Source organism: Rhipicephalus sanguineus, chromosome 10 (assembly GCF_013339695.2).
Source record: "Rhipicephalus sanguineus isolate Rsan-2018 chromosome 10, BIME_Rsan_1.4, whole genome shotgun sequence".
In the NCBI taxonomy this organism is placed as follows: Eukaryota; Metazoa; Arthropoda; class Arachnida; order Ixodida; family Ixodidae; genus Rhipicephalus; species Rhipicephalus sanguineus.
The window spans coordinates 149,730,352-149,802,440 of record NC_051185.1 but is presented as its reverse complement, the minus strand read 5'-3'; the positions used below and the strand labels follow the sequence as shown (position 1 = coordinate 149,802,440).

The following is a 72,089-nucleotide window of genomic DNA, read 5'->3' as shown; positions in this document are numbered from 1 at the left end:
CACGGACACGAGTGAATCGTACTGCTCCATGGATGCCAAAGACAAGGAACCTGCAAAGCCAGAGGGAGGCAATACAGACTGTGTGTCACACACCACATAAAACTGGATCTGAGCACTAGGCAAACAATAAGAGTTGCCATGGTTGTAAGTAAAGTATGTGAAAACATTTCCCTGCTCAAAAACATGTTACTGATGTGGTAAAAGTTCATTTACCAACAGAAGTCCCCACTTCTCTGTACATAGATACTATCGCTAAATACAAGCAAACACCTGCCGCCGCACATACAGGGCTGATTTGAATGCAACTCTGACACTATGCTTACGCTACACCACCAGGTTTGTAAAAGAAAAAAAAAAAGGTTTAGACTTTTAGTCCTAAAGCTGAAGCACTACTTTTGAATTGTAAATGTGAGTTATGTGAGTTATGGAAGACGAATAAAATTATTCAAGCTATGAAAATCTTTTATATTAATAAGTTTGCCAAAATGTGAGTATAATGCATTCAGTCCTAAGAAACTGACTTGCACATGTCATAAGTGACTGGAGTACATAGTTATCACAATAAACTGTCTGCTGAAAGATCATAGCTCTAATATCTGTAAGCTAAATTAAGCTATCGTAAAGATAATGAAAAATATTATAGCAGCACAATGGGTTTTCAGTAGAATTTTTTCAATGTGATGAATGTAAATAAGCGTTGCAATGAAATCCACTTTTTTCATTGGAATTTCAATAGGATAAAATTGCAAAGCAAGAAAAACGTCACAGTTTTGCCGCAACGGCGAAGCAATGAATGCGATAGCAACAAATTCTAATACAGGGCGAAGAACGGAAAGCAGCTCGAAATTGCCAGCGCGTCGCTCGAGCCCAAAGGATGCACGAAAAGAAAGCACACAGGATGAGTGCGAACTATCATGCGTCACAGCTCGATACTTGAAGCGCACTGCTAAAACATAAAGCAGGACGCACGAAACGAACGAACAGGTACACACAGCAATTCCACTCGTTTCAATATGAGCAATCAGAGACAGGCACCACTATGACATTATCATCATAATGTCGAATTCATAACGAATCAAGCTGTAATAACAGGGCAAACGAGCAAATGATTTCTGTGAAGAGGCTGGAGCGGTGCATTTAGAGCAATGTCCGAAGCACCCGACTTCTGTGTGGCTTGCAGAAGGAGTGGAGACATCTGCAACAGCAAGGAGATCCCTGTTAGAGCCAACACAAATACTCACAGCACCATCACACATGCCTTGTACATGGCATCATCCAGACATGCCCGTATATTCAATTAGTTGTAATGAAATACACTTCTCATTTATGTTGCAATTGGTCTATAACATTTTATTGCATATCTATAACTAGTTACATTATGGATGGAAGAAGCTCTAGAGGGCGATACAGATTTTAGCACTTTATTTTGTTGGGAAATGAAGAATTGAACATCTGCGGCTATTCCATGTAGCAGTATAAAAGGCTAGAATGTTGATATAAGCAAATCAAGGTGATCGGTATTTGTTTCTCAACCTTAACACACCATGTTGGCCAACTATTCAAACCTGCCTTGATAATGATTGACATATTAGTTACTGATGCCAAGTAATCAAGTACAGTACTCATAGATTGAAACAAGACATCAATTTTTTAGTATACCAACAAGTATGTGCAGATTGCTCGAGATAATCACATCATGCCGCAACGTATCCAAGCTCTAAAGATGATCTTGGCTCTGATTTATGCGTTAAGTCGAAATTACGCTGATATGGCCCGAAATGAAGTCGGTGGAAACATAAATATGTGCATTGCTTAGCCCTCAATTGTCCTGCTTCAATCCGTGAGTGCTGTACAGGTGATTCCACAAGTTTCCGGCCTGACCAACTTTTAATGGCGATAGAAATGAAACAGCTGTGTCCCTTTTCAATATAATTTCTTTTCACTTCAACACATCTTTCACACTCCTGTACTAAAATTTGTATGCCCTTCAAAAATAGCCTGAACTTTTGTCTTTGATATGTCCCTGGACTTAATTTCTCGTTTCATCATTAGCAGCAATTGTTTCCCTCAAAGATGTTTCTGTTGCCTAAAGAGGTAGAAGTCGTTAGGCACTATGTCTGGGCTACAGCGTAGGCGGTTGACCACTTGGAAGCCACGGACCTTCGCGGCAGCCCCCAGAATGCACGCTGTGTGAACTGGAGCACTGACCACGTGCCCGCACGCACACCCTGAATCACGCTGAAAATAAGCCAAATGTTTGAAGAAAAAAAAAAAAGAAAAGAAAGTGCTCAAGGCCATGATGCATGCTCATGAACAGACACATCTTCCTGCCCCCTTCTCATCCTCCCTCTCCACCGCGCAGGATCAGTGCGCCCACTGGTCGTGATAGGAGAGAGAAAGCGCTCAAAGCTTGTGACAAATCCCTGTAACTCTGCTTGTACTTGACAGATTCTCAAACTTTTTGTGTGAGGCAATAAACTCTTTTAATGAAGCCATTCAATGATTACCTGCAAAAGAGTTGCAGGGCCTCTTTAAGAATGACAAAAGCAGCTAATTTACGCCCATCTGCAGGGATTCCAAGCATAAATGTGAATCACTGTTGTTCGCCCATGAATGCTGTTCTTTGCCTTCACCTCTAGTGCCGCATTATTGTCTCTGACAAACGAAAGCAGGGTTTGATCTGTGTTTTCAGTTTTGGAGAGCAGCCATTCACACCCTTAGTGCTTCTTCACAATTTCTGAAACAAGAAAACCTTACGTTCCATAATGAATACGTCCATCACTTCCTGTTCAAAGCACGTGGTATATCCCATATTTCTTGATGAAAAAAAAAAAAAATTAGCGCAGCTTGCACTAAGTCGCACAAGGATGGGTCACAGCAGAGTTGGCGGGCACCTAGCTGGCCCTGGCTCTGCTTTTACCCTCTCACCTGTCTTTTTTCCACCCCTGCTATACTATACCATACCTGGCTATGTTTGGACGCTTTTTTCATTTTTTTGAGTCCGTGCCTTTCTATTCTTTCTCTGTCTATTTGTTTCTCTGTCACTCTATCTTTTTCTGTCTTTCTTTCTCTTTTTTATTTCTCTATCTCTTTCTCTCTCTCTCTCTCTGTAATCGTTTCCTCGCTTTCTATCTTTTCACTCCTCGAGCATAAAAGCTCTGCTGTAAAACTCCTACAGCGCATATGTGCCACAGAAATGGGCAAAATCCCACTACTCACCACAGTGGCCCACTAAAAATATACGAGGGAACACATGGGCAGCAAACGCTGATTAGGGGCCGTACGTTTCAGCTTCTGTTGTTACCATCCATACAGAGTGCCTGGGCAGTGATTGAACGCCTGTCAGTTCATGATGATGATAATTTTCTATCTAAGACACATGGCAAACCTCGAGCATAAGTTATGCTGGAAGACGATCAAAGTGGCAAACTTCTACACAGTAGAAATGGCCACTCGACTCACCATGGACAGCAAGACCAGAACAGCAGTCAGAAAAGCAGCCACCTCACCAGGTACCTGGACCGGCTGCCCAGCAGGATGACAGACTCTTGCTATTCAAACGGCGGGCCACCTATCACTTTGTCTGGCTCAGGATCAGCTGAACACCTTGCGTATCTGCTCCCCTAGCACAGTAGACCGTCTTGCCTGGTCCTTGAATTGCTTGCCGAGCAGAAGTGCAGGTCTTCAGTGCTCAACACCATGTCGACATTGTGTCTCTGCACCGGATGTTCGGCGTTCATCGCAGAAAGAGCGTTTCCGTAGTCATCGCGCCCCGTTAGCTCTCTCGCCACTCGGTGAGCGCTGAGGCGGTGGCGCCCTCTCTTGCGCTCAAGCAAATGGAGCAGACGACGACGCATAGACGACAGCAGACGACGATGCACGATGCGCGCTGACACTCTGAGACCCTAACGTGCTTTGCCCCTAATAGTGCAGCCATTCTCAGGACTGCAGGGAACCAAAGTTGTGGGTGCATTTATTATGCGGAAAAGAAAATCCAAATTTTGGCGACTAAAGTGGGAGGTGTGTTCATTGAGCGACTTAATAAGGTAGTCTTGAATAGACAGGCACCTTAAAAATGCGAAGGAACAGAAAACAATCCTTTTTAAATAAAGAATGTGTTCATGTAATAATAATGACATCTCGGGTTTAACGTCCTAAGATGTGTTATTCGAAAACATGAAACAGTTGAAATAAAATGCAAGTGAAAAAAGTTAATGTGGTGCAACTGGAAAATATGAAAAAAAAAAATACATTCACATCGTTTGTACTAAGCATCACAGTTTCTGGTGGTGTAAATTACAGGCAGATAATAATAATTGTTGGGCCCAGTTCAACGCCCCAAAACCATGATATAATTATGACAGACGCCGTAGTGGAGGGCTCCGGAAATTTTGACCACCTGGGATTCTTTAACGTGCACCTAAACCTAAGCACGTCGAAAATACGGCCACGGCGGCCTGGATTCAATCCTACATCTGCGGGGGCAGCCATTGAGTACAGGCAAATGCTTGTGCATGACACGAAGAAATTTTCCTCCATATGTAATAGCACAGTTTACATATCTCTCATTAGTGTTTTTGTATTGCTTCAATACAATACAAAAACACTAATAGCATGATGCAACCATATGACATAACACTGCATGACACTTGTGCACCAGATCATGTTTCAATCACATGACTAAACATGGCTACACATTAATGCCACCTTTGAAAAGCCATATTGGTAGGCGTAAGGATCAAACTCATTTTAACGTGTTATGTTGAACAAAGCACACAACAACTCAAAGCACTACATTGTATTTAGGCATCAGGAATACTCTAATTGCGCCGACTGATATATCAATACAACAACTTGAGTAAAATAAACAGGACCAAGTATAAAAGGTATAAAAAAGAAATTACTCGATGTGAAATTAGTGTCACATCTCGTACATTCAATTTTCTTGACCATACATGCAGATTTTTATACCAACATAAATTTTATATTTGCTCCTAATAATAGTCTCCCATTCACTGAGAAAGACTTTCACAACATTATATCTTGTTTCACATTCAACCCACATGCTTTACCTGCTTTTCGTGCAAATCTCACAACCACTTATCTTTACAAAAGCTTCGTGTACATTTACATTAGCATGATTAGATTTCTTTTGTTTACAACAGCTTCAGTCATATGGAAATCAAGACATTGATTTGTCACTGATAAGCTAAAAGTATGGCACCATAAAACACAGGAAACATATATCTGTCCATGCTTTATTGCTTTCTTGTGTGTCCGCCGCCATGGCTGCGATCGCTGCTACCACTCCTAGGTTTAAATGCTCATCTATACCCCATAAAGTGGACGGGAGAATGCCCGCCGCCGTTGCTCAGTGGTAGAGCATTGGACGCGTTATTCGAAGGTCGCAGTTCCATTCCCTGCCAGCGGCAAGTTATGTTTTCATCCACTTTACTTTCTTCACATTTACATCCTAATTACTATAAATAACATCCCCTACACTTTCCTTAGCATTGTTGTCTGTTAGTTCTCATTAATAACATATTTTTACACATGTCCTTATTGTTTGATCAACTTAATCGGTCAAGTCCAAGCAAACACAACCTCCACAATTTGGTTTTAAATAAAATTGTGGAGGTTGGTTTTAAATAAAATTAAATAAAACTAAAAAAGTAGCAGAGTTTTCTAGTCACACCAACATGTTCCAGTATTCTTTTTCCCGAGAACTGCAACCAATTGGAATTCCCTCCCCTCAACTGTGGTGGAATGCCAGTCGCTATCATCCTATCTACAGGCCCTTTAATCCATAAGAAATAGCTCTAACATAGTTTTATATGAACCCTGACGCTCTTTTTTCCAAATCTTTGCCCGACACTCAGTTTTTCCATATGTTTATGCATCCATGTTTTCAATCGTTATTTAAATATGTTGCTGCTTTGCTTGTATAAGTTTGTTGTATATATTTCTTTTCCTATTATTTTTATTCAATGTTTTTTATTGATGTTTATTAGTGGCAATTCTCTTCAAGTATTCGAGAACAGAGGTTTCATTATTATTGCAGCAATGCCTCATGTGTTTATTGTAACCATTTCTTTTTGTATTTACTTGTATCCACTCCTGCCTATGATCTGAAGATCAGACCGGCAGTATTGTAATAAATAAATTAATTTAAAAAATTTGGCAGATCCCACGTACCGTGGGAATCGATGTTATGCGAAGCATGCGCGGGATGGTGACTGTGGTGTAATTTTTCACATTGAGCGAAACGTTACGGAATGACGCTAGAGAAATATGGAAGTGGTATACGCACACTCATATGTTGAAGAGTCGCATATCTATTATATAAGCAGCATTTACTGTTGCGCAACGATGGCAACAGCAACATGGGTGTTACCAACACCAGACGCGGTAAGCTGATATGTAGTGCTTATATTCTTCAATACTGGATAGCACCAATTCGAACGGGGGGAAAGAAGGAACACAGATGCATAGGACACGCATTACTCGCAGCTAAGCTTCATTCAGGAAAGTTTCCCTAGATATATACACAGCCGAGTGGCACGAGCAGGCGCACTGCACGTATACGTTACAGTCACAGTTGCAGTTTTAGCGCTTATACTTGTCCGTTACTACGGAGAACGCACACACGTTTCACGAGCCCGAGTGTATGTGTAGACGAGGTTCTTGATAGTTCTTGAACAAGGTCATCATCACTGTGATCAGTGACCACCAGCAGCTGGACTGGACTTGTTAATCGGATCCGTTCGTAATCGCGGCTATGAGGAGGCTAGTGAAGTGAAGAGCAAGGTATATAGTGCAGCTGGTGGAAATCTTGGATGCATTTACAATGAAATGATCCTATGATGCCTCCTGTCGTGGACGTGGCAGCAAGGTCTTTTGTTGCCCTCTCCACATCCGATCCGTCTTTCACGCAGTATAAGGACGAAGCCATTCTGGGTCTTGATAAATCAATGTTAAAGTCACCGGTAATGAGGAGAGGCCTGGTTCTCTCAGCAGATTTATTGTAGGAAGCATTGACGCCGGTTTTTGCGTAATCCACGTGGTCCACGTTGCGGACCACGTGGACGAGTGGATGGCAGTTGACCATCTTCCAGGGGTGTTCTGTCTTCAGTTTCCTCAATTTCCTTTCGTCCGCCGCGGTGGTGTAGCGGTTAAGGTGCTCCGCTGCTGAGCCGAAGGTCGCGGGTTCGATCCCGGCCGCGGCGGTCGCATTTCGATAGAGGCAAAATACTAGATGCTCGTGTTCTGTGCGATCTCAGTACACATTAAAGAGTACCCGATGGTCAAAATTTCCGGAGCCCTTCGCTAGGGCGTCTCTCTAATCATGGTTTTCAGACATAAAACCACAACAGTTATTATTACTATCACTTTCCTTGCGTCTCAATGTGTGTGTTCGCGGTTAATGTGTTAGTTGAGACTCTGTACCACCTGTGGCACATACCCGCATAACATTAGCTCTGGTTTACGGGTATGTGCCATACGTCACTGAGAGAAAGGGTTTCATGACGTACGCGACAGGTATTTTGCATTATTCATATCATGACCAGTGAATCGTGTTCATGATATACTGATCCCCTCCTATGCCAATTTTGGTATATTACAAGTTATGGAGACAACCTAATTGAGAGCGCCCAGACGTAGGTGGCTAGATAGGTAGATAGATAGATAGATACGTACATAGAAACGGCCAAAGTGCCTGAGGTTCGCTAAGAAATGCTTCACATTTAATAAAATTACGAATGACATGCATGATACAACAAACTCCCTAGGAAATGGTATCATACCAATTGTATAGTTCTCTTTTTTCTTATGTACTACACTTCTTCACGCTGAAGCAAGCTTCCCTGAAAAATGTCCCCACTTACTAGTGCGGAAACAATTCAACAAGGTTCAGGTTACATAGAGCAAATTGACATGAATGAATGCGCTATTTCATAGATTTGAAAATCAAATTTATTTACCTTCTAGTGCTCAGCCCTAAAGCACAAGACAATGTAATGCACAATTTTCATTTCATTTATGTTCACCCTCGGGGCCGTTCGGCATTACATAGGGAGCGGGCAGTTCAGCCACATAATGTATTACAAACAACATAGATGTATATATAGTACATGAGCACAATAAAACCCAAATAAACCATAACACAACAGTAATGTAGACAGCAAATACACTAGTGTATAAATAATATAACTGTAATACAAGCGTAAAGTTAGATACATATCTAATTCAGGGTCAAGGTAAGTGATACTCCCATTCAAGGAAAGCCAAACATTTAGCACCTTGGCATATCTGTAAAGTCCCCCTGAAGTTTTAAGAAATCCTGTTAAAGGTGGAGAGACTTCTCTCTCAGCAATATAATATAAGAAACTCAATAGGTGTGGCATTCAAAAATCTTTGGAGGCACTTTAGAGGTTCCTGTCCATAAAAATTCACAGGGTCCTTTTGCAATCCACCAAGATGACTCAAAGGCAAAAGCCATGTTCTTTTTCTTCTCAGTTGATTGTATTGATAGCCCCACCCTTTAACGCTTTCTGCAAGTAGCATGGTACTGCCCTGCCTCCAGAATCGGAGGTATTACAAGATTTCTGCATCTTACGTGCCTCCGAATTGGCCCAGCGTAGAGGTCCAAGCGTAGACCAAGCGTAGAGGTCATGACCAAGCATAGAGGTCATTTGATGACATCATCATGTGATGTCACAGGACATCACAAATTTTGCCAATCTGTGACAGCACGATGTCGTGTTCACATGATATTTTACATCAGTCATGCTGCTGCCGATGGTCACCTTTCATGTTCAATGAGGCATCCAAGGCCTTCACTTGAATGAAAAGATCAATCAGTCAATGCAGCCACCCCCACCTCCCCATCCCCCTAAAAAAAGCCTGCAGGATTCAGACCTTTAGGGCTCCTTTGCTTCACAACTGGACATGTGATGAATGAGGTCTTGTTTCTGCGTAAAGGACTGATTGCAGTGGACACACAAAATGGGATGCTCTCTAGTGTGGGTGCGCATGTGGCAAACAAGGTCTTGCTTCCGCGGGAAGGATACATTGCAGTGGACACAGGAAAAAGGACGCTCTGCAGTGTGGGTGCGCATGTGGCGAACGAGGTCATGCCTCCGCAGGAAGTATGCTTTGCAGCGGACACAGGAAAAAGGATGCTCTCCAGAGTGGGTACGCATGTGATGCACAAGACTCCTTTTCTGAGTGAATGCAGCCAGACACAGGTGGCAGCGGTAGGGACGCTCTCCTGTGTGGGTGCGCATGTGGCGAATGAGGTCTTGTTTCTTCGAAAAGGATGATGTGCAGTGGTCACAGGAAAAAGGACGCTCTCCTGTGTGGGTGCGCAGGTGCTCGTTTAGGTGGCTTTTCTGAATGAATGCAGCTGGACACAGGTGGCACTCGTAGGGGCGCTCGCCCGTATGTTTGCGAAGATGTGTTTTCATGTGCGCTTTGTCCCTGCTCACAAAGCTGCACTGCCGGCAGGAATGCAGTCCATCTTCCACGGACACGAGTGAATCGTACTGCTCCATGGATGCCAAAGACAAGGAACCTGCAAAGCCACAGGGAGGCAATACAGACTGTGTGTCACACACCACATAAAACTGGATCTGAGCACCAGGCAAACAATAAGAGTTGGCACGGTTGTAAGTAAAGTATGTGAAAACATTTCCCTGCCCAAGAACATGTTACTGATGTTGTAAAAGCTCATTTACCACAGAAGTCCCCACTTCTCTGTACATAGATACCATCGCTAAATACAAGCAAACACCTGCTGCCGCACATACAGGTCTGATTTGAATGCAACTCTCACACTATGCTTACGCTACGCCACCAGGTTTGTGAAAGAAAAAAAAAGGTTTAGACTTTTAGTCCTAAAGCTCAAGCACTACTTTTGAATTGTAAATGTGAGTTATTTAAAACATGGAAGATGAATAAAATTATTCAAGCTATGAAAATCTTTTAGATTAACAAATTTGCCAAAATGTGAGTAATACACTCAGTCCTAAAGAAACTGATTGCACACGTCATAAGTGACTGCAGTACATAGTTATCACAATAAACTGTCTGCTGAAGGACCACAGCTGTGATATCTGTAAGCTAAACTAAGCTATCGTAAAGATAATGAAAAATATTACTAGCAGCCACAATGGGTTTTCAGCAGAATTTTTTCAATGTGATGAATGTAAATAAGCGTTGCAATGAAATCCACTTTTTTCATTGGAATTTGAATAGGATAACAGTGCAAAGCAAAAACAGAACAGGCAATTCCACTCATTTCAATATGAGCAATCAGAGACAGGAGCCACTATGACATTATCATCATAATGTCGAATTCATAACGAATCAAGCTGCAATAACAGGGCAAATGAGCAAATGATTTCTGTGAAGAGGCTGGAGCGGTGCATTTAAAGCAATGTCCGAAACATCCGACTTCTGTGTGGCTTGCAGAAGGAGTGGAGACGTCTGCAACAGCAAGGAGATCACTGTTAGAGCTAGCACAAATACTCACAGTACCATCACACATGCCTTGTACATGGCATCATCCAGACATGCCCGTATCCAATTAGTTGTAATGGAGTTCAGAAGTGTTGTAGTTCGGGTGAGTTGGTCATCCATGAACTTAGCATGTATTAGCACGGTGTAAATAAGAAGTAGACACGACACGACAGACACGACGATTGCGCCTACCTGTCTGTCGAGTCGTGTCTACTTCTTATTTGCACTGCGTTAATACAAGCTAAGTTGTAATGAATTACACTCGATGAACTTTGTTTACAGCATTAAAAGCTCACATTATCAAATTCGTAGGCTTAAATATATATTTTTCACATAAACAAAAAGCTGTAGTACACTAAAAGCCCTCTAGTAAATCTTTAACTGATTTCAAGAGCATCAGATGTTATAAAACCTCTGTATAAGATTTTATAACACACGCCATATTGTCACTTTTATGTATTTATTTATTTATTTATTTATTCAAGTACCCTAAAGGCCCGAAGGCATTACATAGGGGGGACAGAACTATGAATAATACAACATACATAACACAGTTTCAAAACAAACAGAACTCGGGAAGAAATATCTTAAGATAATACAGCAATACTTTCGTGGCAGCAATATCAATGTCCTATGAAAGTCCATATGTGGGAATATTTCTAATCAGTTGGCACATGTTATTCAGGTGCATTCAATTCTGATTTCAGATTAATGCAGGAGGAAACTGGATTAATACTTATAATTTTTAACCGATTAAGATGAAGACATCATTTTGTTTTGCCAAACACCATATTTACTTGCGTAACGAACACACTTTACTGACTGAAAAACCGAAGCAAAGTTGAGGAGTGCGTTTATTATGTGGGGTGAATTTCATGAAAACTTTTTCAAGATAATCGAGAAATGTGGTAATACAACAAATGTCCCAGTTGCGCCGCCATGGCAGGACAATGAATGTGACAGCAACAAATTGGAATGTTATACGATGAAAGGCTAGCAACTCACTCCTTTACGATATTTGGCTACCGCAGCAAGCAAAGTGACGTCCGTGCTGTCTATGGCTTCAACGCAAACATTGCGATGAGAGCACAACACGTACAAAGCTACGAGTTATCTGCTGATTGACTCTAGAGAACGGGATATGGCATGCGCGACTGCAAATGACCACGTTTGGTCAGTCAAAAGGTGCAACTACTGACAGATCTGAACAGACCCCTCCAGTGCCTATCTCTATATGCCCCTTTCCTTTCGCAACGACGGCTGAGGTGCTTCTTCTGCGCCTGAGCATAGATCATCGTCAGCTCTTGTATGCTTTCACTTGCACATAGAATATACGACGCATACGGCGATGTTACTGATTTGGACTTTAAGCAAAACATCACGACAAAGCCAATGGTGACGCCGACATCAAAAATGCGACTGGAGTGTCCATATGATTGTTATCGTAATAAAAAAAGAAAGAAGAGTGCTCGGACAAGGAAGCACTGCACAACTGCTGCTCCTGTTGCCATGATATTGCCACGAACTATGCCTTCTCGTTTGTTCTTTTAGGTGTTTCGTGGCCAGCATCTGGCCGTGCCCTATTGTGTTATCAGTGTTTGAAGCAAAGTGCATGTTTTCCTCTTTCTCTGGCTATCTGATTTGATAGGGAGAGTGTTTCCCCCTGTTGCCACTATACCGGTGTTATCGGTGTAATCCGATGGTTGCGGAAAGGATAACGCCCAAGTATAAATGCTCTCAGGAAAAGCGCTGTGGCATTTGTTCTTCCACCGACACTCGCCTTTGTACATCGCTCTGTGGCGCAATCTTGTATGCGTTAAAACAAATGGAGGCGGTCCGTTCTATCCAGCTGCACGCGATTGGTCAATGTAGGGCCGTGAAGTCTGTCCCGGTTCATACTGACCATTGGCGTGCGGCTGGATAGAACAGACCGCCTGCGTTTGTTTTAAGAACGCGTACAAAATCGCGCCCCTGTTGGCTGTTACTTCGCCGCTTGTATTTTTCACTGAACTTATTGCGGAGAACAAGTTCGCGCCAATAAACCTTGTTTTACCGAAGAACCCTGCGTCGCTTCTGGCAAGGTGACAATATCAGCCAGACTGAGTTAAGTGGGAAAGCTACAGCGTGATCATTTGCGGAACTGCAGGCAATCAAAGGTGGGGGTGTGTTTATAACGAGGGAGGAAAATAAACATCCAAACATTTGTGACATAAGGTTGGGGGTGCGTTCATTACGAGAGTAAATACGGCAGTCTAAAATAGACAGGGCCCTTAGATATGTGGAAGAACAGCAAAACAATCCATTCTTTGGAAAATGTGTTTTAGAAGGTGGTGACATTCCTCAAACAGCCAAATTCATTTGTGTATGTGCTACTATACGAAGAATAAAACGGCGCTTAGGACGAAACGAGAAGAAGAAAGACACGGCGCAGACACGGCATTGCAGTCTTCTTCTTGTCCCGTACTAAGCGCTGCTTTATTCTTCGTCTACTATGCACCAACAAGCCCAATCCCACACACTGCTCATGTGCTACTAGATAAGCAAAAGGTTATTAGGCTAATTTTTTCTTTCTTCACATAGAAGTAGCTATAAAATTCTGCACAGCAAATGCGTCACTTGATATTTCAACATATAAAGCATATTAAATAAAATGTGTATGAAAGAAATAACTGATACAACTGGAAAATAAGAAAGAAGATATATTTACATGGTCATATTAAGCATAACACTTTCTGGTGGCAGATACAGGCAGATTTTCATGCATAACACAAAGAAATGTCTCTCCATATGTATTATCATAGTTTACACATTCCCTGTTAGTGTTTTTACACTGCTCCAATGAAAATGTAATGATATGATGAAACGCTCAAAGTAACTTCTACGCCAGGTAATGGTCCAGTCACATGACTACACACTCGGTGATGGAAGCAACATTTTGATTTTTGGAGCAGATTCTAGAGCAGAAAAAATGCTTGTTTGGAGTAGCTATTGGTGTTTTTTCGGAGCAGATGGCAAAATATTCTAAATGACTCCTGGAGTTTAAAGCATCACTTAAGCCTCTCATAAATGTTAGTATTTATTATTAAACATACTGAACACATAATAATCACTTCAAATTGCAAGAAACAAATAGTTGAGCAGATGGATGGCCACTGAACACAAACAATATGAGCAACATATATTTAAAATACCAGTATTTTTCGCTGAAATGATATAAAAGTGATAAAGCTGAGCAGTAAATTCCAAAAGTGGCCACAATCACATGTAACTATTTCAAAGCAGCAGTTTATAATTGGTACGAGTTCCACATGCTATTTTCATATTTCGCCAAAATAGCCAGCATTGAAAATTTTAAAAATAAGATAAGCTAAATGAGCTATACATTCAAAATGCCAATTCTTGTGGCATAAATGAGGTCGAAGCTGATAAAGTGGTAAATGTAATTAGTCACACATCAAAATCGTTACAGCAGCAATTAGTAATCAGTATGATATCGAACTAATCTCACACACATTTCACCGAAATATACAACTAAATCAAATATACATCGAAAATGCCAGTACATGTAGCATTGTCAATATGCTAGTATACAGCTAGTATACAAGCGGCATACTAGCTTGTTTTCGTTTAGGCTCGGTGGATGGTCACACGGTTAAAGTTCACTGTTTTCAGTTTCCCAGTGCCGTTTCGGAGCAGGTTCAGAGCAGTTACGAACAAATATTACACCCTGAAGCAGCATGGAGCAGCACTTTCATCACTGCACACTTGATATTTCACTTGAAAGCTATATAGAGCTTATCATCCTGAATGAATATGATGGATATACATGGAAGCCACATTTGGAAAGCCATATTAGTAGGCCTAACGATCAAACATCAGCTTGAGGCACATGCCATTTACGCATTGAAATATTCGCATCATAACTACAGAAGATGCACCAACTGATATATCAATGTAAGAATATGAGTGAAATAAGTACGACATAATATAAAAGGTACAAAAAAAATCGTCCAGGTGAAAATATTGTCACATTTGAAGTAGGAGGAGAATACAGCCACCTTTGACTGTATTTAACTTTCTCAGTTAGTGCTACAGTGCAAAGAAAATAAATGGAATTAGTTGGTCCGTGTTAGTTTTGAAATCCTATTGATTTGAAAGCATACAAAGCAACAGAAGCAAAGTGGATGACAGGGCTTGATACATAACAAAGTAACACATAATTTAAGCTGCAAACTTATTTCAATGTGACTAACACACTGCAGTGAAAAAGCAAAGTCTCTCTATGAAGTGTTGCGGTAACTCACAAATATTTTTTTCTCACTACACTATCAAAAACGTGTGCTTTTGAACAGATTTGCAAAGACAAGAGTATGCATTACCACCTACACAGCCTGAAACAATGCTAACAAAGACAAGCGCAATTCTGTCATGCTGATGACTGAAACTCAAACAGTGCAATGATGTCAATTCTTTTCTTCATAGGTTCACAAACTTAAATGCCTAAAGAAGAATCCAAAATTTCACTTGTTTCCATACGACCAATCAGAGGCAGGAGCCAGAAAACGCGGTCATGTTACCATTACAATCTCAATTTTACAACGAATTAAAATGCAATGTTAACAGGGTAACCAAGCAAATGATTTCCACGATAAGGCCTCTGCGATTCACTTATGGCAATGCCTGAAAGATGCATGTTCTTGGATGCTTCGTAAGCAGACACATCTGCAAAAGCAGAGAGATCACTATTAAAGCCAGCACAAGCACTCACAGTACACCCGCAGAAACTTTGACCCTTGCATCTACCAGACTTGCATGTACCAATTTACTTGTATTCAATTACATTTCCGGGTAGTTTTGTATGATTACTTTTTCTGTAACTAATTACATGTAACTACTGATACTATTGAAGAGACAAGCTTTAGTGCACAGCACACATTTCAGCACCTGTAAGTGGCAGGAACTACACAGTAGAACGTCTGTGCTGCAGCAGTATATAAGATTCATATATTCAGACAAGCAAGGCAGGGTGCTCAGTATTTGTTTCCCAACACTAAAGAGGTTCTGACACCAATTTCCAAGCCTGAGTTTACAAATCTCCTATATAGAGCGGGCAGTCTGAGCAGGTGCGATGCTTAGGAAATGGTGACAACGTATTTTATTTTGACATAAATCTTGCATGGCACACAACACTAGCATGACATCAGGCTACAATATCAATTCTGGTGTCTTTGTGCACCAGCATGACTAGTTGTGATCATAGGTCGGCAAAAAAATTGGACCTCATTCGGACTCACTCAAGAAATGTATTTTGCTCTGAGGGCTTACTCGGACTCAGACTCACCAAAATTTTCCTCAGCCGGACTCACTCAGACTCAAACTCACTAAACTTATGCTGAACTGGACTCACTCAGACTCAAACTCACAAACATATAGCCGTATTCACTCAGACTCACCGCTTCACCTGAGTCTGAGTGAGCCTGAGTGAGTAGACTCTTCTTTTGACTTGCTCTTCTTTTGACAAATGATGCCACAAGTGCACATTGGCTTACGACATCAATTTGGCTTACAGCCCCAGGCTGATTTGCGAGTTGTGAACTGCATAGTTACCGCAGCTGCCGTGGCGTGCCGCAACATGGCTGTGCTGTGCTCAAGGTCACGAAGTGCACTGCTGTATGAGCTTAGCTTCTTGTCCCTCTTGTCATCCCGCCCCCCTCATGTGTAGCCTTCTGTGCTCTCGCAGGGACAAAATGAGAGAAAAAGCGCTTGAATTGTGTGAAAAATCTCTGAAACTCCATGTGCAGTCGACAGATTCTAAAAACTTTTGCGGCAGTTGATTCGTGAGGCACTGAACACTGATAGTGAGGTCATTTGATGATTACTTGTAAAAGTGTTGCATGGCCCCTTTAACGAGTAGCCTTTTTGACACCATGGTTTTTTTCCTCAACTTATGCTGCGAGTGGTCGGGGCTGGTCACCACCTTCTGCTATCCTCCACCAGTACACCATAGATTGTGGAGGGCATGCCTCGTGATTGTTCCATTAAAGGGACACTAAAGAGCAAAACGATTTTTCTCATATTAGTAAAGCACTCTTTCACAATCCCAAAAACACCACGCTTGCTGCGAGAAGACAAAACAAAATGTGGATGGCAACGCCACCTTGAAGTTTCCACACCATTTGCCGTGACATCACATGTTTTGACGGCGCCTACTAGGGACTACGTAGTTCCTAATCGGTAAAAATGAGTGTACGCAACTGCTCATTTTTTTAGTTTTGTTTTATTTCCTTTTTTGTGTGTACGTTCTGTCACGAGAAAGTTTTTTGGCCGTCTGAAGGGGCCTCCTTTTTGTTTAGGGGCAGCTGAGATTGGCGAGCCTCCCTGCACTACGGGCGCCGGGGGCAGAATAAAGGAGGCAGCCCCACTTTACCGTGCTCTGCTGTTTCGAATGCAAGAGGATGAGCACGGCTTTGAATTGCTGGAGACAACACCAGTGCCGCTGGCACAGGAGGTGAAACACGACACTTTGCGCCTTCGTTCCCGGCATGGCGTTCGACACCAAGTTTCCTCGAATGCGTAGATTTGGGTCCTCGCCGGTTGCCCAGACCCTCCGACTTCGTGGAACCATGTGTGTGTGTGTGTATGCGTGTTTGTGTGCTCGGACCTGTGGCCGGGAAATTGAGAGCGAGAAGCGCGGGAAGAGCAAGCGGAGAAAAGAGACTGCGAAGTGCGAGCGATTAGAGCGGTTGTGTGTTTGAGCGGTGCGATTTGAGCGAATATGCGTATGAGACTTTCAGTCATGAGTTTTGCCTTCTAACCAAGTTTTTGATAATTAAACGTAAATAACTTCTTTTTCCATTTTAACTGTGCGTTGCGTTTTCTATTGCATTTTATTTACGGCCCAGCCATCCTGACGCTAACATGAAGTACATTGTCCTCTGAGGGGGCCATAGACTTAACATAGCAAGTTTGGGGTACTTTTGTTGAGCCAATGGCGCCGAAATACGACATATACACTTCGAAATCCGTGGGGCATCACACGGGGTAATTTCGGCGTGAAACTTAAAAATGAAACTATGAACTTGATTTTCTCCTCTATTAATAAACCTATGATGGCGAAATTAATGACATTAGAGTTATCAGGGCACAATTTATCGACCTAAACCGATTCATTGTTTCTCTTTAGTGTCCCTTTAATCTCCACATGGAACCAAATGTCCAGCCACTCACATTTTCTCCAATGTTTCCACCAGCGCAAGCACTAAGAAAGACAACCAGTTTTTTCATACATATGATGTCCCAAATGCTATGCCCATGAAGGAAAGAAACATCTTAAAGCCTCGGTGACTGAAAACTCTGTGGCGCACACCGCAATCTGTAGTGATGCACATATTAGTGCCTCCTTATGAAGTACACACATTACAACGAGCGCATACTCTGTTAATAACATGATAGCTTTAAAGAGCTCGTTTCGTAGAAATTCAGGGATTGGCATTGTTAGCTGCGAATGAAAAATCAACTTGTCCATGAGCGAAGAAAAAGTTATACATGCAAATAACAAAAATCATGGGTCTGAGGTGTAATCAAACTCAAGCATTTAGCGTGGCATGCATATGTTCTACTACAGAGCCACACCAGTGCTTGAAACTGTTTCGAAAAGAAACCATATACATGTTAACTTTTTAGTGCACAAAAGAACAAGGATGAAAAGCGTCATGGACACAGCACTAACTTCCAGCGTATGCTTTATTTCCCAAAGTGGTGTGTGTGTATTATATATATATATATATATATATATATATATATATATTGTGTCTGCATCGCATTTCATCTTTATTCGTTTGTGCACTAAAAAGACAACATGAATTACCAACATGCCCAAGCATATGCACTTTCAACCTATACATGTGTCATATATAGAGACCGGATTTTAGGCAAATGCCTATTTTGTTCCTTGCACTCCTTTTGTGCCACTTTGATATATGAGCATGAACTAGAGGTTAAGAAGGGCTTTTGTAGTGTTTTTATAGTGCCTATAAATGCCTATTTTCAAAAACAGCGCCTATATGAGCACTATTTAACCTCAAATTTCACTTTCAAGTGCAGTTTGAAGCCGTTATTCATGTTACCGGGCAATATTGACATTTAAAACTCTATGGGGTTCAACATAGCCCACTAGTTCAAGGAAAAACAACCGCTAGCAGCAGTGAACCTGAATGGAAGCCCGTCTCAGCATCTTCAGGGGAATGGGGAGAGGGAAATAAAGATGGGAATCAGAAAGAAGAAGAAGAGGAGAGTGGCGTCTATTGCCGAGGACGCGGCGGGTGGCTTGTACAGCCGGTTTTCCAGTCCAGTGTCGGAAGTCAAGAACAGCCTTGACGGCCTGGATGTGGCGGTGGGCAGGGAACAGGAGGTCCCTCTGTGCAGCCGCGGGAAGGCGGAGAACAAATGCGAAACCGTGGAGTGCCGTCAGGGGAAAGGAGGGTGCAGATCAAAATAAATAAAAAATGTGATGCGCACGCGGCTTTTGTATTCTTTGTAATTTACTTCTGAAAAAGCCGCTGACGAGGTCACATAAGAAATTAGACACTGGGAGTTGTTGCATGCCCAATGAAGAGTGTTTTACCATAAGGATGTTTCAAATTGGTTCATTATGAGCCAAGAAACCGTGATGCAAGAAGGCAATCTTGAAACCCTTGCCACTAGCCCCGTGTAGCCTTCACAAGCGAAGTCCTTTCCCTACGCTTTTCAGTATCGGAGCCGTAGGATCCCATGATACACACGTATCAACACGTCATGCGCACGCAATGTGACGTACGCATGACGTGCCAGGGCCAGCTCGTGAACGCAATCAGTGTTGTATCGTTTCGGCGTTTCTTTCTGTGGGATGGACCCCTCAGTGCGCACATGTTTGGAGAGGTTGGGTTGTATCATGTATCGCTACCGTGATACACCGCGTCGCACAGCTAGAACTGCTGCAAGGGATGATGCACCAAAAAGGCGTCAAGCGTTGTCGGGGCTGGCATCGGCACGATGCGGGAATGGCGAGAACACGAGCACATGCGAAATTGAGGCAGATTAGTCTGGCATCTCGCTGCGATTAGAAGTAAAAAAGAAAAAGAAAAAAATTGGCAAAGCTTGCACGAAGCCGCGCAAAGCTCGAAACAGTGAAACTGGACGATTCTAAAGACTCATCTGGTCGCTTCTAGGTTGCTTCTAGGTCTTAGCTAGGTGATGCAGGTTGTTTCTAGGTTGCTTCTAGGTCGTTGCAAGGCTTTAGCTAGGTGATGCTGGGTTGCTTCTACTTTGATCCACAGCGTAGAGAGGTCCGGGTTAAACCAGACAGTCATAGACACGACATGGATGTCCAAACTCCCGAGACAGAACCCCGCGCTGAAACCAAGCGTTCGCACCTCTCACAGATCTACGGGCACGTCGTCGTTGACGTAGGCCTTCCATTGCTTCAGGGTCTTCTCGCAGCCGCCGTTGCCTTTCCCGTTCCCTAGTATTCTCTCGTTGTACGTACTCGGGGTCTTCAGCTCGCCGCCATCGCTTCTCAGCCATTTGTTGGGCTAAATGTTGCCTTCTTCATCTTTAGTTGACCAGTGGTGAGTAGTGGGATTTACCGAATTTCCGTGGCACATGCCCGTTTATGATGGTGATAAGTTTCCTGATAGGCTGTGGCACATATTCGTTTTCTGGTAGGCCGCACACATTACGGATAGCCTTAACAGCTTCGCTGTTAAAACGCGCGCAAAATCCGTTTCTCTGTTTTATTTTTCTCAGCTTTCGGTCATTCATTGAAGCAACAGATTAAACAAATTACACATGTCGGCTCGAATACTTCTCGCAGCGTCTTGTGCTATTGTTAGCGACTTCAAATACTCAGAGCATCAATGTCTACGTAGGTGAGCGACGTAAGAGCACAGATAACTACACAGGACCACTCATTGTTGTACGTCAGCCCCTCCATCTTGGGGCGCACGCCTACTAGAAGAAGGGCAATGGCGTTCAGTTTGAAATTTCACGTCTTTCCGCGGCGCGGCGCGTTGCAAACTTTGGCAGACGTGATGCTGAGCGCCTAGTGCATGCATTACACTTGTCAGCTCAAACATGGTGAGGGGCCCTTCGGGGTGTTCACCAACAGGGGAGAAATTGACGCTATTCAATTACCCAAAGCCAATACATGGCATCCCTCCCTTTTGGTCTTTTAGCGGTCTGGGTAGCTGCCCCTGTGCTGCCCTTCTCAGCCACGCCAAAAGAAAGAGACCCAGAAGTGTGTTGATTCGGCGGTGGGCACTTGACCCACCACGCTAGACAATAAAAGGAGAGACCGTGTTCTGTGAACTGTGCGGGAAAAGGGGAAATTGCATGGCTATGTTGAACCGTTGGCACCTTTGTGCCATCATAAACAACAACATTTCTGGCTTTCCTGTCGGGCACATCTTTGTTTGAAATTATTTGAATTTATCTAAGAATTTATTGTGCCTATATTTGCGATTTTGGAGGCGTAAATGGTGTTTTGCCTGCCTATTTTTGGCGCCTAAAACGCGCTTTTTTAGTGCCTAAAAATCCGGCCTCTAGTCCATATAGTGCAAGGAGTCACATTTTTCCCACGAGCAATAAGGGAATGGAATGAGCTCCCAGCCAACGTTGTGGAATGCTCGACTACAGCAGATTTCCTTCAGGCAATTACGGCTCATTTGTCGAATGCATAAATATGGATGCAATGATAATAAATATGGATGCAATGATTTCTTTGTCAATGCTCACTCGCATGTTTCTACCTGCATGTTTATTTTTTTCTTTTCTTTTTTGACGATGCATAAATACAGTATCAGTTGCCTTCTATGTGACAAAATGCACATCTTCTTTTATGCCGTGTGCTGTATGTATTTGTAGTGTATGGCAGATAATAGCTATTACTGTATAGCAGTAATAGTGTATAGCAGATAATAGTTACCAGATTAAATGATCAGTTAACATAACTTCTCCATAAGCAGAAAGGAAGTGTCCAGATTTCACAGTCGCCGTTGAACACAAAATATCTTGAAAGAGAAATGAAAAAGCACCCAGAAGGCCCACGAGAAATGAAGCTTTGACAAAAAACTGCTTAACATTGAAATAAGACACTAACTGAAACACTACGAGGGTGACAAATGAATGCTTATAATGGGCCATTTTTTAAAGAGTTCACAATTTTTAAAAAGCATCTGCAGCATGTAGCAGAATTCTGCTTCTCGAGCAAGAGTATACGGGCTTGTGCTATTGCATGACTTAGATAATGGCTGTAGCAATGAAAATGTACACGGACAAACGTAGTGAACATGTGCGGATCTGATCTGCTGGTTTTGTTCGTGTGCATTTGAGCGCTAATTGGGTCCGTAAGTTAGAATTGGAATAAGGCACTGAATATATGATTTCCCATGTATCTATGATATTCCGAATTTTGAACATTACCCACCTAGATTGTACAGGCTTCACATAAGACTATACTGTGCACCAGACTCTAATGACGTGTGCACCATTTTTGACAAGAAGTGAGTAGCTTGCCTTCGTCCTTTGCAGTTACTTTGGCTGCTTGACCGTTCGATAATGCTTCGATGGGGGCTAGTTGGTATGGCATCATTCTTCTATTGTGCTATACTGATACGCCAGGACAAACGAGAAGACATATGTGCGCAAACTTGCAACTCACACCACACGTCATATACATACACACATCTGCCTCTCAGCCTTTCATGTGGGTGTATATAAGGCGTGCATTGCGAGAAATACAAAGTTGCAAGTTTGCACACATACGTGTCCTGTCTTTTCATTTGTCCTGGTGGCAACAAAAGAATGATGCTTGACTGTCGGTGACATTCCGAAGCTATCGCTTGTTTCATATGCCCCGCAGCTGGTCCAGCGAGGCATACAAAGCTCCGGAACGCCAAAGACATGCTGCCGCTAGATTTAGGTAAGAAAATTCACTGGCCATTGCACCCTTTGAAGGTGGTTGACCAGCGAAGCGTTCTCGAACGTCGTTGGGAACACTGATGAGCTGGCCCTCGACGCCGAACTGGCCCCTGCTGTGAGTCAACCAAGTCAACCGTGTAATGAACATGACGGGAAGGCGAGGCGAGACAAGCCGTTCCTCCACGACGTTGAGCTTCGGAAGATGCGCCGGCAAAGGCGCGCGTAACCGCACGTTGTAGAGAAACGCGGTACCGCGCCATTTAGCAGAGCTTCTTTACACGTACCACAGACAGGAAAGTCCGACACACACAAGCCGGAGAAGCACCGCGTCACGCCGCCGATCTTGGTCAGGTCAGTCTGTCGCGCACAGGTTGCAGCTCGAGCCGAAATGACGACCAAGAAAGGCACCAGCGGACGATTACACTCGCGTCGCTGCTCACTCCGTTGCTCTTCATACGTGTACAGTGTGCTAGTAGTACCATACACTGTAATACGTGTGCTGCTCTTCGGCTACCACTCGGCAGTCATGAAAAGGCATGGTGGCATGGTACGCACCTTGTGGTACGCTTTGCCGGCTGATGCATTTGATCGTCGCGTCGCTGCGCTGTTCGCCATGCTGTTCGAACTTCGCACATTGATACCTTTCTGGTGCTTTCAGTAGAGGGCTTCACCACCCTGCAGTTCAAAGCAATGGGGCTAAAATCAAGGCAGCCTTTACCAACGTTTCTAGAACTACTTCTACCATCTTCTACAAACGTTCTGTGGTTAGTATTTCCAGAGTGTGCTTCACCATGGCCTCCGAGAACCTGTCGGCGCGCCATCTCGGAGGCCAGGAACACTACTTCATTTTGGTAGTACAGTGGTACAGTCTGGTAGTTCTGGTAACGTTGGTTTAGGCAGTTTAGGTGACGCGGACCACCACCCGATCAGAAGGGTACAGTTACAGTGTACTATAGTCGGGTACAACTTTAGAAAAAAGCGGCATTTGTACCTCAAAGGCGGATGCACACGCGCTTCCACCAATGGGCGCGCGCTCTAGACTGACGTCACGAGCCGGACGGCCGGTGCCTCCGCTCGAGAAGAAGCGGGACTATTTCTTTGCCGCGGAGGCAATCGGCTGCCGCGCTTCGGTCATATGGGCGGGGCCTCTCCTTTTTTCTAAAGTTGTACCCGACTATAGAACTCTAGTACATTGCAGTACAGAATGAAGGAAAGAAGATGGATTTAAGGGCTCGTTTTTCTTTGTTAGAGAACTAACAGACAATAATGCCAAGGAAAGTATAGAAGATGTTATTTGTATCTAGACAAATCAGGTCAGGTCGACGTTATTTCCCTGGACTTTAATACCCCTGTCACACGGCACATGTAATGTCATTCGCTGCGAATGACATTCAAAAGGAATGTCATTGCGATCTTGCGTTCCGGGTCTACACGGCCATATGAAATGACATTCGCAATTGATGTCGATGTTTATCGGCAGGCGGCTGTGAGATCAAAAAGTTGCAATCGTGCTTTTAATTTACATGTGCGTGCAACTATCGATACGGCTACCACGGCGTCGCTTCACCAAAACAACAGTGAGCGTTTGTACACATGGCCACATGGCTGACAGGAGGTGGCGCTAGCGTCAAGTAGGAGTATGGGAAAGAGAATATAGCTACACAAATTGCTTCCAACATCGCGCTGTACGTAAAAAAATTACCGAAAAGTTTAACAACAACATTTAATAAGAACGTTAACATCGTTTACATGTTGCTTTAACATGCTTTAAGATATCGATGTCGCAATCTTTTGCCATGCGCCTGTTGACGAGAGTACACATGTCGCGCCTGAATGAGTTCGGTGAACACATTCAACGGGCGAATGTCATTAGGTGTGAATGTCATTCGCTATGCCCGTGTAGCAGCAACAAAAATGGCATCAACACCTAATGACATTCGCTGCGAATGACATTACATGTGCCGTGTGACAGGGGTATAAGAAGGCTTTTGACCTTGTATGTCATTCTACCAGTGACTTCTGGTGTGCCACAAGGAAGTGTCCTTGGGCAATTGTCGTTTTCTATGTACATAAATGATATCGTTGATGTAATTAGTGAGCCGGTTTGTATCAGACTTTATCCTGATAATTGTGTGCTGTTTAATGAGGTGAATTGTTCGGAGGATCAAGTACTCCTTAATTATAATTTACAGAAAATTCATAAATGGTGCGAGCAATGGGACATGGTTCTCAATGCCCAGAAAACTGTTTTCATGAAAATAACCAGAAAGAGCTATTGTCTTTCCTGTCCATACTCGCTTGCATCAATTCCGCTTGTTGAAGTTACAAACTACAAATATCTCGGTGTCACTATAAAAAACACGCTGAAATGGAATTCACACATATCAAACATATGTGCGTCCTCCTTCCGAAAACTCTGCTTACTCAGACAAATTAAAACAAGCACCAGCTGAGGCAAAACAATTAGCATACTTATCACTTATTCGACCGAAGCTTGAATACGCTGCTACTATTTGGGACACACATACTAAATAAAACATCGATGCTCTCGAAAGGATTCAGCGAAAAGCTATACGGTTTAGTTATTCAAAGTATCGGAAAACTGACACTCGAACACTTTTAATGTGTGAACATGGTATCCAAACATTGCAGCTACGGCATAAGATACAGAGACTGTTTCTTTTTCAGCTAAAAAACAGGAAAATAGCTTTAAATCCAGATGAATACATATCACCCCTCTTAACCCGAGAAACGAGGCATCATCATGCTGAGTGTCTTACGCCCTTCAGCACCAGAAGCAATGTGTTTAAATTTTCATTTTTTCCTCATACGATAAATGAGTGGAATGCCCTTCCATTGACATGGTTGCATAGTGCTGAACTAATAGAGCAAATGATTAAATAGATGTAGTAGTATGTCGTTTTGTTTTGATGTAACCATACCTGCTGTATTTACATGTATGTTACCTTAGCTACTGTATTTTATGATTACTGTATATGTGTATGCACTCTACCTTTGTTCTGTGTATTGCAATGCATGGCGATTTGTTTTGCCTTTTTGTTGTTGTTGCACGGATCTAACTGTGTACAATGTATAATGTTCAGTTGAATGTATATGTAACCACTCCTGCTTAGGTCTGCTCAATGGGCCGGCAGTATCCTATAAATAATAAATAAAATAAAATTAATAATTGGGATATAAATGTGAAGAAAGTAAAGTGACGAAAAGATAACTAATTGTCCGCCTGCAGGGACCGAACCTGCGACCTTCGAATAACGCATCCGATGCTCTACCACTCAGCTACCACTGAACATGAACCGCGCACTTCTAGACGCTGAGCGACTGAGCTACGAGGTGGGTCATCCCCCCGTCGCCTTTAGCGACAGGACCAGTGGGCTTTCCCCGCGATGGAAGCCGCATCAAAGCGGCGAGCGTCTGCTACGCGCCTGATATTTTGCCCGATATTAGCCAAAATTGCGAGAATTTTGGCAATATTTAATACTGCGTGACTGCAACATAATACTGCAGCAACTCATTGCACAGAGAACACGTTTGTGTGCTGTGAAACGGGGATTTTGTATATTTCCTTTCAGCTGGTCTGTCACCGCAATGGTCTAATGCGGCTGTTTGAGGAACGCATTCTGCGCGCACTTCATCGTGAGAGAAGGCGCTTAATTAACTTTCGTGTGGAATGACGAACATAAATGTGCTGCAGAAATTAATAAGCTTGAATAACCAGGAGAATGTAGCATACATGCACATAGTAAATGGCTAGCTCATGCTAATGCATTTGCACCGTTCATATCCTTTCTTTTATTTCGTGCGTTTGACTTGTTTTACAAGGCTGCCTCTCGCGCTTCATTTGGCAATCCGTAGAAGGTCGGCGGCTCTCTGGGTGGTTGCATCACAACTGCTGCAGGGAACACCGTGGCCGTCATCGTGCCTGTCGTCTTTGTCGCGGTCTTGGTCTTGTCGGGTAGGGGTCCGTATTCTGGTGGGAGACATGGTGTGGGCTTCGCTCACGGCTGGAGGGGGGGCGTTTGGTACATGGTCTGGGAAGCACCTCCACCTGATGTACGGGGTCTTGATGTTGACGAAGGCAGCAGTTGGCATATCCAAGATGGAACTCTTTATTTGGCCTAACTTGTGACCGGGAAACGTAAAGTCATACTACAGCAATACACACTGTACACTGATAGCGACAAACCGAGCGTCGGCCGTCGAAAAACTGAACATCGCTGGGATGCGCCGTCTTTTATACATCAGAAACATTCTCGGCATATGTACAGTACGGCATATGTATGGCATATGTACAGTGGAAACATTCTCGGCAAGGAGGTCCCAAAGTCTTCGACTTTGGGACCTCCTTTTGTATACTAAACACATGTAACATTCTTGTATTCGTATCAATAAAAAATCTGAAATGAAATGAAACGAACTGAATGCATTAAACAGGGTGTACCACAGGGCTCAGTCATAGGTCCTTTGCTGTTCGTGTTATATATTAACGATCTTCCGGATTTTCTCAATTCATCTGACAACGATCATTACATTTTATACGCCGATGACACTACCATATCTTCATCTGATAAATCTATTACTGTTCTCACTTCAAGGCTAAATACTGCATTGAGTAACATCATGAACAAGTGCAGCAATAATTACTTAGTTCTTAATCCTTTAAAAACAAAATATATGGTGTTTAAGACTGCTCAAAGGCCCTTAACAATTATTCCCGATCTAACACTTGGGACTCATTCTATACCCGCTTGCGAAGTCGTCACATTTCTTGGCATACATCTTGACCCTAACCTTACATTCCGCTGTCCATTTCCATCATCTCAAGCATAAAACTTCGTTTGGCATCCGCGCACTAATCAAAGCTCATCTTTTTTTTTCTCATGAGGCTCTTCTAGCGTTGTACTTCGCTTTCATTCATAGTCACATTAACCTATGGTATCGTTTCATGGGGGAACACGTTCGCTTGTCACTTGTCACCAGTACAACATATCCAAAATCAGTCAATACGCATTATCACTTCTAGTTCCGTGCAATCTAATGCCTCTGTGTTACTCCACTCCTTCAATATATCTGGCCTGTCATTCATTTGATCCAGTATAATCATTCCACAAAATGCTTCATGGCCATGCTTCGTAACAACCCTAACAACCTCACGCATCCATTCATGTCACATGATTTATTGCAGAATAAAACCTGACGAGATTTGCAGCTAATAAGAATTTTTTGTTACCAACAGTTCACACTAATTACGGCAAAAAAACATCTGCATTCACTGCCATTTCACTCTGGAATGATATTTATCAAACCTTGTGTTTTCCTTTCAGTCTTTAAAAATGACCTTAGGCATCACTATCTGTACTAAGTGTACCCACGTCATGGCTGTTGTCTAATCGACTTTTTTTTTTTTGCTTGTACTTTGAATTTCTTTTGTTGTGCTTTTTTCGTGTTTAACTGATCTGTATTGAAAGTTTTATCTAATATGTTTTGATTTTTTTCCAATAGTCTGTTCATTTGCTGCTGTTAGTTATTACCTACAATGCTTGTATAATGAACCGAGGGTCCCACTACAGTTCTTTTACTTTGGGACCCTCGCCTCTATATTTTATAATCTTGTATTACCTTTTGAAATCAATAAACTGAAACTACACAATCTTAACAAAATGATCTACTACAATCTGGAATCTTCCCAGACATTCTGGCATGCTTTGCGCAAGGCAGCAGCTACACGTGCAATGGGCCGGTAACGGAAAACATAGAAAGGAGCAGGTGGCAATATTCACATGATTGCACCATAAAGTGCACTTTGTTTCGATAATACTGATGTATGTACTCTAACGTGAGGGCTGACGTCAGGCCCGTAGCCCGGGGGGTATAGTGACCCGCCCCACCCTCCCAAAATTTTGATGGAGCGTGTTTTACCGAAAATAAATAATAAAACTAGGTGTTTTTCTTAAATTGTCAATGTTTTCAGCAGGTGGGCCCCCCCTGAAGAATATTCCTGGCTATGGGCCTGGTCAACGTTATGTCACACCGTAAGTTACCCTTTAAACGCCAGTGTTGTCAACGTGCCTGGTAAGCTCACGATGTGCTTACAGCTACTACACTTACAAAAACACATCGATCCACCTTGTATACGCTTAGCTCAAAGCCATAAAATGCAGAATAGACAACTACTCGCTGATTGGCTTCACATGAAACCGATTCCCACAAGGCATGGGATCTGCCGAATTTTTTTTTGTTCCACATTGTACGCTCATGCTTTGCATACTTTATCTGCAGATCAATCTCTGTTCTACTTGTCCATATGAATGCTTTATGTACATTTATGTTAGCAATGACTACCTTTCTTTTTGTTCACGACTTCAGAGATCTGGAAATCACTCAAAAGAACTAATTCACCACCGCTAAGATAGAAATGTGGTAACAAATGATAACACAGGAATCTTAAACCTGTCAACATTTTATTATGTTCTTCTGTCGAAATTTTTAATTGTGTGTTCATAGCTCCATCCACTTAATCATTCGACTCCAAACAAACCCACTTTTCATAATATTGTTTTCTTAGATTCCACAACATTAACAAACTCGCACCATAAGTTCTGTAGGAAACGGTGATCTGAACATATTCATAGTTGACTTTTTTGTTAGGCATATGTACTTCTCATCGCTGAAAAATATCTCCCCTGCAAAATATGTGGACCACCACTTTATGAACAGACAAACAAGATTCAGGTTACATCGAGAATACCAACAGTGCACGAGCTATTTCATAGACAAGAGAACTATACTTATTGATCTTCATGAGCTCAGCCCTGCAGCACAAGACTACATAACCCGAATTCAAGGTAAGCCTAACCTTCGTCTTGGCATCTCCGCAAAGGCCCTTCAGAAGTTTTTTTTCAAAGAATGACACACTTCTCTCTAAGCAGTATACTGCAAGAAACACAGTAGCTTTGGAATCCAAAACTTTTGAGCCACTTTAGAAGTTACCATTTGCCATGAAAAAATCAATCAATCAATGAGCCCCATGAAAAAAAAAACACCAGGCCTGCACGGTAAGTGCAGCACAGTCCAGAGAAAGCTGGAAGAGCGGCATTTCAAGAATCCGTTGTAAACTCTCTTGGAGCTACTAATACAAGCACACTAGCAAGGTACCCACTACGTCATAATTCACAATTTTTGGCTATGGCTGGGCCCTTTGTAAAGGGTTGGAAGCTTTAAACGACCCACTAGTCACATTCGCATTGTGTGACACCCGGTCGTTATTTCACTCTCCCACAACGATATATAACATATATTAACGTGTGAAAGAGATAGATGGGAAGAACTACTTTATTGAGACCCTGAGGAAATGGATCATGGGGGCCTTATGGGCTTCCTTGGCAACCAATACAAGTCCATTTGCGAGGAACCTACTATGCTATAAATCATAATTTTTGTGAAGTAAGGAAGCAGCCACTATGCCATTTTTTGTCATTCTGCACAGAACCGTGGTACCCGGTAAACACCTGTAAGGCATTATGTGCACTTCGTGGATGCTGTGCCTGATGACGATGAAGAAATATGGCAGAGCCCTTTATAATGGGTTGGAAACATTCAACAACCCGCTCATTGCACGATTCGCGTTGTGTGATGCCCGATTGTTATTTTACTCTTCTACCACGGTATATTACATATGGTGACATGGTTCCTTCCAGACATAAAGGCTGTCTAGGGCTTTTTTGCAATGAAGTTCCAAGAACCGGCATTGCTCTGTGGTGGAATACTGGGCTCCCATGCATAGGGCCCAGGTTCGAACCACGTTCTATCTTGGATATCTTTGCTTATTTCATTTTTTTATTATTTTGCGCGAAAGCGGTTACGGACACTGGCGGCGACGGCAGACAACTACGGCGCCAAAAACTGCCCTTTTTGTGATCTCATAACAGCTCTCGCTGTAAAAGAATCCTGCATACCCCTGTACACTGAGGCATCTTGATTGCATGACTAGACGTGTGGCGAGCGATGTGTTTCACTGTAAAGGACCTACTGCTCTCCTGTGTGCGTGCGCATGTGGCGAACAAGATTCGCTCTCACAGAAAAGGATGCATTGCAGTGACCACAGGAAAAGGGACACACTCCTGTGTGGGTACGCATATGTTTTTTGAGGCTGACATTATGACAGAAAGATGCATTGCAGTGGACGCAGGTAAAGGGACGCTCTCCTGTGTGGGTGCGCATGTGGTCAATGAGCGCATGTTTCCGCGGAAAAGATGCATTGCACTGGACACAAGAAAAAGGACGCTCTCCTGTGTGGGTGCGCATGTGGTCAATGAGCGCATGTTTCCGCGGAAAGGTTGCATTACAATGGACACAGGAAAAAGGACGCTCTCCCGTGTGGGTGCGCAGGTGCTCCTTTAGGTGGCAATTCTTATTAAACAGGGCTGGACACAGGTGGCACTGGAATGGGCGCTCGCCCGTATGTGCGCGAACATGGTTTTCCATGTGCATCTTTCTTTTAGTCACGTAGGTACACTGCCGGCAGGAATGCAGTTCGCCTTGTACGGATATGAGTGAACTGTACTGCTCCACAGATGCCAAGGTCAGGAAACCTGCAAAGCCACAGGGAGGAAAGGAAAGTAATGCAAATCATGTTACTCACAGCATGGAAATGTACTGCAGCAATAATCAAGTTGTAAGTACATGAGATCACTGCGCTACTCAAAACATGTTACAGTAACAGTGCAATGACCATGTAATATACATGTCTCCCACACATTCCCAATTCTATGTACATAAGTTGCCTGCTCAATACATGGGAACACCTGCTGCCAATACGTAGAAGTCTGATTCGGATGCAATTCTGACAGTATACTTAGAGTTTGTCACCACCTTTCAGAAATAGAACTTTTATATTGGGTCCGAAAGTAACAGTGCTATTTTCGCCTCGTAAATATGAAGTCTGAAAGGGACACTAAAGAGAAAAACGATTTTTCTTGTATTAGTAAATTGCCCTCTCAAAATACCAAAACACCACTCTCACCCGGAGCAAATGTTTGATTTGTGAGGAAATTCACAATAATAAAATGCAGGTCACATTGCCACCATGAAGTTTCCGCACCAGACAGCAGTGACGTCACAAATTTTGACAAAATGTGCTAGGGCCTGCATAATCATACGCAACTGAATATGATCCGAGTTTTGTTCTAAGGAACACAATATCGCAACATAGAAGTTTAAGAAAATTTCACTGAATTGATGTGCCCAAAATATGCAAAAAAAAACTTTGAAATTCATAATCTGACGCTGACATTAACATGTTCAAGCTCTGACGCAAAATTCAAACATGAAACTGCGACCTTTATTTCCTTTTGTAATAACTAATCTATGATGGCAAAATTAGCGACAATAAAATGTTGAAAGATTAAGTTATTTGTCTAAACTGATTTACTGTTTCACTACAGTGCCCCTTTAAGATTAATCATTCAAGCTACAAAAACATGTTTTATACTAGAAAATATTTGCAGAAAAGTATGTGTTACACTAACAGTAATAACTCAGAAATGGATTGTGTAAATCAAAAGTGACTGTGGTACGTAATTAGCAATTTAAACTATGTGCTGAACTAACAAAACTGCGATAGGTGTCAGCTAAATTGAGCTATCATGAAAATACCAAGAAATATTACTTCCAACACAATCGGTTTTCAAACAATTGCTCAGGATATAACGGGTTACTGTCTGTCACCCTGCTTTATTGCACAGATAAATTTATACAGCAGCAGCACACAAAGTTTTATGCACAACAAAAGAAAACATTACAAAAGGAGTTATGACTGTTTTTGTAACTATACCATAGAAAAATCAATGTTTTGAGAAGAATGGGTTTTAAACATTCGGTAAATTTCCAGGCGATAAAAAAACATTCGATAAAAATAAAATTCATCACTCACGTAGTCCGCGCCCTGCTTAGAAACTGCAATTACTCTTTTCATGTGACCAGAAGCAACCTTTTTTTTTTTCGCCCACGTAGTGTCCCAAGCTCACTGAGGTCCAGCCTTTTTGTAATTGATCTCATCTCAGGCAATAAATTTTTTAACAAAGCATGTAATGAATGCGATGCACACAATGATTGTGTGTGTCGCATCCATTACGCAATAAGCCATTAAACTGATTATCGTTTTTCTTTTCCCCCATAGAGGTATCAACAGAATGCAGCACAGCAAAAGCATCACTTAATATTTGAACAAATTATCATAAGAAATAAACACTTAAAGAATGAATCTGAAATAAAATGTTGTAGGAAATATTTTTTAAAAAAAGAACAAGTATTCAAAGGGGTGCTAATACGCATCACAGTTCCTGGTAGCAAAAAAATAGAGGCATATTATTGTGCACAACACAGACAACTGCTCCTCGACAGCTATTAGCGCAGTTCACACATTTGACTGTTAATGTTTTTATACTGGTACAACAGAATACTGAAAGTACCTTATTTGTTAGAAAATGCTTGAGTCACTTAAATGATCACAGAAAATGCACGTATTCTACTCTATGGTTGTATATATGACCCATTATCCTGAATGATTAGGATGGCTATATGCAGGAATGTAAAGTTATAGTGCACACGTAAATGATTCAAGCTACTCAAATGTATTACAGTGAATAATGCGCACATCAGCATAACCAAGCACTACATGAAATATAAGCATCAAAGTATTCATGCCATGAGCACACCAAATGCACCAACTGATATATCAACAGTAAAAGCATGAATGAAATGCACAAGACATAATGTGAAAGGTATAAAAAACTAATTGGCCAATGTGAAAATAGTGCCGTCCATGATGCTCGAAGAGGATAAACAGATACTTTAAGTGCATTTAGGTTCTTCTGTTCATGACACCATAGAAAGAAGATAGTCAGTAGGTCGATGTCAGTTTTGATACCCTGTTGTTTGAAAGCATAACACATGAATAGAAACACAACGGACTGACAATTCCTAATGAATGATGCAGTAACTCATGACTTCTACTGTAAACTTATTTCAAAATCATTATTAACATACTGCAGTGCAAAAGCAAAGTTCCACGCCAAGGTTTTGTAATAACTTACATAAAAATTTCAACTCAGCTGCACTTTCATGATCATGTACACTGTTGAACAGACCAGCAAAGACAAGAGTGTGCATTACCAACTACCTACCCTCAACCAATGTATTGTAAACAAAAGCACAGTTCACTCACGCTGATGAATGAAACCTAAATGATCTATAAACAAAAGCACAGTTCACTCACGCTGATGAATGAAACCTAAATGATCTAATGATGCAACACTTTGCTTTATAAATTCATAGACTAACACTTTCCTTTATAAATTCATAGACTAACAAGTGCAAAAACAAATCTTTGATCCAGTAAACATGGTCACATTATCACCCCAATTTCAAATTCATAAGAGCCAAAGTGCAATGTGACAGCGCAAGTAGGCAAATGATTTCATTGAAGAGGCCTCTGTGATTCATATCTGGCAATATCCAAAGTATCTAAGTCCTTGGAGGCTTCATAAAAGGAACGGAGACTTCTGCAACAGCACAGAGATCACTATTAAAGCAGCCACAAACACTCACAGTACACCAACACAAACTTTTAAACTTGGCATCAACCGGACTTGCATGCAGCAATTTACTTGTAATAAATTACATTCATGGGTAATTTTGTAATTGAGTGATTACTTTTTCAGTAAGTAATTCACCATAACTACTTACATTATTACAAGCTCTTGTAGGCGCTACAACTTTAAGCAATCGTGATTGGCAGGAACTACACAGAACATCTGTTCTCATGCATGCAGAAGTACATAAGATGCAAATGTTCAGAAAAGCAAATGAAGCTCAAAGAAGCTCAGTATTTGTTTTCTAAACATGACGCAATTATCTTAACTAGCACAGCTATGGCCTGATGACGATAGTCACACTGGATCTCCATGCCAAAAAATCAAGTAATGACAATTTTTTCCATTTCTTGCTGCACTTATTGGAAGTATCTTCCTTCAAACTAGCAAAATAAAGCGCTGTGTTTCAAGGAGAACGCACATGAGTGAATGGAGCCATTGAGTAAATACAATCTTGTGCACAACAATTATGTACAACACTGGCCTTCTTTCCTCAAGGTACACGAAGTGACTTTTCAGTGTCGTTACTGGTGTTTTCACATGAAACAAAAAAAGGTGAACTACACAAATTTTGAAAAACAATCATTAAGTGAAGATAGAAAGCACGTAAAGGGAAGCAGAGGATGCACTGAATGACACGTGCTAGGTTATTCTATTTGATGGAATATTAAACTTGGGAGAGAAATAATGCAAATGCAAGCAATTATGATTTATTAATCATTCAGTTACTCTCTCCAGGCAGTAAACCATTAATTGCAGTCAGTTTTGAATTAAAGGAAGCCATTATATATGGTTACTAATTTCCTGCAATCAGATATGGTTACTTAAATTAAACTATCAAATATGGTTACTAATTTCCTGCAATCAGAACGATCAGTTGTCAAAACAATACATCTGTGAGGATCACGAAATTTTGCATAGTTCATTCTGTGACTTCATTCTACAGCTGCCACTGAGGTAGATGAATGTTTGTCAATCATTAAAAATGTCGGCGCTGGCAACAGTTGCTTGGGTGTGGAAAGGCGCATGGACAGTGGTATGACCTGTTGCCTGGGTGCATCCGAAGTTGTGCTGTCACGCTGAAGAAGGTCTTTGCAGCATAAATACACACTTTCCCAAGTGTATTTTTCCTCAGCATATTAAAGAGCGGTGTGGTCGCTGCTTAACTGCCACACATGCTCCATTCTTTCTAAGTTTTATGTTACTGGCCCACTGCACGTGTAGCTGCTGCCTTGCGCAAACCGCGCCAGAATGTCTGGGAACATTCGAGATTATTATGGGATCATCTTTCAGGCTTGAGCGCGCAAACGCAAACAACTGAGTTTATTCTTAAACTATTGCGGCCACCAGCGATAAGGCTCGAATGTTCGATGCCACATGTATAAATGCCGACGTGTCTTGCTGCAGTTCAGTTTATCGACAACCGACGCTCTGTTCGCCGCTATCAGTGTATAGTGTGTATTGCTGTAGTTTGACTTTCAGTTTCCTGGCCACAAGTTCGGCCAAATAAGAGTTTCATTTTGGACACGCTGACTGCTGCCTTCGTTGACAGCACTACCACATGACAACGCACACAGTGTCAACTGCATGAAGACCTAAACAGCCTTGTGCACCTTGACAATCAATACAAATTTAAAACACGGCACAGTTTTGTGCTTAATTGTGGCTGCACATGCCCTCTGTGCAGGCACAAAGGTCCAGTAGTAAATGTCCAAGACATGAAGGAACATCCCTGTATATAGACCAGGTGTCTTTGTGGATCCTACACTATATTCCTTTGACATGCGAGAAAGTGTGCCTGAAACAGCTTTCTGAAAATTAAATGCATAAGCTGTTGAGATAAACTACAGTAAACCCTTCACACTATAAACTCGACCAAAGTAGCAAATATTAAAGGAGCCGCCCACAATTAAAGGGTGGCAATTTCTGAAGAGATCCTTTGTCCCCTCAACTTATTCACAGAGGGGTCTGGGCTAGGCTCCATCCTCTATGATCCTCCACCAGCAAGCTATGGATTGCGGATGGCATGCTTTGTAATTGGCTCATCGATCTCCGAGTGCCACCACATACCTGGCCATTCGCATCTTCTTCATCTCAGTCGGTGCAAGTACTAAAGAAGACAACCACATCAGTTACACGTCCCTGATGCCTTATATATGGATGAAGAAACTTCCCGATACACAGCACTGAAAACTCGGTGTAGTGGCGCATTGCGATGTGTAGCAATGCACATGCTCACTGCAATGTAACAAACTACACACACTATACAGTAATGAAAGAAGGGGAATCTTAAGGCCTCGTTTTTCTTTGCTCAACACAACATTAATTAGAACAGACCAGAAAGGCAAGGAAAGTATAGGGGATGTTATTTGTAGTAATTATAATGTAAATGTTAAGAAAGTAAGCTGGACAAAGTTTAAATGTTTGACGGAAGCCCGTCTCGTCAGGATGAATACATGGTGAAGGTAAAAAACCCCGAGGCACTGCGCCGACCAAAGTGAAAATTAAAACACATTTTAATTTTTAGTTTTAATTTTCACTTTGGTCGGCGCAGTGCCTCGCGGTTTTTTACCTTCACCAAAGTAAAGTGGATGAAAATAACGGCCAGGCCTGCGCGGAAAGCGCAGCACAGACACAGTGGAAGCTGAAAGAGCGGCATTTATAGAGCTCGTTTTAAACTCTTGGGGCTACTAATACAAGTACACCAGCAAGGTACCCACTACGCCATAAATCATAATTTTTGTGAACTTGGGAAGCACCCACTACTGCCATTATTCGTCATTCTGCGGAGAAGCGAGGCACCAGCTCCACACCTGTAAGGCATTATGTGCATTTTGTTGATGCGGCGGCTGATGACAATGAAGAATTATGGCTGAGCCCTTTGTAATGGGTTGGAAGCTTCAAACGACCGTTACGTAATTCACATTGCGTGATGCCCAGTCGTTATTTCACTCTCCCACAATGCTATATAACATATGCTGACGTGAGAAAGAAAGAGAGAGAGGGAATTAACTTGAAAGCAATCACCTTACACACATACCACAGTGACTTGGAAATATTTGGCCTTTGTAAATTTTTCCAAATCCTTTTTTTTTAGACACAAGCAATCTATTATCAGCATGAGAAGAAGTAAAGTGCTAATAGTGACTTCATTCTGTTCAGGTGGTTGAGTTTCTTGAGCAGGTGGCTTGACGAGCGAGCTTCTGCCGAATTTTGTTTACGAAAGGACAGCTGCCGGCAGAGGCACCTGTTTCACAGTCCCCCTCAGGAACGAAAAAATCCTCACCACTATTTGAATGTTTCTTTATTTCTTGCAATCTTTAAAATACCACTGGCATAAGCAGCCAGAACCACCTAGAAGCAGCCTAAGAATAAAGCAAGAGAGGTGAATGATGATAGCCCTCGTTGTACGTCCTGCAAACTTGTCTGTCATTGCTGTCAACTACACTCGTAGAACAGGTGAATTATGACAGTGAGCCTGTGCAGCCACTACATGCATCATACTGATAATGAGGTCACAAGTTGTCGTCAATTCGGGCATTTGTGTTTACTTTGAAACCATATTAAAATGTGTTTAAGACTACGCTCACCACTAATACATGGTTTGAGGTACCTATGTGTGCGGGAGAATGGAACACAAAAGATTTTGGCTTTGAAGTTACGTTGTCAGGGGACCTTTAAGTGGCACAATCAATCAATGAGTAGGTCCTTGTTGAGAAAACAAATGTATTTGTTCGCTTCAGCATTCTGCACATCACAAAAGCGACTGGCTGTGCTGTAAACATCTGCAGCCCTACTGCTGTGGGGCATCCGTTGTACTCCAGTGAAACCCTATTACACTACTACGTATGGCCATTGTCACTCAAGAGCCACGTGCATAAAAATTAATGTTAAAGATTTGCTAAAAACTGCGCATAACAAGCTGCTGCCCAGCATCAACATGCACTATGTGCCCAAGCGTGCTGGTATTGTCAAATTTGACGCAAAACATGGTTTTAATTTATGGCCTTGGGAAATAGTTGGAATGCTTATTCTGATTATGGACTGAAATGTTGCTAATCTTGGAAGTTATTTGTTCTTGGACACCTTGCACACTTGCAGCAAAAGAGAGAGTTGGGCTAGTTGGTTTGCGTTCATATTGAAACAGCGCAAAAGACGTAGGACACAGAAAGTTGTGTTGTCAAGTCTTTCTGTGTCCTACGTCTTTTGCACTGTTTCAATATGATTGCACACTTGGTTCAGTGAATATGCTTGGTCAATATGAATGTTTTATAGTTTGGACATGCATTCTGAATAATGTCTTTAAATAGAGACGCCAAAGCAAATTTTCCCATTGTACTTTTTATTGGCATTTCAGGAGCAACACAGTGAGATGACTAAAGGACGTAACACTTCTGGATGGGAATTATATGCTCAAGAATTGTTTTGAAATGTACAACAAGGAAGATATTGGCATTCTTCTTGCACCATCAGCTGTTCAACATCTGCGAGCTGCAAAGGTGAACACATTTTCATGTAAACAGGGCCATGTGCATGCACTGGTACAAGGTTGTTCAGTTGTGCTAGATAGACAAAACACAATCCTAGTCTTCATGCACCAACCACACAAATGAGGGCCACACATCAGCTCCAGAAGTGAAAGTAGGTTTCTAGCAGCCTGCATATCAACAGTCACTCTGGTTTACTCGATCGTAATTGCTCATTCCTCTCCTGTATTGTGTGTGCATGTACCTGCTAGGCAATCATAAGCGTCTAAACAAACCATAATATTTTGGTGAGTTAGCACAATCAAAAAAGAAAGAATTAGGAGGGGAACAAGCGAGGGCAGCACTCTCCTAGCTTGCCCCCCTACTATTTCCTTTTTTTAACAGCGAAGTCCTTTAAAGGAGCCCTGCAACACTTCTTCAGCATGGCCAGAAAACGCTGCTGATCGGTATAGTCAAGGCTTCTGAGAACATGCGAGCCAAACCTTACAGCGCAGCATGCAGCCTGGAATTTGCCATTAACTCTCAAAGTCAGCTAGAAATCGTTCCCTCTTCTTTCTATAAATTACGCCATCTACCCAAATTCACGGCTATTAAGTGACTTGAGCATCGTCAGCTGCATAGTTACTGGGGCCGCCACGTGCCCGCGCGTGCGCTCACAATGCGTTCGAAAGGAAAAAGAAAAGAAAGAAAAAGTGCTCAAACTCATGACATGTGGGTGATGGAACTTCTTTCCCCCATGCCATCCCTCCCCTGCTTAGCTTCCAGTGCGCTCGTCGGGACGAGAGAAGAGAAAAAGCAATTACAGCGTGCGACAAATCTCTAACTCCCCTCGTACTTACGGATTCAAAAAATTTTTGTGGCGGTCGATCCATGAGACAAGTGAACTCCCTTAATGAAGCCATTCGATGGTTACTTGCAAAAGAAAACGGATATGTGCCAAGCAGCTTCTAGCATAGTATAGCTTTGCATAGTATAGTATAGTATAGTATAGTATAGCATAGCATAGTAAGGGGTGGAAAAGGGAAGCGAGGGTGAGGATGGATGTTAGGAGGAGCGGAGAGCGTAAAGCATAGCATAGTCTTGTCCAGTATTGGAGGCGAGGAGTTACGGAGGTCACCATCTATCGGATGCACCTCGCTTGCATACAAGGTCGGATAATGCTGGCGCACTCCTCGTAGGTTTGGCTGTTGGCGCTCTATGAAAACATCACGTGGAAGCCCTAATGGGCATTTCTGTGGATACTTTCAGACGAAATAAGTTTTTACGATCAAAATAATAATCTTGGGTAAGAAGAAAGCATAGGGTTGCTTACAGGTGCTCCCTGTTTACATAAATTGTACAGTGAATGCACATTGTGTGTGGTCGCCGTGATGGAGTATCCCCAAACAAGCTTCTTGCATGAAATGTGGGCAATCCCTAAGAAACATACTCTTACAGTGGTCCGTCTGTATAAATAAATGGATCATACGAGAATGAAGCCTCAATTAAGCGATGACGCGGCCGTAGCATAAATAAGCATCTGTAATTGTATACACAAGTAGCCGTTCTTGCGTGGATGTTATCAAAGCTTTTCAAAAATAATTTCTTGAAAAGTTTAAGGAAATTAGTGCCTTAATTGTACACACCTTCAGCAAGATTTTTTTTGTTATAAGTTCTTCGAAGTTTCATGATCATTATTATTCCAGTGGCGTCGCATTCTGCGTTTATCTGTCTCCTTAGCGAACAATTTAATCCTGTACACTCACTGTTTGGGGCTTAGACAAACATGAGCATATCCTGTGCCTTCTTTTTTAACATGATTCCTACCGCTCCCTTTCCATTCCAATGAACACGCCAGTATCTGTAGCATAAAACATGCGTTGATTAAAACTTACCACAGACTTCACGACTGTGTGAGTAGGAGAAGCGGTCTACGAGGCTAAACATATGGCATATCGTGCAATGCGATGGCAAAATATCACAACAACGTTCACTGGATTAGGTAGTTCTCCAAACGACGGCAGTAGACGAGCACCCGCTGGAGCTAGGAATCGCAGTGAAAAACAGAGAAGTTATTGCAGAAAGTAGTCGCAAAGTACGGTGAAAACAAGTTGTAGAGGCCGAAATGAAGAAATCTAATGCGCAGAATTATTTGGCGACTTCTCCAGGAATTTCGGCAGCAAAGTCGTGTCTTATAATGCAAAAGGTGTGGAACCTTTCCGACAAGAATACATGCGGCTGCATAGAAAACAAATAAGGTTGGGATGGGGCGGGCGGGCAACTTGAATTTAGGAGTGAATCAACCTATAATTTTGGGGCCGATATGTAGGTAGGCAACATATGGGCCAGCTTGCGGGAGAAAGGCGTCATTAGTCGGCCAGCGTGCATGGACGAGCGTCTCGTCTTGCGCTTTCTGCTACACACCGAACATCACAGCCCCACGGCGAAGCAGAAATCATCCTCACGGAAGTGCTGGCTTCACATGCATGTCGTAGCCATAGGTCAGCAAAAAAATTGGTGCTTACTCGGACTCACTTATGAAATACATTTTGCTTGAGCACTGACTCAGACTCAGACTCACTAAACTTTTTCTCAGCCGTACTCACTCGGACGCTAGACTCGCGGCTTGACCTGAGCCTGAGTGAGTCAACTCATGAGTCTGTTAACGTAAAATTAGTTTTTTCGATCATAATGTCACTGTTCTTTAACGCCGATATCTCTCATAATCGGTGTTTTATGATATGTCTTTTGATCCTGTACCTTCATATACAAGTTATCAGTGACTTCAATCCAGTACGGACATTTTTATGAAATACACGAATCACACGAGATGTTTTATCAAGAGCTTCCAGTGAAAGAGTTTGCAGGGGGAGTTCATGGCAACACCCCCCCCCCCCGTCGCCCCAAACTCACACCTCTGGTCAATAAATATTGAGGAGGCGCATGAATGCTAGTGCGCTGATATATGTGTGAATAGACTTGAGTATAAACTTAAGCTGACATACAGCTGATAGAAATGCTGAAGTTGAGTAAATAGGACCATAGGTCGACAGTGAAAGGTGGAGCTTACTCCGACTCGCTAATCTTTTCGTCGACCAAACTCACTCAGACTCGGTAAAATTTTCCTCAGCTGGACTCACTCGGACACAAACTTGCCAAGATACGAGGGTGTTCTGTAAAATAAGGTTCCCAAGGAGCTGCAGTCATGAACACACTGCTGCGTGGGATTTGGCACCTTTGTCATGCACCTTGGTTTCCCTCTCCCAGTCCCCGCCCCGGTGAGCTGTCTGTGACACTCAGCCTTGGCTTGGCAGCCACTGGACCTCCTACTCGCTTCTCCCACCAGGTGCGCATTACGCTCTGCGATTCGTTTTTTTTGCATGCAAAAAACACTGCGCCAGTGGACATTAATTCTCGATTGTCTACGGAAAAGTGTATGAGCATTCAACATGAGTGCAAATGGTGCAGAAAATTCACATGAACGTACAGACGTCCATGACGAACAGAATTCTGGACGGCCATAGGTTTCGGAAGAAACAATTGCGAAAGTGGAAGAAACAATGCCGAAAGATCGAAGGGCGACAGTTCGAGAGCTCTGCGAGACGATCCCTGATGTCAACAAGAACTGCATTGACAAAATTTTACAGACCATTTAGTGTATGCCAAGGTTTCTGCAAGGTGGGTCCAGAGAATGCTTACAGAAAACCACAAACGAAGACGTGTTGAAGCAGCCCGCGAATTTCTTCAAGGCCTATGAATCCGATCGCGAGGAATTCCTGGACTCCACTGTCACTGGGGACGAGACCTGGGTTCACTACGCGACACCAGAAACGAAGCAACAACCCAGTCATTGAAAACATCCAGAGTTACCGAAGCCGCGGAAGTTCAAACACACTGTCTGCCAGCAAAGTGATGGCGAGTGTCTTTTGGAACAGAAGGGATTATTGTTGTGCGAATTCATGCCCGCCGGTACAACAATCAATGCGGACCACTACTGTGAGACGCTGGAGAACCTTTACCGCATGATTCAAAACATGAGGAGAGGAACGCTCATGAAGGGAGTGCGTTGTCCATCAAGGACAACGCTCGTCCACACATCGCCCGTGTAACGAATGATCTCATCAACTAATTTGGATGGGATACTGTCAGGCACCCACCCTACAACCCAGACTTAGCCCCAAGTGACTACCATCTCTTTCCTGAATTGAAGAGATACCTGGGTGGGATGCATTTCAGAACCTGAGAGGAGCTTAAAGAAGTGGTTTTAACCTATCTACGCGGTGTGGCGGTAGAGTTCTACTATGTAGGCATAAATAAGGTGGTACACCGCATGCAAAAATAAGGGAAAGTCTAAGATTTCCAAACATGTATTATTTAATGCCAATAAACATGTATTACTTCAGCCGGACTCTCCGAGTGAATTGACTCATGAGTGAGTTTGCCGACCTATGGCAATGTCAGATCATGTACCATTTATGAGTTTCACAGTCCAACCTTCACTCGGCTTTTTACTCTGCGGACATGTGTGAAAGGTGGCACTGGGCTCCGTTGCATACATCCTGCACTGCGGCACCGAGTACTGGCCTACCATATAAGAACCCTTCAAAGACGACGACTACATATTGCTTCTAAACACCTATAGCGCACAGAAAGGACAGGAACACAGAGGTATGACGCGGACACAGCGCTATGTGCTCACCATACCTCCGTGTTCCTGTTCTTTCTGTGTGCTACAGGCGTTAATATGGAATACCAACATGCCCAAGCTCAAGTTTTTGCATATTGCTGTAATTGCGAGGCGGCACCATCCTTTTAGATATTTATCGCTCTCACTTTTTTTTGTACAGGATATCCACCTAAAGTATGACAAGGAAGCAGTAGACTCGGCATTCGCAATGCTAATGTTATGTGCTTCCAAGGGATGTGGCCAAAGGACAACCTGCAGAACACCTGTGCGCTCGATCGGCAGCGCGATCTGAGCAAAGTTCACCTTTGCTGAAGATCCAAGCGTAAGAAACCGAAGCAGCAGACGGCTCCAAGGCACGATCTGTGTGAGTTAAGTTTAGGGGAGCTCCAAAAAAGACGAATAAAAAGTGTATCCCCGGTGTTTGTTATGTACTTTTATTATACTATAACAATATATTTCTGAACAAACCATCTGAAACATGGCGGATCGGTGGCACTGCAGAAAGCCGATGAATGCTTGTCAAAGTGTGAAAATGTACAAAGTAGCATACGATCTTACCACTCGTGTGGCTGCTGCATCTTTCCTTTGCCCCAAGGAAGTGCACAGCGCAGCGAAGCAGACTTACAGGCTGACATCTAAGGACGCGGCAGATGCTCAACATAAAAAATTTTTCTCGCTTAAAACAAAATTCAATCCAATTAAACTTTCAGAAACGAATTTCCTTTGTATGTCCTTCCAAACAAGTGCAAGCATGCAATTTTAATTTGACTGCATGTGCCTGAACATTGAGGCAGTTTCCGGCTCTGATGTGGTCAGCCTGACTACTAGGCCGCGCATGCTCCTGACAGACCATGTCAGAGCCCGAAATTGCCTCAAGATGTCGCCCCGCAGAGCAAAAACTGGCTGCTTGCGCGCTCTACACAGACATGGCTGCGACTGTACATTATACAATGTTATGCAAGGCAGCTTGATAAGATGAATGATTTGGGTTATTGGCAACAAAGGCGAGGAGATGGTTCTATTCAGATGCTGTCTTCAGCAGCAGGAACGAATTGAAAAAAAAAGTTCCTCCGGCAATTTGGCACTTGGACTTTGATGTGGTCTATTCGCATTTGTGTGTATATGGGTGGTGCAACACCCCCACTTACACATTTTTCTATGTTTGCACTCCTTATTCTTCGAAACTTCTCGGTCACTGAGCTCCATACCTTTTTTGACACACTTACTGGCAACTATCCTGGCATGTGGTGTTATTGCATTGTGTTGATACACAATGTAGAATTTATAAAAAAAGTCAGAATGGACGCAGAATCTCCATTTTACTTCACCACAAAGCATATTGTGAGACAGACTAGCGGACGCCAATGGGAAGAAACAAGAAAGCACCATTCCTATTCTAGCAACCAGCAGAAGTTTTCGGCGCTCTGTGTAGTATCATATTTTTGAGGGATTTTTTTTATCAGCCTAGGTTTCGCCCACTATGGCAACGTTCAAATCCCTCCTAAGGAGAGAAAAAAAAAAAATTTCTTGGAATGATACTTTCAGGAAAAGTGGTCGAATATTGCGCTAGAAAGCTTGCCCACAATTTTTTAGAACAGATACTTGAGAAGTATGAGTGCAATGCAAGGTCAGGGACGTTTTGCATGGAATGAGCCCATCAAAGATACGCGCCACGGTGGTGTGGTTATGGTGCTCGACTGCTGACCCGAAGGGCGCAGGATCGAATCCCGGCCACGGCGGCCACATTTAACTTATAAAGGATGAGCGATAGAAGTTAATGATACCCTGAAACGATAGACGATTCTGTACAAATGCTGTGTTGCCAGGTCCATGTGACTGCACGTTGTCTAAATCGTCTTATTATACTTTAAATATTGCAATCTATGCACACTGCTCTAAAGCCCATATTTCTACTCACCTTTTCTTGGAGTGCAATTTCATTCGTACAAACAATCACATTTGTTTCAATGTAGTGTCAATTTGTGACCATGCAAAAGAACGAATGCGATATCGTTTTAAAAATCCGGACAGAAAGTTGCGCTATTTCGTAGGAATCGACTGAGAAACGAGGACATGTGTCGAACGAGAACTGAAATGATATCTCGTCTAGTTAAGCTCTTAGTCCGTGTATGCGCAGCTGACGTTCTTCCACATTAAAGACGCAGGCCTTGGTCGCTATAGTTAACGCGCTGGTCCTCACGGTTGCTCTGCTACAACTATACCGTTGAATACAGGAAGGGCAGCGAAAACGTCGTGGCCGATGCGCTCTCCAGGTTACCCGTACAGAGTTCAATCCGCGATACATCCGAAGAAGAATTTATATGTCTTTTGTCTCCAGTAGTTACCATGCAAGAACTTCAAGAAGCAAGTGCCAATGATCAGGTTATTTGTGAAGTTAAGCACTTCACGACTACTTCTTGGCCTGACAAGAAAGCATTGTCAAAAGAGTTGCTGCCTTACTTTTACGTGAGAGCTGAACTCTCTGTCGTCAGTGATATACTGTGCCGGGGTGACAGGATTGTCGTGCCTGCGACTGTGACACGGCGTCTTATGGATCTGGCCCACGAGTCACACCCAGGCATTAGTCGTACCAAAGCGCGCCTGAGAGAGTCCTATTGGTGGCCATGCATGGATAGCCACATTGAAGAACTTGTGCGCACGTGTGTGATTTGCCAGTCTTGTGACAAGTCTGCACGTACCTCTGCAGCGCCGATGCAACCCGTTCCTCTTCCCGACAGAGCCTGGGAAAAGATTGCTATCGACATCGTGGGACCTTTCACGCAAGCTTCAGCCGACTGTCGATTTGCCATTACTGTTATTGACTATCACAGCAAGTGGCCCGAAGTGGCTTTCGTACGAGATGCGACCACTTCTACAGTAAAGAAGTTTTTACTTGAACTTTTTGCACGAGAAGGATACCCACGTGGTCTCGTATCCGATCATGGACCACAGTTTTCTTCAGCAAGCTTTGAAGAATTTCTCACAGAACGCGGAATAACGCATTACAACTCTTCTGTGTATTACCCGCAAGCTAACGGCTTGGTGGAAAGGTTTAATAGGGTGCTGAAGTCATATATTCAACTAGCCCTGTTTGAACGCCGTGATATAAGAACAGCCATGCTTGATTACCTGCAAGTATATCGCTGTACGCCTCACGCGACTACTGGTGTGGCACCCGCTGTTCTTCTTCATGGACGTCAACCTCGCACAAGACTCGACATCGTGGGATTGCCTGACAAATGCTTCAGCGCGGACCCGTCAAGGGCGATTGAGCAGTTGCGAGAGCGCGTAAGAAACAAGCAAAGGATGTCGAAGAGCTACACCGATGAAAAACGTGGAGCCAAGGTACCCAGCTTCGTCGTTGGTGATTACGTACGGGTTAAGTTATCCACAGTTCATGGCAAGCTGTCTCCACAATTCTCCGCGCCCAAGAAGATAATTGAAAAACGTGGACCAGCCTCGTATCTGTTGGAAGATGGGCGAGTGTGGAACGCATCGAAGTTAGCCGCTGTTCACCATGGAGCTGTCAACAAAATGAAATCCGGCACCTCTGCTGTCATGAACTGGTCACCGACATCTAATCAGTCATCTAGTGCATCACAACCTGACACATCAGGAGTGGATAGCCGTGAAAATGCAGACCCTGGAGCATATGCGGCAGAGAGCACGCAAGTTTCCCCTAACCTGTCAGGATGTGATGCGTGCGTAAGAAGAAGCGCACGTAAGAAGAAGACTCCGAAGAAGTTGAAGGACTATGTTAGACAGTAAAGGAGAACTGTGTCTTTTTTTTTTTTTTTTTTTTGCAAAAGGGGATATGTTATATAAGGCGTCGCTACCGACGACGGCGCTGTGAGATGGCACGCGCTTGGCGGCCGCCTCAGGGAGAAGGAAGAAGATAGAATAAACAGTGATGTCTTCGCTAATGCTGTCCTAATCATTATGCACGATATAACAATATTGAAGCAGACATGCAAGGACAGCCGTAGCCGTAGAAGCTCGCCTTACCACGCGGGCCGCGCAAGCTTGTGCAGGGTGCAGTGGCGTTTTGCTTACCTTCTGACGACCAGTAGGTAAAGTGTCACATATCACGCATTGATGCTTGACGTTCTGGATGGTGCTAGATATGAGCACCACGTATATATCCATATATATTTCACAATGTCACGTAGAACAGCGCAGAAGCTTGGAAATTTAAACACGCGTTGGTGCCAGAAAAGTAAACAGGAAGTAGCGATGACACTTGCTGCAGGAAGCAGGAGTCAGAAACCGAAACCGAAATCGCAATTTATAAGCGCTTTCAATCGGTCCGTCATTTGCGGGCGCCAGCCATAAATACCGGCTCGTGCACCGCGCGGCGCAGCAGTCTCTGCCACCATAAATGCGCAAAATAGATAAACTTTTTTTCCATTGGAAAAATTTATTACTGTGTAACATACTTCTGGGCTATTTGGCTGAGCCAATGCCTCCTTGACAAGAGTGACCTAGAATAGGGGGCGTGTCCAAAGCGCCGGCTCTCGCGTGCATGCGAACGCTTTGGACACGCCCCCTATTCTGGGCCTTTTGCGGTAAACTGCCGCGCCGCGCCGCTACTGCACCGCACCCGTGGGGTAACTTTTTGAGCTGCAGAAGGGAAGCTTCCAATCTGATCAATGAAAAGATTAGAAGAAAGGGGGCCCAATGGATGGCGGAAGTAAACAAAAAGGATAGAAAGGCAGCTGCAAAGTTTTGGAACCATCTCAATTCTCTGAGTAATAAGACAAGCATGGAACAGAGGTTTATATCTACAGTTCAAGGGGTTAGGCTAGAAGGGGATGAGGCAATGGAATTTATAAGAACAATAATGACAGAAAAATTTAAACAACAAGGAAGCGATGCATGCACCCTAACGGATGAGGATAGACCAATTAGCGCAGTGGCTCCACTGGGACAACGAGAGTGGGAAGGGCAGAGAAGAGGGTTCCTAATAGCACATCAACAGGCCCTGACAGGCATCCCAATTATGCTAATGAAGAAATTAGGTCCAAGCTCTAAGCAAACATTAAGAGAAGCAGCGAGCAAAGCAATAATGGATGGTGAAGCCCCCCATGGGTGGAAACTAAGCCTGATGAGCATGATCTATAAAGGAAAGGGGGACAAAGCTGATATAAACAACTACCGCCCTATAACAGTGACATCAGTAGTTTACAGGCTGGTGATGCAGATCGTAAAGGAAAGACTACAGACATGAGTGGAGAATGAGGGGGTGCTGGGGGAACTACAAAATGGGTTCCGTAAACGAAGGAGGTTGGAGGATAATCTGTTCTCATTGACGCAGTGTATTGAAATAGCGGAAAAAGAACACAGGCCCATGTGGCTGGCATTTCTAAATATCAAGGGAGCCTACGATAGTGTGATTCAAGAAGACTTGTGGGGAATACTGGACACACTAGATGTGGAAGATGGAATAACTAATTTTTTTTTTTTATTTATGAGTACCTTACAGCGCCCTCGTGGGGCATTGTGTAAGGGGGGCAATACAGCGTGTACAAAAAAGATATAAATATACATAGGTGAAATACAGATTATTACAGATGTAACTGAACACACGAACATAGTAATGCAAAATATACTAAAACAGCGAAATGTAGTGTCTAAAGGCGTTACACAAAAGACAATCTTTTAAAGGACATCTATAAAAGTAACAGGGTAGTTATAAAATGGGAAAAACAGGTATCCGAACCTATAGAGATACAACGCGGGCTTCGACAGGGGTGTCCCTTGTCACCTCTGTTATTTATGCTGTATCTACAAGGATTAGAAGGTAATTAGAAAGGAGTAGACTCGGCTTCAGGCTCTCAATTGCCAAGCAAGGAAAACACGTTGAACAGTCATTACCGGCATTGATGTATGCAGATGATATAGTATTAATGGCCGACAACAAGGAAGATCTGCAGGGATTGATAGACATCTGCGGTAATGAAGGAGATAGGTTAAATTTGAAGTTCAGTAGGGAAAAATTGGCAGTCATGATTCTTAATGATAATGAAGGCAGTGAGCATAAGATACAGGAAGTCACGCTGGAGATAGTGGATAAATACAAATATCTGGGCGTATGGATAAACAACGGGGCTAAGTACCTAAGGGAGCACGAAAGATACGTAATGACTAAAGGCAACAGGAATGCAGCTGTAATGAAAAATAGGGCACTGTGGAACTACAATAGGTATGACATTGTGAGAGGGATTTGGAAAGGGGTAATGGTCCCAGGTTTGACGTTCGGCAATGCGGTCTTGTGCATGAGATCAGAGGTTCAAGCAAGATTGGAAATTAAACAACGTGGCATAGGTAGGCTTGCTTTGGGAGCACACGGGAATACCCCAAATCAGGGGGTACAGGGTGACATGGGATGGACATCGTTCGAGGGCAGGGAGGCTAGCAGCAAGATAGAATTTGAGGAGCGATTGAGAAAAATGGGAGAGGAGCGTTGGGCTAGGAAAGTTTTCAGCTACTTGTACATGAAGAATGTTGATACTAAATGGAGGAAGCGAACTCGAAAATTGTCAAGCAAGTATTTAGACAACAGCAGAATACCAAGCCAAAAGGAAACATCGGTTAAGAATAAGGTGAAGGAAACAGAGAGGGACATGTGGAAAATGGGAATGCTTACGAAATCATCACTGGAGACCTACCGAACTTTCAAGCAGGAAATTGCAAAAGAAAAGATCTACGATAATTCTCGGGGTAGTTCTCTGCTGTTTGAGGCCAGGACGGGAGTACTGCGGACCAAGACGTACCGAGCCAAATACGAAGGCACAGACACGTTATGTAGTGCGTGTGGAGAGGAGGAGGAAGCGGCTGAACATTTGATAATGTTCTGTAATGGGCTTCACCCTACAGTCCAAGATAATGGCGTGGAATTTTTCAAAGCATTGGGGTTTAGGGACAGTGAAGGCAAAATAGACTTTAAACGAGTAGAAATAACCAGGAGGAGGCTAACCGATTGGTGGATACAATCAAGGCACGAGTGAAATGCAATCCTTCAATACATCATGATAGTACTTAACATTATGGCTAGGTGGCGTGAGCCACCGCCCGATCTAAAGGGCACAGCCGTATACATCCATCCATCCATCCATCCATCCGTGGATTTGCCTAAGAACGCTTGTGGCTTTGTTTATTGCTGCGTTTTGGCGTTCATTTCGGATAAAAGAATAGACCGTTGCGAACTTCGTGATCAGAGTTGAATTGGCGTGTCTGAAAAAGTTAAAGGGGTGAGGTGGAACTGCCGACTTTTGCTGAACATCGTTTTGCGACAAAGCGGATGCAGCCAGCGAGGAGCCAAACGGGGCCGAAAGAACAAAGTTTAGTCAAATCCGTGTACTACCCATCATTCCCATACTGGCTGCAGCGCCATGTGTTGCAGCTCCCATAGACACTAGCGGCAGAGTTCCCTCTAGAAAATATTGTGGGAAACTCTATGCACAAGCCAGTGGGTTGCCAGACTAGAGATGGCACCGTCCGCTAGGCAATATGGCCAATAGAGGAATTTCACCATTCCTAAAATACTCTGCAATATCCACCCACTCGAGAAGCTTAATTGGTTCATTTGTCGCCGTCGCGAAATGTCCTATTTCAGAAGAAATCAGAATATCCAGTTTCATATCTCACAATAGTATTGCGCACTTCTAAGGCTAATTCTGGTCAAAATTTTGCAGTTGAAAAAGAAGACGGCAAATATGCGAAACGAAAGTTTACTAACGTTTCAGCAGGTGGGCCTGCCTCCGTCTATTACAGCGAAGCTGTGTATGACTTCGTCTTTATAATAACGTTCCATAACGATTTTTATTTGCAGACTATGAACCGTCAGGCACCGTGCAAGGCTAGACAGAAAGGAAAATTACGCTGGCACGTCTGCTAGCCTGTCACCGGAGGGCAAATGTGCGGGACACGAAGAGAGAGAAAAGAAGAGGGCAGAGAGGGGTCCCCATAAGGTTCCACATAAAAGGCCTTAGGTCCACCCGTGTGGAGCGTGTTCCTGCAGAAAACATGGACTTCGGTGGTTTTCTTGTGCAAGGACCGAAAACAACTGAGAGGCACCAAACGTCACAAGCAAAGGCTAAACACGCTCCACTGGCGAAAGCGAGGCGACTTGTGGCTTTCCATAACAAGAAACTGTCCTGACCCCCTTCATTCAATGTTCCGTCACTTAATCTCCATCTCAGGAAGGTTCCCATATTATGCAACAGAGGCTTTTCTGCGCACCCGGAGACGCTTGCTTTCGATATCGGTTGAGTGAAGAATATCTCAAATATCTTAAACTCTTGGGATATCTAAAATAGGTACGCCATCAATTCTAATATGAACAACTGCCATCAAGATGGTCATTGTATGATTAAACGAGTAATTTCTACCTAATTTGGGCTGGGGAAAATTATTTACACCTCGACGTAGAGTTGGGGTGCGAAGACGACCAGGCCATCAAACATTCGTGTCAGAAGTTATCATATAATCTTGAGGAGAATAACTTTTTCTTTTCATGCTTGAGCATACACTTCGTTGCAAGCATCCCAAACCTGGCCTGGTTATTATGCCAAGGCCCCTGCGAACACCCTGGAACCATGTCGCCAAAAGAGCCTCATCAGTGCAAAAGCTTTTCAGGGCATTTCAATGTTGAGCGGGCTTGTTTCCTAGCATTGGTACACAAGGTGGGAAACAGGACATGCACACTGTGTCGATCAGAAGTCATAATCTAATGCAGCAGCCACAAATATGGCCTGGACAGAGAGCAAAGCGGCTGTGATGTGGATTTTGACAGTAAATATGTTGTAACTGTAGGATATGAGCCATTTTCTTGTATTGAAGCGCGATGCTCTAAACACTACACCTTATGTGCATGTTGCAAAGCGGAATAGAACATTTTCCGCATGCAAGCACATACATTTAGATGCTTCATACGTTTTCCACAACACGGAAGATATCCTCAGTGATAGCCAGAGCGTTGAGATGCTTAGCGCATTTTCATAACACTGAAGGGTTGCCATCCTTCTCATCTCACACTTTCAACCATTTTGAACAATACGTGTAGATTTCTAGTCCAACAAAAACTGTGCGCTTGCTCCTAATTCTAGACTTATATTGACTTAGAATGGGATCATATCTCATTGTATAAATAAGTACATGCCAATTAGAAAGAAGAAACCTAATAAGCGTAATCCATGGATTACGCGCGATGTTATACATGCCAAACGCAATTAAAGTAAAGAGGATGAGAAAACTGCTGAAAACCAAACCATCAAAATACACACATCACGATCTCAGCACGGCTATTAAATGCATGAAATAAATAATTAAGACAGCTAAACAATTCTACTTCACTAATACACTTACTAACTTTTTGAAATCAGCCCCAACGAAGTTCTGGAACTACATAAACCCAAAAACTCGCAATGATGACGGAATGATAGATGTAGAGAACCGGAAGTCTGCGAACCTGCTTAATGACTACTTCTGCTCTATCTTCACGGAGGATGACGGCACACTACCGCAGACACTTCCCTTTGAATTAAAGCCTCTAGATCAGCTATCAATAACTGAAGCAGGCATACATACCTTGCTGCTCAAACTAGACTCTAAGATATCATCAGGGCCTGACAATATATCAAATGCATTCCTTCGCAGATACACTGGGTGGATGACCAAGTACCTATTAATAATCTTTAACAAATCATTGTGCTCAGGGACCCTCCCTAATGAATGGAAAACAGCTAAAGTAAAACCTATTCATAAATCGGGAAGTAAAACAGAACCCTCTAACTACAGACCCATCTCATTGACATGCACAGCCTGCAAACTGTCGGAACACATCATCTTAAAGCACATAACCAAACACCTTGAAAAGGAACAAATACTAACACCCTGTCAAAAAAAAAAGCATGGATTTCAGGAAAGGTGTCTCCACAGTCACGCAACTACTTGAACTTGTACACGATGTATCGCTAAGTGTCGACCTACAGAAACAAATCGATCTTATCTTTTGAGACTTCTCAAAAGCTTTCGACCGTGTATCACATGACAAACTAATTCATAAACCCGAACTAACCTTGGGGAAAGGGACCCATTGTCGATTGGGTACAAGATTATCTTAGTGACCGCACCCAGTTTATAGAAGTCAGCCGGCAATATTCCATAAATCTAGCATAAGATCCGGAGTTCCACAAGGAAGCGTTCTGGCTCCAATTTTATTTCTTATATATACATTAATGATCTGCCTTGTTATATTCCTGTCAGCGTCAGGACTTTTCACTGATGACTGCGTTTTACACCAAGTAATCGATTCTTATAGTGACCATCTTGCATTAAACAACTCTTTATCTTTAGTATTCAAATCGTGTAAAGAATGGCAAATGACATTGAACTTAAAAAATCAGCTGTTCTATGCAATAACGAGAAAAAAACACACATCTGATTTTAACTACACTATAGGTAGCGCCAAACTCAGCGCAGTGAAAGAGTATATAAATACCTTGGCTTAACACTAACCCATTACTTTAGATGGGAACGCCACGTTAACAACATCACCACATCTACACTAAAAAAATTGTTTTTTTTTTAAATAGACGTCTGAGACTATCACAAAGCTATTGGCATACCAAACCTTTGTCAGATCAAATTTGGAGTACGCTAATGTTGTTTGGTTTCCTTCTACTAAAGAACTCATTTACAAACTCACAGCAGTCCGAAGGAAGGCACGAAGATGCATTTACAATAAATAAAAGCTAAAAGATTCACACACAAAAATTACTAAAACAGGCCTATATCCTCACCCTACAAAACCGAGCCAAGCTTGTGCGATTAAAAATGATGTATCAGTTAATTCAGAAAGACAAAGATTGACAGTTCCAAATACTTATCTTTAACCCAAACACGACAAACGCAGCACAAACATGCATTATCATTACATGAGCATGTCATTCATACAGCAAGTCATAAATATTCATTTTTTCCTTTAATGACACGTGAATAGAACAGGCTGGATCCTAGTGTAACAACAAGTGCGACGTTATCTTCCTTTTTAACACTGCTTTTTAACATGCTGCCCAGTCATGAGGTACCTGTATCACCATTTCTTTTGTATAACTTATTTTTACATCAGTGTATTTTTTACTCCAGTTTCCGCTTTGTATGCCTCTTTGATCACTTTTTACTATTATACTGTACCCATAACTCTGTTTATCCTACACACTGTTACTTTGTTTATTTTGACCATTTTTACATCAGTGTATCTTTTACTCCACTTTCCCATTTTGTATGCCTTTTCGATCACCTTTTATTTTCCGTATTAGGATGTACTATTGTTTTCTTGTCTGCCTTTGTTAACTGCCAATATTTTCTTTAATGTGTAATTGAATTTTTGCTATTTGTATTGTTATACTGTAACAATTCAATATGCCCTTCCTGTAAAGATCCCTGATGGGATTGACTGTATAAATAAATAAAAATAAATAAATATTTGCTGACAAATGACTCGCAATTTTTGTGACAATCCTTTAATTCCACTCTGAATTATTTCGTTTCATATTGAGCTCGCATACTTTTTCTGCAGATCAATCTCTGTTCTACATGTCGAAATAAATGCTTTATGTACATTTATGTAATCATGAGTAGCTTGTTTTTTTGTTGACAACAACTTCAAAGATTGGGAAATCACTCAAAAGACACCAATTAACTGCTGCGAAGCTTAAACTGGGACAACAAATCATAATACAGGAAACTTTAACCTGTCATCATTTTATTAAGCTAAACATAAAGGCGAGCTAGTTGGTACCGATTCATTCTTGTATATAACAGACGCACAGAAAGGACAAGGACAAGAAAGCATTCGTGTTGTGCACTTTTTTGTCCTTGTCCTTTTTGCGCTTCTGTTATATACAAGAAAGAATCATTTTATTGCTTTCCTCTATCGAAATTTTTACTTGTGTGTTCATAGCTCCAATCACTTAATCATTTGAGTCCAAACAAACCCCTTTCTTATAATTTTGTTTTCTTAGATTCAAATACATTAACGAACTCACACCATAAATTCTGTAGGATATGGTGATCTAATCAAAGGTATAGTTGTTTTTCTGTTAGGCATCTGTACATCTCATTGCTGAAAAATATCTTCTCTGTGAAATATCTCCACTAACATTTTACAAACAGATCAAGAAGATTCAGGTTACATCGAGCAGACGGACATCAACGGACGAGCTATTCATAGACAAGGCAACAAAGTTTATTGACCTTCATGTGCTCAGTGCTGCAGCACAAGACAACGTAATCCGAATTCAAGGTAAGCCTAACCTTTAACGTCTTGGCATAACTGTGAATTGACCCTAAAGGTCCTTCAAAAGTTTTTTTAGAGGATGACAAACTTCTCTCTACGCAATATACTGCAAGAAACACAGTAGCTGTGGAATCCGAAAACCGTTCGAGCCACTTTAGAAGTTGCCATCAGCAATAAAAAATCCTACATGTTCGTGACTACTAAGGCATCTTGCATGCATAAACAGACATGTGGCGAGTGATGTGTTTCAGTATAAAGGACCTATTGCTCTCCTGTGTGGGTGCGCATGTGGCGAAGAAGATTGCCTCTCACTGAGAAGGACGCATTGCAGTGACCACATGAAAAGGGACGCTCTCCTGTGTGGGTACGCATATGTACTTTGAAGGTAACATTATGAGAAAAGGATGCATTGCAGCGGCCACAGGTGAAGGGGACGCTCTCCTGTGTGGGTGCGCATGTGGTCAATGAGCGCATGTTTCCGCGGAAAGGATGCATTGCAGTGGACACAGGAAAAAGGACGCTCTCCCGTGTGGGTGCGCAGGTGCTCCTTTAGGTGCCCATTCTTAATAAATACGGCTGGACACAGGTGGCACGGGAATGGGCGCTCGCCCGTATGTGTGCGAACATGGTTTTCCATATGCGTCCTTCTTTTTGGTCACATAGGTGCACTGCCGGCAGGAATGCCATCCGCCTTGTACGGACACGAGTGAACTGTACTGCTCGTTGGACGCCAAGGACAAGGAACCTGCAAAGCCACAGGGTAGACGGGAAGGCGATGCAAACAATGTGTCACACTCAGCATGGAAACACACTGCAGCAAGAGGCAATCAATGTCTAAGTACGTGAGAACATTGCCCCACACGCAACACTTTGAAGTACCAGTGCTATCAATGACCATGTATACATGTCTCACACATTGCCAACTTTATGTACATAGATACCATGCTCAGTACATGGAACACCTGCTTCCAATACCCAGAAGTCTGATTAGGATGCAATTCTGATAGTATACTTAGGGTTCGTGACCTGCATTTTAGAGAAAAAAAACTTTTACATATGGTGCAAAAGCGACAGTGCTATTTCAGCCTTGTAAATATGACTTTCTTTAGAACTTTCAAAGGGACACTACAGAAAAAAGCGATTCTTCTCACATTAGTAAACTTGCCCCTTCAAAAAACCAAAAGAAAGACGCTTGCTGCGAGAAGATCTTTGATTAGCAAGAAAATGCACAAAAATAAAATGCAGGTCGCACTGCTGCCATGAAATTCTCGCACCAGATTGCAGTGACGTCACAGATTTTCACAAAATCTGCTAGGAAATATTAAAGAAAAGAAAAAAAAACATTCACAGGGGTTCTAATACACATCACAGTTCCTGGTGGTAAAAAAATACAGGCATATTATTGTGCATAACACAGAGAATTGCTTCTCGGTGGCTATTAGCACAGTTCACAGATATGACTGTTAATGTTTTTATATTGCTTCAATGGAAGCATAATGATACAACAGAATACTGAAAGTAACTTATTCACCAGACAATGTTTGATTCACTTAAACGATCACAGAAAACGTTGATATTGTAAATTATGGCTATATATATATATATATATATATACATATATGACTCATTATTCTGAATGAATAGAATAGCTATACACAGGGGCGTAACGTTATATTGGCATACTTAAATGATCAAAGCTACTCAAATGTATCACAGTGAACAATGCGCACATCAACATAAGCAAGCACTACATGGAATATAAGCAATCAAGTATTCATGCCATGAGCGCACCAAATGCACCAAGTGATATATCAATGTAAAAACATGAATGAAATGCACACGACATAACATGAAAGTTATAAAAAGCTAATTGGCCAATGTGAAAATAGTGCCATGCATGAAGCTCAAAGAGGATAAACAGACATTAAAGTGCATTTAGGTTCTTCTGTTAGTGCCACCGTAGAAAGAAGCTAGAGTCAGTAGGCTGATGTCAGTTTTGATAGCCTGCTGTTTGAAAGTATAACACAGGAATGGAAACACAATGGATGACAATTCTTAATGGGTAGTGAATGATTATTACCATACTGCAGTGCAAAAGCAAAGTGCCACCCATAGGCGTGCGCACAGGGGGGGGGGGGGAGGGGGCGGCCGCCCCCCTAATCACCTAAGAGGGGGGGCGCAAAATCTGCCCCGTACATTGACCCTTCTACTCACCTAAGAAGGGGGGGGGGGGCGCAAAATCTGCCCCATACATTGACTTAGTAGGGTGGGGGGGCGCTGCGACGAACCTTTGCCCCCCCCCCCTAATGGGGAACCCTGCACACGCCTATGGTGCCACCCCAAAGTTTTCTGGCAATTTACATAAAAAATTTAACTCAGCTACACTTTCATGAACATGAGCACTGTTGGACAGACTTGCAAAGACAAGAGTGTGCATTTTTAATTACCTAGCCTCAACCAACGCTTTGTAAACAAAAGCACAGCTCATTCACGCTGATGAATGAAACCTAAACGATCTAATTATGCCAACACTTTAAAAATTTATAGACCAGCAAGTGCAAAAACAAATCTTTGACGTTACTTGTTTCAGCATAACCCATCGGAGACAGGAACCAGTAAACATGGTCACATTATCACCCTAATTTCAAATTCATAACAGCCAAACTGCAATGTGACAGAGCAAGCAGGCAAATGATTTCATTGAAGAGGCCTCTAGCTGTGATTCATATCTGGCAATATCCAAAGTGTCCAAGTCCTTGGAGGCTTCATAAAAGGAAGAGAAACTTCTGCAAGAGCACAGAGATCACTATTAAGGCCACCACAAACACTCAAGGTACACCAACACAAACCTTTACACTTGGCATCAACCAGACTTGCACGTAAAAATTTACTTGTAATGAATTACATTGATGGGTAGTTTTGTAACTGTATGATTACTTTTTCAGTAACTAACTGCAACTACTTACATTATTACAAGCTCTAGTGGACGCAATCATGACTGGCAGGAACTACATAGAAGAACATCCGTGCTCATGCATGCAGCAGTATATAAGGTTCAAGTGTTCAGACAAGCAAATAGGAGTGCTCTGTATCTGTTTCCTAACCTTGAAGCAATTATTTTAAGTAGGACAGCTATGGCCTGATGACAATGGTCGCATTGGGTGTCCATGCCAGGAAATCAAGTAATGACAATTTTTTCCATTTCTTGCCGCACTTATTGGAAGCATGTTCCCTCAAACTCAGCAATAATGAAACGCTGTGTTTCGAGGAGAACGCACACAAGCGAATAGAGCGATTGAGTAAATACAATCTTGTGCACAAAAATTTTGTACAACAATGGCCTTCTTTCCTCAGGGTACATGAAGTGACCCTTCAGTGTCGTTGCTGGTGTTTTCACGTGAAACAAGAAAAGGAGAACTACACGAATTTTGAAACACAATCGTTAAATGAAAATAAAAAGCAGATGAAGGAAAGCAGAGGATGCCCTGAATGACACATGCTACGTTATTCTATTTGATGAAATATGAAAGAAACAATGCAATTATGGTTTATTAGTCATTCAATTAATCTCTTAAGGCAGTAATTCACTAATGGTAGTCAGTTTTGCATTGAAGGAAGCCATTGTGTATGGTTACTAATTTCCTGCAATCAAAACGATCAGTTGTCAAACCGGAACACATCTTTGACAATTACCAAATTTTGCATAGCTCATTTTGTGATTTAATTTGAGAGCTGCCACTGAGGCAGACGAATGTCTGTCAATAATCATAAGTGTGGGCATGGGCAAAGGCTACTTGGTGTGGAAAGGCGCATGGACCGTGGTACGACCTGTTGCCTGGGTGCATATGAAGGTGTGTTGCCATGCTGAAGAAGGTCCTATGCAGCACAGATACACAACTTTCTCAAGTGTATCTTCCTCAGCATGTTAAAGAGTGGTGTGGTCCCTGCTTATCTCGATGCTGGAAGAATAATACACACAGTGTCAACAGCATGAAAACCTCGTGCACCTTGACAGTCAGTACGAATCGAAACAGCGCAGGTTTGTGCTTAACTGTGGCCGCATGTGCCCTCTGTGTACTGTTCGGGCACAAGAGTCCAGTAGTAAATGTCCAAGTCATAAAGGAACATCTCTGTATATGGACCAGCTGTGTCTTTGTGGCCCCTACTCTCCATTCTTTTGACATGTAAGAAAAACGTGTCAAAGTGTCCCTGAAACAGCTTTTTGGTAACGAAATGCGTAAGCTGTTGAGATAAAACTACAGTATATCCTTCACACTATAAAACTCATCCAAAATAGCACATATTAAAGGAGCTACGCACAATGAAAGGGTGCTAATTTCTGAAGAGATCCTTTCTTCCTTCAACTTACTCACAGAACAGTCTGGGCTAGGATCCATACTCCATGATCTTCGCAATTGTCTCATCGATCTCAAAATGCCACCACGTACCTGGTCATTCGCGTCTTCTCCATCTACGTTGGTGCAAGCACTAAAGAAGACAGCCAGATCAGTTACAAATGTCCTGAACAGGGGCATAGCCAGGGGGGGTGGGGAGGGTGGGGGGTCAACCCCTCCCCCCCGAAAATTTTCAGTTTTGCTTGCGTATATATACACGTGCACACACAAATGCACGCACGAACATGCACAAAGTATGGTTGTACCCCCCCCCCCTCCCGAAAAAAATTTCTGGCTACGCACCTGGTCCCGAATGCCACATTTATGGATGAAGAAATGTCCCAACTAACCGACGCTGAAAACTCAGTGTAGTGGCATATTGTGATGCATAGCAATGCACATGTTCACTGCATTACAATAAACTACACACACTATGCAAGGCACGGCCTGTTATTGATCTGAATGCCTCGCACTGCTGCTTCAAAGCCTTTGTAAAAAATTCCCAAAATCGTTTCAGGGTGCTTTAACACGTTCACTGCGTCGTGGGTCACCGGATGGTCAAGGCCTGTGCTCCACCTATGCGGCTGCGAAGTTACGTGCATTTCTCTGCTTGCGGATGCAATAACTTTATGACATTTGAACGCAGAGATGATTTTTGTTGCATGAGAATACACACGCCCCGAAGAATATGTCTGTGATGTCAAAGGCTGTGACCCACCGGTGACCCACGACGCACTCAATAAATAATTGGCCGCGTATCTGCGTGCTTCACTGCAAATGTCGTCGAAAGACGATAGCCTTGTGCCGGCCATACTACACGAGTCCTCCTCCTCCATGTTGAACCACTGCATCCAGCTCATAGCGTCGAATTTTCAGCGCAGCCTAAGAAATATTAGGGTCTTTAGAATTACTTATCTATGTATTTTCTAGTAAAGGAACACACCACCTAATACTTGCGTATCGATGTTGCGCCTCAGATATGCGTAATATTTGCTCTTTGATCGACAATGTTCACGAGTATGAACGGCCGTACCAGTTCAAGATGGCTGGGCGCTCAGAAAGTGGTTAAACTTTGGCCGGGTAGCTGAATCGGATGACAGACAGACAGACCAAAATTTCTGCGTTTAAGTTCCCCAAGAAAGACTATCGTGTTTAAAATCTTTTTCTGCTGTGTGCAGCGTGACCCACCGTTGACCCACGCGCGACAGCTCTCAATCTTGTGCTGCCATCTGAAGTTCGAAATTGCAACTAATATATATTTCATATTGCATTGGACGCGAGGTGGCGCAATTGTTTCCAAGGAGCCGATAAATCTATCCAGTAAGTATTTCTATCACGAAAACTGACTTCATATGTTTTCTTGTGGCAGGCACTTTGCATTTAAACATAGATTCACGCGAAGAAGGCGGAAAACAGCTTTGCATCTTTAAAATAAACACGCCAAACATGCGCTGCAAAGGTGGCAGCGCCATCCCGCTGGAGCAAAAGAAGCAGGCAAAGCCGCGTGTCCCACCGGTGGGTCACGATGCACCTAAAACCAGACCGAAAAAAAAGCGTGCCACAGCGAACGTGTTAAGCATGAAATACTTTTAGCTGCTGTTGTCGATAGCCTTCCAGTGACTTTGAGCCAAATGCCAGCACCGCTATCCGGGAACTCAGATGAGATAATGCGGGCATTGCTGCGAAAATGGAATGAGATGTCCGGGCAATGAGCCCAAAAATTTTATAAAGTGCATTCTTTAGCACGAGGATGGTTTAGTGGACTAGTTGGTACTGCATCATAAAAGGTTACAGCGCACACAGACTGGGACGAAGGAAGAACACACAGGACATAGCGCTGAACTACAACTGATACTTTATTTCGGAAGAAGCAAACTTGTATGGGCTTAACAAGCCAATGACAACACTTTGAAGCCAAGCACCAACAAAAATAATATTAGAATATGACACTCATCATTTTGAACTCTGCCTTTTGCTTATCAGTGTTCAAAAGTTCTATCTCCTTTTTTTAGAGCATCATAGAAGGAGTGCTTACACAATTTTCTTCGTAAGCTTCTATTACTGCTCGGGTCAGCTTATCCTTCTCTTTCCTGACCACCGAAAACTTCACGAAGAGCGGTTCATAGGCGCAACTCCTACAGTGTAACGACAAGTGGCCTGAAACGACAGTCTTTCCAACAAGGTTCTTGTGCTCCCTGAGCCTGTCATTCAGACACCTACCAGACTGTCCAATACACCTTTTCCCACAGGTCAAGGGCAGAAAGTAAACGATGCCTTCTTCACAATTAACAAACTCCTCCCTGTGTTTTTTAGAGCATCCTGCCTTCTTTCTGGCATCAGAATTGACAATCGTACAAAGTTTTGACAGTGTGTTAGGGGTGGAAAAGACAACATCTACACCAGCGCGCATGCCTATATGAAGTGCTCTTCGGGCAGTGTTCGGTATCATGCAAGGCCCTCGCAAGTCACTGGATATAAGGCGACCGTACACTGAACAAAGGTGTTTCGAGACCTTGCTGGTGCAGGAGGGGGAGCGAGGTCCACATGTGTGGAGCATGTTTCCGCGGAAAAGACTCTATCACCTGTCTACAACAATAAGTGCCGCACTGGCTGCCCCGAGTTTTATGCCGTACAGCCGGAAAAAACGTGGAATTCGTGGTTTTCTTCTGCAAGGACCGAGAACAACTGACAGGCACCAAACATCACAAGCAAAGGTGTAACATGCTCCACTGGCAAAAGCGAGGCGACTCGCGGCTTTCCATAACAAGAAACTGTCCTGAACCCCCTTCATCCAATGTTCGTCACTTAATCTCCATCTCAGGAAGTTCCCAAATCATGCAACAGAGGCTTTTCAGCGTGCCCGAAGGCCCTCGCTTTCGATATCCATTGGATGAACAATATCTCAAATTATGTAAAACTCTTGGCATATCTAAAATGGGTACTGCCATCGATTCTAATATAAACAACTGCCATCAAGTTGGTCATTATATGATTAAAGAGTAATTTATACTTAATTTTGGCTGCGGAAAATTATTCGCGCCTCGACGTAGAGTTGGGATGCGAAGATGACCAGGCCATCAACCATTTGCACCAGAAATTATCATACAATTTTGAGGAGCATAAGTTTTTTATTTTCATGCTTGAGCAGACACTTCCTTGCAAGCATTGCAAAATTGACCTGGTCATTGTACCAACGCCCATAGGAAACAGCCTGGAACCACATAACCAAAAGAGCCTCATCAGGGCCCGTATTCTCAAACGATAGCAAAAGGCGATAGTATCACGTTTGGTGACGTAGACTCTGATGCGTTCAATAACTGAAGGAACACTTGCCTGTGATGTCATTGTTGCACTGGCCATTGGTGTTACTAAATGCCTCACAACACAAGAGCGAGTGTACCATACAAGCGCAGAGCGACCCGAGTGCGGCGTTTTCGAACGTATGCTCGCTTCTACGCAGTGGCCAGGCATGGCTGCGGCTACATGAAATATAGGACAAGTTGAAAGTGCTTTCAATATTTTTTGTGCAATTGTTTTATGCACAGTATAATATTTAAAGAATGCAACTTTGTGTGAAATGTATTTTCGTTGAGAGTTTAACACGGCGTACTTTGAGAGTTCAGTTGAGGTGTCCAGCCGCAGCGATATCGCCTCAACGTCTCAACGTGTTGCCGGCAACGCCATGCCAGCAACCATGCCAGCAACGCACGGTTCATGTTCCTGAAACGTTCAAAACACGAGAAAACACACCCTGGCAAATAATGAGTACTCAAAACACTCCACGGTAATGCTCCCTGAAAGCTTCAGTGTAAAAATGGTGCGCACATCCACTTAGGGTTGAATACTAGAAGCTACCGTCTATGTCACGGAAATGCTAAGCTCTACCACCAACCGATGGTGATAAGGTGTGTTCGTTATTCCAGGCATGTCAGGAGCGCCATAGAGCGCCGTCACGCCGACGGAAATACTAGATGGCGCCCTCACTTTTCCGCTTTTGCTCACTAGCCAATCAGTGCGCACCAAAGGCGATACTTTTGCGATTGTTGCCTCTTGCGATCGTTTGAGAATACGGCCCCAGTGCAAGAGCTTTTCAGGGCATTTCAATGTTGAGGGGGCTTGTTTCCTAGCATTGGTACACAAGGTGGGAAACAGGACATGCACACTGTGTCGATCAGAAGTCATAATCTAATGTACAGCCACAAATATGGCCTGGACAGAGAGCAAAGTGGCTGTGATGTGGATTTTGAAAGTAAATATGTTTTAACTGTAGGATATGAGCCATTGTCTTATCTCGAAGCCCAATGACCTAAACACTACACCACATGTGCATGTTGCAAGGCGGAATAGAACATTTTTCGCATGCAAGCACGTGCATTTAGATGCTTCATACGTTTTCCACAACACGGAAGATTTCCTTAGTGATAGCCAGAGCGTTGAGATGCTTAGCGCACTTTCACAACACTGAAGGGTTGCCATCCTTCTCATCTCACACTTTGAACCATTTTGAACAATATGTGCAGATTTCTAGCCCAACAAAAATTGTGCGCTTGCTCCTAATTCTAGCCTTATATTCACTGACAAATCAATCGCAATTTTTGTGATGAGCCTTAATTGCACATTAATTCTACCCTGAATTATTTTGTTTCACATTAAGCACGCACTTTTTGTGCAGATCAATCTCTGTTCTACTTGTCGATATGAATGCTTTATGTACATTTATGTTAGCCATGACTAGATTCTTTTTTTGTTGACAACTTCAGAGACCAGGAAATCACTCAAAAGACACCAATTCACTACTGCTAAGCTCAAACTGGGATAACAAATCATAACACAGGAAACTTAAACCTGTAGTCATTTTATTGCTTTGTTCTGTTGAAATTTTTACTTGTGTGTTCATAGCTCCAACCACAATCATTCGAGTTAAAACAAACCCATATTTCATAAATTTGTTTTCTTAGATTCGAATACATCAACGTACTTACACCATAAATTCTGTAGGATATCGCGATCTAATCAAGGGGATAGTTGTCTTTTTTTGTTAGGCATCTGTACTTCTCATCCATGAAAAATATCGTACCTACATAATATGTCCACTAACATTTTACAAACAGGTCAAGAAGACTGAGGTTACATCGAGCAGACTGATATCAACGGATGAGCTATTTCATAAACAAGGGAACAAGGTTTATTGACCTTCATGTGCTCAGCACTGCAGCACAAACAACGCAATCCGAAGTCCAGGTAAGCCTAACCTTTAACCTCTTGGCATAACTGTAAATTGACCCAAAGCTCTCTGAAAAGTTTTTTTAAAGGATGACACACACCTCTCCAAGCAATATATTGCAAGAAACGCAGTAGCTGCAGAATCCCAAAACCATTTCAGCCACTTTAGAAGTTACCATCAGCAATAAAAAATTCTACGTGCTCGTGACCATTACGACTTCTTGCTTGCATGACGAGACATGTGGCGAGTGATATGTTTCAGTGTAAAGGACCTATTGCTCTCCTGTGTGTGTGAGCATGTGGCGAAGAAGATTTCCTCTCACTGAAAAGGACGCATTGCAGTGACCACACGAAAAGGGACGCTCTCCTGTGTCGGTACGCATATGTACATTGAGGGTTACATCATGAGAAAAGGTTGCGTTGCAGTGGTCACAGTGAAGGGACGCTCTTATGTGTGGGTGCGCATGTGGCCAATGAGCACATGTCTCCGCGGAAAGGATACATTGCAGTGAACACAGGCAAAGGGCCGTTCCCCCGTGTGGGTGCGCATGTGGTGAATGAGTTCTTGTTTCCGTGGAAAGGATGCATTGCAGTGGACACAGGAAAAAGGACGCTCTCCCGTGTGGGTGCGCAGGTGCTCCTTTAGGTGCCCATTCTTATTAAATACGGCTGGACACAGGTGGCACTGGAATGGGCGCTCGCCCGTATGTGTGCGAACATGGTTTTCCATGTGCGTCTTCTTTTTGGTCACATAGGTGCACTGCCGGCAGGAATGCCATCCGCCTTGTACGGACACGAGTGAACTGTACTGCTCCTTGGAAGCCAAGGACAAGGAACCTGCAAAGCCACAGGGTAGACGGGAAGGCGATGCAAACAATGTGTCACACTCAGCATGGAAACGCACTGCAGCAAGAGGCAATCAATTTGTGAGTACCCGAGAACATTGCCCCACTCGCAACACGTTACAGTACAAGTGCAGTGACCATGTATACATGTCTCACACATTTCGAACTTTATGTACACAGATACCATGTTCAGTACATAGGAACACTTGCTTCCAATACCCTGAAGTCTGATTCAGATGCAATTTTGATAGTATTGCCACGCCCGCTTCTTCTTTTATTTTGATGTGTTCGAGTTTGACCAGCAAGGACGGTTATCAATGCTCGACGCTGGCCGTGAAGCAGTGTTCGAGAAGCTTCACGATTTCAGTAGATCGTTTTGTTAAGATTGCGTGCAGCATGCGAATGTTCCAGCTTTGTCGAGAGATAACGCCGCCACCAGCGATATCGCTGGAAAATTCGACAGCGCCTGTATAAAAGCCGACGCGCTTGACTGCTTGTCAGTTGATCGACGGTCGACGCTCTGTTCGCCGCTATCAGCGTATTGCTGTAGATTGACTTTCAGTTTCCCGGCCACAAGTTCGGCCAAATAAACAGTTTCATCTCGGACGTGCTGACTGCTGTCTTCGTCGACGTCACGACCACGTGACATCTGGTGGAGGTGCTGCTTCTTCCATGATCCGGACGCCCCCGCGAAGTGCTGACCCAAGCCCAAGCCGCGACGAGGACGACGGCAAGGAGAACCCGGATCGTCGAACAAGCCGCAGGCAGAAGGGACTGCTGCCAGAGCACGGGCTCCTTCCCGAAAAAGACAGACAGCCGCAGATCCCAACATCGACCGCAGCGACGATGACCGACCCCGTGCAGCCTGCGCCGATCCTTCTTCGGCATCCCAAGGAGCCGCCAACCTTCCGCGGATCGTCGTTTGAAGACCCGGAAACCTGGCTTGAAACATACGACCGTGTCGCCGCCTTTAACAACTGGACCAATGAAGACAAGCTGCGTCACGTGTACTTCTACCTCGAAGACGCGGCCAGAACCTGGTTCGAGAATCGGGAGTCCTCACTGCAGACCTGGGATCTTTTCCGCAGCGCATTCCTGCACACGTTCACAAGCGTCGTCCGCAGGGAAAGAGCCGCTTCTTTGCTGGAGACCCGGGTGCAGCTGCCAAACTTAAGGTTCGTGACTGCATTTTAGAGAAAAAAGAACTTTTACATATGGTGCAAAAGCAACAGTGCTATTTCAGCCTTGTAAATATGATTTCTTTAGAACTTTTAAAGGGATACTACAGAGAAAAACGATTCTTCTCATATTAGTAAATTACCCCATCAATAAATCAAGAGAACCACACCTGCCACGAGAAGATCTTTGATTAGCAAGGAAATGCCCAAATATAAAATGCAGGTCGCACTGCCGCCATGAAATTCTCGCACCAGATTGCAGTGACGTCATGAATTTTGACAAAATCTGCTAGGGCCTGTGTAATCGTATGCAACTAAATATGATTCGAGTTTTGTTCTAAGGAGCACAATAACTCAACACGCAAGTTTCAGAAAATTTCACTGAATTGATGTGGCCAAAACATGAAAAAAAAAATAACTTTGAAATTCATAACCTCACAATGACGTCAACATGCTCAAGCTCCGACTGAAAATTCAAACATGAAACTGTGACCTTCAATTCCTCCTGTAACAATGAATGTATGATGGCAAAATTAATGACAATAAAGCATTGATAGAATAATTATCTGTCTAAACTTATTTGATACTTCACTGAAATGTCCCCCTAATCTGAATCATTCAAGCTGAAAAGACATATTTTATATCAGGTAATATTTGTCGAAAAGTGAGTGTTACACTAACAGTAACAACTCGGGAATTGATTATGTAACTCAAAAGTGACTGCGGTAAGGAATTAGGTATATAAGTTACTTGCTGAACCACCAAAACTGCGATATTGTGTCAGCTTAATTGAGCTTCCAAATCCAAGAAATCAATGTTCTGAGAAGAATGGACTTAAAAAGATTTGGTAAGTTTCCAGGCGATAAAAAAACATTTGATAAATCTAAATTTCATGACTCTCATAGTTCGTCCTCTGTTTAGAAACTGCAATTATTCTTTTCATTTCATGAGAAGCATACTTCTTTTTCCCCATATACAGTCCCAAGTTCACTGAGGTCCAGCCTTTTTGTAGCTGATCTCGTCTCAGGAAAAAATCTTTTATCAAGGCAGGGAGTGAATGTGACACACACATAAGTGATCGCGCGTGTTGCATCCATTAGTTGAATGGCTTACACCATTAAGCACTGAGCCAATAAACTTATTATTACACCATTAAGCACTGAGCCAATAAACTGATTATTGGTATTCCTTTTTTCTTCTTGTAGAGGTGTCGATAGGATGTGGCACAGCAAAAAGCATCACTTAATATTTCAACAAACTAAGCATAAGAAATAAAATGTGACAGAAAGAATTTGATATAAAACAACCTAGGAAATATTAAAGAAAAGAAAAAAAAACATTCACAGAGGTTCTAATACGCATCACAGTTTCTGGTGGTAAAAAATACAGGCACATTATTGTGCATAACACAGAGAACTGCTTCTCGATGGCTATTAGCACAGTTCACACATTTGACTGTTAATTTTTGATATTGCTTCTATGGATGCATAATGATACAACAGAATACTGAAAGTAACTTATTCACCAGATAATGTTTGAGTCGCTTAAACTATCACAGAAAATGTTGGTATTCTACTTTATGGCTATATATACGACTCATTATTCTAAATGAATAGGATGGCTATACACAGGAGTGTAAAGTCATATTGGCACGCTTAAATGATCAAAGCTGCTCAAATGTATTAAGGTCATATGTCGGCAAACTCACTCATGAGTCGACTCACTCAGACTCACTGAGACTCAGATCGAGCCGTGAGTCAAAGTATGAGTTAGTCCGGGTGAGTAATATTTTTGTTGAGCTTGAGTCCGAGTAAGTCTGGTTGAGAAAAATTTTAGTGAGTCTGAGTCCGAGTGAGTCCGGTTGAAGCACCATATGGAATTTAAGCATCAAAGTATTCATACCACGAGCACACCAAATGCACCAACTGATACGTCAACGTAAAAACATGAATGAAATGCACACTACATAACATGGAAGGCATAAAAAACAAATTGGCCCATGTGAAAATAGTGCCGTGTCTGATGCTGGAAGAGAACAAAGAAATATTCAAGTGCATTTAAGTTCCTCTGTTAGTGCCACAGTAGAAATCAGATAAATAGAGTCAGTTGACTCATGTCAGTTCTGATATCCTGATATACTGCTTTTGTTTAGATATACTGCAGTGCAAAAGCAAAGTGCCACCCCAAGGTTTTGTGGCAATTTACATAAAAAATTTAACTCAGCTCCACTTTCATGAACATGAGCACTGTTGAACAGACTTGCAAAGACAAGAGTGTGCATTTTTAATTACCTAGCCTCAACCAATGCTTTGTAAACAAAAGCACAGTTAATTCACGCTGATGAATGAAACCTAAACGATCTAATGATGCCAACACTTTATAAATTTATAGACTAACAAGTGCAAAAACAAATCTTTGACGTTACTTGTTTCAGCATAACCCATCGGAGACAGGAACCAGTAAACATGGTCACATTATCATCAGAATCTAAAATTCATAATGGTCAAACTGCAATGTGACAGAACAAACAGGCGAATCATTTCACTGAAGAGGCCTCTGCGAGTCATTTCTGGCAATATCCAACGCAACCAAGTCCTTGCGGGCTTCATAAAAGGAATGGAAACTTCTGCAACAGCACGGAGATCACTATTAAAGCGGCCACAAACACTCACAGTACACCAACATAAACATTTATACTTGGCATCAACCAGACTTGCATGTAAAATTTACTTGTAATGTACATTGCTCGGTAGTTTTGCAAATGATTGATTACTTTTTCACTTAGAAATCCTGTGCAACAACTTACTTCATTGAAAAGACAAGCTTTAGTCGGTGGTACAAATTTGAGCACTTGAATTTCGTATTTTTCTCCCAGCTACACTTTATGAATATGTGCACTGTTGTACACACCTGCAAAGACAAGAGTATGCATTACCAACTACCCAGTCTCAACCAATGCTTTTTTCATGAAGTGACCCGACGCTGGAACGACGACGAAACGGCGGCAGAAACACTCCAGCATGCGCACTCCTGTAAGAGCCTTTGGCCACTCAATGAAGATGCCTGTATGTACAGGTGTGGCACACCTGTATATGCAGGCATGGCATGTGAAAAAAAAAGAAGCCAAAAAAAAAATGAAGACAGAACGGGCCATGTGGGCCAGACAGACGGAGCCAGAAGCTGGAGCGGAGAAGATGCGTTTGGTCGAGTTGGACGTCAATGTTCGGGAGGCCAACATTGTCGGAGGGACCTGGGCGTGTGTCAACACCCAAGTGACCTTGACAACCACACGTCTTCTGCCCCAGTGCTCAGCGGATGCAGAACCTACGACAACTCGCCTGGTTCTTCTCGTCTAAGCAGACTAGCAACCCAACCACGGCCGCTTCGTCGAGCCCCAACGAGTGAGCGCGGCGTTTGTTTGAGCTTATTACTAAGAACTAGGGGTATGCAAATATTGAAAATTTCGAATATTTTTAGAATAGTGTTTGCTATTCGATTCGATTCGCACTGGAATGTTACTAGTCGAACTTCCCAAAAACAAATACAGTCAACTTCCAATTGGAAGTGGCCCCTTCAGCTTTTCAATATGCTTCACCTCATTACAGTCTGATTGCAGCAAAGCTGCCTTTCAAGCTCCGTTACGGTCGAACTCGGCCAAGACACAGTCAACGTCCGATTGAAAGGGGTCCCTAGATTTTCAATAGGCTTAACCTCATCACATCCCGGTATTGCGGCAAGGCTGCCTTTTAAGCTCCGTTACGGTCGAACTTAGCCAAGACACAGTCAACGTCCGAATGGAAGTGGTCCCTCGATTTTCAATCGGCTTCATCTCATCACACCCCTGTATTGCGGCAAAGCTGCCTTTCAAGCTCTCCTACGGTCGCAGATGTATTAACTCGAGAAAACGCTGTTTCCAACATGGAGATGAAAGATGTGGCAGAGGTGGGGGCTCAATTAATGCTGTTTTGAACCAGAAATTTGGGCAGGAAGTCAGAAAAATCGGAAGCCGAAGCTTTTTAGCATCCAAAATTTCAGATGTTCTTATATCGACGTCTACGAGGCAGTTTTGGAACTCCGGACTTGAAGGGAGCACACCCTTGTCCGCCACATCAGTTGGGCTTCCACAGAAGTTGAAAGAGGAGGAGAGGCTGAGGAAATGGCACCTTTGCCTATCATGTGTAAAGTGTTGTCGGCAACACTTTGGTTGCACCAAATCATGTACATAAACACAATTCGGCCTCTACATTGCCTCATTCATGATAACTATGAAATACCACCCCGCCAGCGCTTCATCAACCTAGCGAAAAGAAACACTTTCATGTTGCTATCTCATAAGAATATGCTTAGGAATCCTCTCTAACCTTTTTTTCTGCAATTTCACTTCGAAGTATTCGAAAAATATTCTAGAAATATTCGAGAAACATTAGAAAAATATTCGATTCGATTCGCAACCAAAATTCTGCTATTCGCACAGCTCTACTAAAAACACTTTGTATATTCATTGTGCTGGCTGTGTTTTGTAGTTACGTCGTTTGTGCTTTTTATGCCAGAATATATGTTTGTGTGCCGTGCCAGTTGTGAACTCTTCCTTGCTGCCGTAACAAGCGTCTCTGACACCACTCTGTAAGTGTGCTCCCCGAACCTACTTTGTAACAGCTTTGTAAACAAAAGCACAGTTCACTCACACTGATGAATGAAACCTAAACGATCTAATGATGCCAACACTTTATAAATTCATAGACTAACAAGTGCAAAAACAAATCTTTGATGTCACTTGCTTCAGCATAACCTATCAGAGACAGGAACCAGTAAATATGGTCACATTATCGTCACACTGTGCCATTCAT

General features: G+C 42.8%; 1 long non-coding RNA gene across 1 annotated transcript; it reads left to right on the top strand.

Moving 5' to 3' along the window:
- Positions 1-30,572: 30,572 nt before the first annotated feature.
- On the top strand, positions 30,573-66,312 carry LOC125760183 (uncharacterized). The gene is made up of 3 exons (XR_007417816.1): positions 30,573-30,832; positions 56,091-56,188; positions 65,899-66,312. It is a non-coding gene; the product is annotated as an uncharacterized LOC125760183 (long non-coding RNA).
- Positions 66,313-72,089: the final 5,777 nt, after the last annotated feature.